At 41.6% G+C, this 72,089-nt stretch overlaps 1 protein-coding gene across 3 annotated transcripts; it reads left to right on the forward strand.

Annotated features, from left to right (window-relative positions):
• The first annotated feature begins 3,319 nt into the window (after positions 1 to 3,319).
• On the forward strand, positions 3,320 to 49,733 carry LOC148021652 (uncharacterized). 3 transcript variants are annotated; one of them, XM_087697126.1, is made up of 7 exons: positions 3,320 to 3,599; positions 3,704 to 3,790; positions 33,853 to 33,940; positions 34,729 to 34,789; positions 48,934 to 48,988; positions 49,132 to 49,170; positions 49,362 to 49,733. In XM_087697126.1, exons 2-7 carry the CDS (start codon positions 3,722 to 3,724, stop codon positions 49,398 to 49,400), a joined length of 351 nt encoding a protein of 116 aa, XP_087553252.1. In that variant the 5' UTR covers positions 3,320 to 3,599; positions 3,704 to 3,721; the 3' UTR covers positions 49,401 to 49,733. The 3 variants fall into 3 exon arrangements, with proteins under 3 accessions (XP_087553252.1, XP_087553251.1, XP_087553250.1); XM_087697124.1 differs by having other exon boundaries at positions 3,322 to 3,599; positions 49,132 to 49,262; positions 49,362 to 49,721; XM_087697125.1 differs by lacking the exon at positions 34,729 to 34,789 and having other exon boundaries at positions 48,915 to 48,988; positions 49,132 to 49,262; positions 49,362 to 49,727.
• The last annotated feature ends 22,356 nt before the right edge of the window (positions 49,734 to 72,089 follow it).

A 72,089-nucleotide genomic window follows, 5' to 3' on the forward strand; every position in this document is an offset into this window, starting at 1 on the left:
ATGAAAGAAAGGAAAAAAGAGGAGAGAGAAGGAAAAGAGAGGAGAGGGGGAGAGAAGAAAAGTAAGGAGAGAGAGAGAGAGAGAGAGAGAGAGAGAGAGAGAGAGAGAGAGAGAGAGAGAGAGAAGAAGAAGAAGAAGAAGAAGAAGAAGAAGAAGAAATAGGAAAAGAGAAAGAGAGATGGGAAAAAAGAGAAAAGAGAAAAGTTTTTTTTAATTTTAAATATTTTTTGAGAGAAGAAGGAGAGGGGGAAGAGAGAGAGAGAAGATAAAATTTAAAAGAGAGGGAGAAAAGAAAAAAAAGAAAATTAGGAGAAAGTGGAGTAGAAGAAAAGGGGGCAGAGATAGAGAGAATAAAAGGGGAGAGAGAGAGAGAGAGAGAGAGAGAGAGAGAGAGAAAGAGAGAGAGAAAGAGAGAATATAAATATAAAGAAAAAGAATTATATGTAGGGAAAAGATTAAAATTTACATACTTTAAGAGAGACTGAGGAGAGAGAGAGAGAGAGAGAGAGGAAACATGTAGAGAGAATTATAGAGAGAGGAAATATAAAATTTAAAAAGAGAGAGAGAGAGAATAAAAAATAGAAGAGAGAATAAAAAGAGAGGAGAGAGAGGGGAGAATAAAAGGAGAGCGAGAGAGAGAGAACCAGGAGAGGAGAAAAAATAAACTAAAATAAAAGGCAAAGAAATAGAGAGAGAGAAAATTAGATCGCACGGCAACTTCACTTAGTAAATAGCAAAGGATGTTCTTTATATATGATGGATAAGGATTGCTTTTCTGCATAGTGCTTTATATGAGGAGTTGTAAGGGGACTACCACCAAGATGCTAGACATTCTACTTTTTGAAAAAAGGTGTGCCGAATGGCTATTTTTATTACATTGACACGTGCTAAACATCCACTTGTGTATGAAAGTTATGTAAGATTGTTATTACTAGCGTTCCGCGCGTGCTTCGCGCGCACAGAACGTGGCAGCTTTGCTGCCTCGAAGCGACAACTTCGCTCAACAATCCATTTATCATCTTTCTCTCTCCTCTTTTTCCTCTTTCTCTCTCTCCCCCAAATTTCCTATGTCTAATTTCTCTCTCTCTCTTTCTTTGCCTTCTATTTTAGTTTATTTTTTCTTTTCTCTTGGTTCTCTCTCTCTCTCTCTCTTTTCTTTCCCCGCTTTTCTTTTCTCTCTCTTTTTATTCTCCCCCCTCTCCCCTCTCTTTTTTTCTCTCTCCCTCTTCTCTTTTTTCCTTTTTTTTTCTTCTTCTTCTCTCTCTCTCTCTTCATTCTTTTTTAAAATTTTTTCTTTTCTCTCTCTCTCTCTCTCTCATTTTCTTCTCTTTGCGTTTTTTTCTCTTTCTCTCTCCTCTCTTTTCATTCTTTCTCCTCTATTTTTTATTATCTCTCTCTTTTTAAATTTTATCTTTTCTCTCTCTATAATTCTCTCTACATATTCTCTCCCTCTTCTTCTTCTTTCATTTTCTTCCCCCCCCTTAGTCTCTCTTAAAGTATGTAAATTTTATATTTTTCCTATATATAATTCTCTCTTTATGTTTATATTCTCTCTTTTCTTCTCCTATATATATATATATATATATATATATATATATATATATATATATATATCTCCGCCCCTTTTTCTTCTTCTCCCTTTTTTCCTAATTTTCATTTTTTTCTTCTCTCCCTCTCTCCCTTTTAAATTTTATATTTTCTCTCTCTCTCTCTCTCTCTCTCTCTCTTCCCCCCTCTCTCCTCTCCCTTCCTCTCTCTAAAAAAATATTTAAAATTTTAAATTTTTTTTCTCTTTTCTCTTTTTCCCCATCTCTCTTCCTCTTTTCCTCTTTCTTATTCTTATTCTTATTCTCTCTCTCTCTCTCTCTCTCTCTCTCTCCCCTCCTCTCCTTTCCTTCTCTCTCCTCTTTTTTTCTTTTTTTCTTCTCTTTAATTTTTTAATTTTTTCTTTTTTTTTAAATTTTATCTTTCCTCTCTCTATAATTCTCTCTGCGTTCAAATTCTCTATATTATTATTATTATTATTTTCTCTCTCATTTTCTTCTCTCTGTCTCTGTTCCCCCTCTCCCTCCCTCTTCTCTTCTTTCTTTTTTGCTCTTTGTATATTTCTCTCTCTCTCTCTCTCTCCTTATGTTAATTAAAAAGAAAGTTTCTATTTTTTTCTTTTCTTTTTCTTTTAAATTTTATCTTTCATTTCTCTATAATTTTCTCTCTATGTTCAAATTCTTTCACTATAATCTTCTCTCTATAATTCTTCTTCTCATTTTCTTCTTTGTCTCTCTCCCCCCTCCCCCCTCTCTCCTCTCTTTTTCTTTTTTCTTTTATTCTCTCTCTCTTAAATTTATATTTTCTCTCTCTATAATTTTTTCTTTCTTTTAAATTTTATATTTTCTCTCTCTATAATTCTCTAACTGTTTTCAAATTCTTTCTCTTTTTCTTCTTATTTTCTTTCTCTATCTCTCTCCCCCTCTCTCTTCTCTTTTCCTTTTTTCTTTTCTTCTCTCTCTAATTTTATATTTTCTCTCTCTATAATTCTCTTTCTCTCTGTTCCCCTCTCTTTCCCTCCCTCTCCTCTTCTTTTTCTTTACTCTTTCTCTCTCTCTCTCTCTCTCTCTCTTATTATTTTAACTAAATAAAATATTTACATTAAAAAGTTTAGTTAAAATAATAAGAGAGAGAGAGAGAGAGAGAGAGAGAGAGAGAACCTAGGCCCTACGCATGAGAGAGAGAGGGGAGGGGGAGAATAAAAATGTTTAATTAAAAAAAGACTATTCTCTTTTCTCTTTCTCCCCGTTCTCTTTTCGTCTTTTTCTTTATCATTCTTCTTCTTCTCTCTCTCTCTCTCTCTCATTCTATCTCCTTCTCAAAGTGTGTAAAAAACTATGTTTGAAAAACTTTAAGTTAAAAAAAACTTTTGAAATATTAAATTAAAAAATTTAATCTAATTGAAAAAGAGAGAGAGAGAGAGAAAATCTAGGCCCTACATAAGAGAGAGAAAAAGAAAAAATGAGAAGAATTTAATTAAACAAGAGAGAGAAAAGAAAGAGAGAGATTATAAGTGAGAAAAAAAAAATAGATTTTAATTTAAAAAAAAAAGCGAGGAGGGAAGGCTTTAATGAAAAAAGGGAAGGGGAAGAGAAAATGAGATATTGTAAGTGAGAAAGAAAAGAGAGGAGAGAGTTTTGATTGAAAAAGGGGAGATTTGAAAAAGAGGATAGGTTCCGAAAGCACTTTGGAAGTAAGGGGCTCTCTAAACTTATAACTAAAATAGTATAGCGGTAAGAAAGATGAATATATTACGAATATTTTCACGGTGGTGACTGTCACACCAATTCGGCATTGCATGACGGACAAAGTGCAAGGGGGCCGGGGGGGCTCATATCGGTTGCGTATGAAGTGTTACGTGTTGCTTCGTCGATTGCTGATGCCGATTGCGTTTGAGGCGTAACACGTTGAATTAAGAAATATATACACACGCTCATATGTTGATACTCGCCATTCCGATTCCATCGACTCAGTAACTGGTGCATGGAGGTTTGCTAATTTCTCCCCGAGCCAATACCGACCAGTTCTTCCTGTCGCCTCAAGAAGCCAACGAGGTTTGTCGATATAAATTGTCATGTTGATGCTGGACGGAACGAATCCTTTTCGTTCCATCGGTTTTCCATTCAGAGACGTCGTCCTTAACGATATTTGCATGCAGGCCCGTGGATTTTGAAACATGGAGGGAATGCCTTTTAATGATGTAAAAGCTCTTGAAGCCCTCTTAAGACCTCTTGGATCTTCAGAGGTGAGTGGGAACCTTTCTTTGTCCTAAAGCTTGGGCCATAATCTTTGTGTGAATGAGGACTTCATGATTAATTGAAGGTTTCTGATTTTTGGCCATGTAAATTGAAGAGAGAATGTTATCCTGCCACACAATTTCGTTAAATTGACGAGCCATCTGTGCTTAATCAGGATTTCGTTTTCAACTCTGAATAGATAATCTTCACTGATTGTAAACACAATGGGAATGTTGAAATAAAAAGAAGAAGCAGAGAAAAGACAGATTTATTTTAACATTCTATACGGTGAGATTAAAGGTTTTGAAACATCACGTGAGTGATATTTCTTCAGATTGACAAAGTCTAAACTGCAATATGACTCTGTGATAACAGCTAACGGTTATGTGTGTCCTATGAGGTTGTGGCAAGCGAAGTTTGAACACTTGGGGATCCTAAGGCTTTAGATAAGACTGTCGGGAGATCAATAATAAATACCACTCTTACTACATGTTTGACTGCAATACGTGTGAGGGATAAGACAATACCATACCAATGTTTTGTGGGGATTTATAGGAGCATTAATCATGGCTTTTATGGGGCCCATTTTCAATATGTGTTGAATTTCAAAGCACATGTAGCCAGATACTGGGCAACTCAAGGTAGAAAGGAAGCTTGAACCGAGTGCTGGCTGTTTATGAAAAGCAATTATGGAGCTTCCTTAGGCTGAATACTTCACATGCTATATTATCTGAAGAAGTAAGGCTGCATATTATAATGGAGTCTTTGAAGATGGTAGGGAGTGAGACATGATGTGTGTTGAGAGTTGTATTAACATCTACAAAAGGCCAAATCGGCGCATGAGACAAAAATAGATACATTTGAAGTTCAAGGGACTATCATGTTTCCCAAGTAGAATAAAGAAACCATAATCTAAGAACATCCAGCTAGGAAACAACAAATAACTGAAAATACTAAGAAAGCACCAGGGATCAAATGCACTGTGGAACCAGTATGGGGAATAATATCATCTCAACTTATCTATCACGGGTCTATCCAACATAGATAGGTTGAAGCCTTGAGATAGAGCTACTTGGTGATGTGCCAGTATCATTTGTATCCTTTAGTGGTGCCTTGAGTGAGGGTATGGACCGTGGGTGGCATGCTTTGCATCTCTTAGTGGCTGTATCTAAGGCGATTCCATGTGGTGGAACCGCTGGTTGGTTTGGGGTATACTTTGAGGGTGTCAGGTGTAGTTGTATTGCTGACGCTCCCTAACATATCTCCTTCAAATTGTAAGAGGTGATCTCTATGTCAGCTTAGCCCCAAAAAGAAGAGTTCAAGGCACCATTGATTTGGGAAATCCATCACCTTGGATAGTGGTCCAAATTTTTGTCTCAGAATAGACGGTGGAAGCACCCTTTGATCTCGTAATACACTGGACACCTGTATATGTAGTGCTTCTCAGTTTCAAGCTCAAGCTAGTAGATCTGGTCCTCTAGGGGATAGGAATTTGCTCCATAGTGATTGGCCTCTATAATTGGTGCGAGGATGTGTGGAGTTGACCAATGGCACACCATACTCCATGGGACAGGTGTGTGTCCATGTATCTCGGTCGGGTCACAAAACCATTGGGGATACATGTAGAAGATTCTTTTGGTAGAAAGTCATCTTTGTCCCCAAGTCCTCCTGGGTTGGTTGGCAATGCTAGAGTCAAACCATGTCTAGTGTTGTCCCATCGGTAGAAAGAAAAGAAAACCCAAATTTGATAGAACCTAGTAGACAGGGTCGTCGTGCTCGACAAAGTGAAATGACTCTATCCAATGTGACTCCATGGCATGGAATGGGTGGTGTCCGGCAGGGTGGCTCTGTCTTTGCAAGGCTAGTAGTGTCAATAGGGTCAAATATGTGAAAAAAGTCTATTACCACTCTCTGTGTGGGTCCCTTTGGGTGAGTTGGTCTCTTGTCTTGTAGTTGTGTTGTGTGGCACCTTTGGAGCTCCAGGAGGTAAAGACCTAGGCATATGTGGTCCTCATGCTCCATGACACAATGAAGAGATCCAAAACCATCACGGAAGAGGCAATGGTACCATCCTCATATGTCGTAGTATACTGTACATTTGCATATGTAATGCTTCTCTGTCTCAAGCTCTTAGCTACAAAACTGGCAAGTTCTATCCTCTACAAGAGTATCCATCCATCTACTTGTCTCTATTTGTGGCCTATGAGAGGAGGTATGAATCTGTTTGATAGCAACTTGTATATTGTGGAAGAGCTGGGTATCCATATATGCTGGCCGAATAGTGGATCCATTATCATATAGACACAATAAGTGATTTTGGTAGAATGCCATCCTTGATCCTAGAGGGAGTGGTGGGTGGATCCATGTCCTTGTTGTCTCAATCCTTAAGATATCAGCTTTGATCTGTTGAGAGGAAGTGTAGGGCAGTCAAGGCTGTAGTCAAAAGGTGGAAGGTGGTCAATATCCAAACCATGTAGGCTCATCCAATAGTCAAAAGGTGAAAGGAGGTCAATATCCAAACCATGTAGGCTATAGTCAAAAGAGAGAGAGAGAGAGAGAGAGAGAGAGAGAGAGAGAGAGAGAGAGAGAATACACCATATAATATCCAAGTGGGCTATAGTCAAAAGAGAGAGAGAGAGAGAGAGAGAGAGAGAGAGAGAGAGAGAGAGAGAGAGAGAGAGAGAATACACCATATAATATCCAAGTGGGACTTGTAAACTAGGCCAACTTGCTACCCGACAAAAATAAAATAATAAAGTAGTCTAAAATGTTGTACGGTAATGTGTCTATTCCGTTCTGCATGGCTGAAGGGCCATAAATGCTATTTGATTGCTCAAATTGTTGCTACCTTCCACAAACTGCCCACGAATTGATGTATACAAGAGATGAGCCTCTAACACCTCCTCTCAGAGCTTGGATGGGTTATGAGACTAAGGGATTTGGATTGTAGATGTAATGCGGCGTGAGGAAGAGCCTTGGTGATAAGGTCCCCCAAATTGTCTTCAATCTTGCAATAGTCCGTTATGATTGAATTGTCGAGTATCTTCTCTCGGATGCAATCATACTAGATCTCTATATGCTTGGTCTGTGCGTAAATTACCAAGTTTTGAGCAATAGCTATACAACCTCGATGGTTGCATAGAACGCTAGTAGCATGGCTCTAAAAACAGCCTAGTGTTAGTAGATTAGTCAGTTCATGTGTGAATTTATGTTGTATTTGTGGGCTGGGCACATTGTGATGAGGTTGCTAGTTTGTGAGGTGCCTATTTGTGGTTATATGTTGATTGTGTGGTTGGCCAATGGCATTGATGAATTGCTGGCCAACTTTATTGTTGGCCTCGGCATCTAGCTGGCTTGTTCATGTATTTGGCCTATTTATTGGCCATTGCTCCCTCTTTATTCACTTCAATGCATACTCCATTACTTGCAGGTCTTGTTGGAGAGAGGTGTTGAGAAACCCATTCATTAAGTTCATTTCATTATCTTAATTCCTACTTTGGTTTCCATTTGCAGCCCTAAAAAGGCTTTATTTGTATCATTAGTTAGTATTTGGGCGCCATTCAAGAGAGCTGGGGTGCCACCTAAGAGAGTTGGGGCGCCACTCGAGATAGCCTATGCTAGACATATGGCATTCACTCCACCCACTCCACCCACTCCACACATTCATTCATCTTGACACTCTTAGTCAATCTCTTCCATGTTCTTCTCCTCTCTAGCCTCTCCACTGCTGCTCACACCCCACGAGGAGGACATTGTAGTTTGTGGCCCATGCATCCCTACTGTCATGTGCCCTAGTTCTCCTCTTGCAGGTTACATTTTGGCTGCAATCTTCATCGTTCAACTACCCATTACTCCCTAGTTGCATGGTGACCTCTCTCCCTTGTTGGTGCTAGCTTTCCTTCACCCAGTGTCAGTCTTTGGGCTGCATTTTGCAGTTTGGAGGCATCCTGCTCTAGCGTCATCCTCCGTCACCTAGCGTTAGTGTTGGGGCTATGTTTGTAGTCTCCACCTTTTTTGGCTTCGGCAGCGGCTTCGATGGAGATTGACTACACTCCACAGTTTGCATTTTGCGCATAGTAACAGGGGACGCCCGTCCCGGGCCCCTGGGACGCCGTTACATCATCCCGAAACGGGATACTAGTGCGAGACGCGGAGGTGGAAAGGGGGACGTCTCCGTTCAGATTCGTCACAAGGGGATGGCCGTCACCACGTCCTTGGGATGCCCTACTTGTTGGGGACGGGATTGTCGAGAGATGGACAATCACCGTTCCCCGCTTCTCGCGCAACTCTTGCCCACCTCACTCGCGCTTCCGCTTTGACACTTGCTCCTTCAACACATGCTCCAGCTCCCTCCGCAGTCCACCTTACCTACTCCAGCTTCCAACTCCTACTCCCCTTGTAGTCCGCCTTACTGCCTGCCGTGGAGCCTGCCTTACTGGCCGCTCAGCAGCCTGCCGCCTCGCAGCCCTTCTTCGTCTTCTTCTTTTTCTTTCTCTCTTGTCTCCTCCTCCATCTCCTCTTCTTCATTATCATCATCGTCATCTTCTCTTCCTTCTTGCTCCTTGTAGTTTGGGCTCCTAGCCTCCCTACATCGGGCACGTGGGTCCCACAGTGAGCAACTAAGCAACCATCATGGCTTCTTCATGACCGGCTCGTTGGGTCAGAGGGAGAGGCAGACGCTCCAACACATGGTCGTGGTGGGATGAGGTAAATGCTAAACACCCCTCAAGTGGAGGCAGATCACACCCTTGGTCAAAAGCTGTGTCCATGCCGGCGTACGAGTGGCGCAAATAAAGTAAGGACCCATTTATTGCATGAGCCAAGATTGGAAGTGCAATTTCGTCCCAATGTCACGCCGGAGAAAAGAAGGGAGCTTCTAGATCATGTAATTGGACAAGAGGCTCTATTTGCATCGAGGCGTGCACGAGTGGCGGTTGATCCAACTACACTTGCGGCAGCGGAAGTAGCAACAGATGATAGGCCTATAGCTTCATCTATAGTAGCGAGTGTGGCATCCACACCACATGGAGTCGCTAGATTGAGTCCATATTCACCATCAGTGCCTTTGTCCTCGACCATTAGACGCCAGAGGCCTTCTTTACTACCTACTGGGAAGTGGTGAAGGACCCCCTACTGATGGCCTTCCAAGAGATCTTCACTTCGGGACAGATGCCAAGGAGCCTTTCGGCAGGCCTCATCAGTCTTCTCCCAAAAGGGGGAGACCAATTGGAGCTTTCCTAGTGGAGACTGATCACCTTATTATCAGTGGCCTATAGGACACTGGCAAAGATGATTGGTAGGCGACTACTCCCCGTGCCACATCATCCATGATACACAAATAGGCTTTGTCCAGGATAGGAGTATCCTATCTTGGACAAAGCCATTGCTGGCCCAGAGGACAAGTGCTTTGAGTTCTCTTTCCGCACCTCAGCAACTTTTTGGGCGCGGAAGGGGGACACGATGTGTAGGGAGTTTTTCCAAGTGCACCAGCCTCGCACCTCAGGAGTGCAGATATGCAGCCTTCAAGATCAGTATGAGAGGACTCGTTCAAGCCCAGACGAGGTGATGGAGATTGCCACTGACTACTACCGTCGCCCTTTCCAGCAGGAGACAGCCTCAGCTAGAGGACAGAGATGTAGGCAGTAGGTCTGGGATCACATCTCGTCCCTTGTCACAGAGGAGATGGGACGTCCTCTCCTAGCCCCCTTCATAGAGAAGGAACTAGAGGAGGCTTTCCATACATAGGACAGGTAGAAATGCTCAGGAGAGGATGGCCTCTCTAAGGCCTTCTTTACTACCTACTGGGAAGTGGTGAAGGACCCCCTACCGATGGCCTTCCAAGAGATCTTCACTTTAGGACAGATGCCAGGGAGCCTTTCGGCAGGCCTCATCAGTCTTCTCCCAAAAGGGGGAGACCGATTGGAGCTTTCCCAACAGAGACCGATCACCTTATTGTCAGTGACCTATAAGGCACTGGCAAAGATGATTGCTAGGCGACTACGTCCCGTGCTACCAGACATCATCCATGATACACAAACATGCTTTGTCCAGGATAGGAGTATCCTAGACAATGTATTCACCTTCTTTGAGGCGATAGAGTGGACTCAGCTGAAAGGTGAGAAGGATCGAAGCTTGCACGCGAGCTATGGCAGGAGAGCAAGAGCAAGAAAGAGAGACAAGAAATGGGAACTCCAATAGTCACAATGTGTGACCGGGCCTTCCTTTATTTACTAGTCACTAAAATGAATGTAAAGAATAAAGTGACATGACGGGCGTCCGCTACCTGCAGTGTGCAGTGGCGGGTACTGTCAGTGTAGTAATACACGGGGCGACATGGCGGAGACGCCTTTACCCCAACAACCTCCCACTTAAAGGCGAATCTGCCCTAGTGAGAGAGAAAAGGAGAGAAAAAAGGCAGTACAACTGTACATAGGTACAAGGGATGAGGAAAGGCAACATCTCATCCAACGCCCATCAATCGCCTGAGGAAGGCAAAGCGCTCAGTAGTAAGGCTTTTCGTGAGCAGATCTGCAGGATTCTTGTCAGTGGAGTTCTTGACAAGGTCAACAGACTTGTCCTCCACGATACCACGTATGAAGTGATACCTCACCTCAATGTGTTTCGTCTTTGCATGGAAGATCGGATTCTTAGCCAACTGAATGGCACTCATAGAATCCGAATGCAGTGTAGGTATAGCATCAATCCCAAGGTTAGCAACTAGACGGTCTAGCCATATGGCCTCCTTGCAAGCCTTAGTGGCTGCAACATACTCGGCCTCAGTGGTAGACAAAGCCGTATACTTCTGAACCCGGGACATCCAAGAGACAGCACCTCCAGTATAGGTGAATACATAGCCAGAAGTGGACTTCCTACTATCTGCATGTCTTGCATAATCGGAGTCAGTGTACCCCACGACCCCTGTATCTTGGCTGCCATAGCAAATACACATATCTGTCGTGCCCTTCAGGTACCTCATGATACCCTTCACGACATCCCAATGTTTCCTGCCAGGTGTAGCCTTATAGCGTGTCACAACACCAATTGCAAAGGCAATATCTGGACGAGTGGCTATCATGGCATACATCAAACTGCCCACGACTGAAGCATAAGGGATCTGGGCCATCTCGGCCCTCTGCTCATCTATTTGCGGATAATCGGCCTGTGATACCTTCACATAAAAAGGCAATGGACAACCAATAAGCTTTACGTCCTGTATGCGGAAGTGCTCAAGGACTTTATGAATATACTCCCTCTGTGACAAGTAGAGGAGTCCCTGATGTTTGTCGCGTCTAATGCGCATACCAAGGATGTGAGAGGCCTGTCCCAAATTCTTCATCTCAAAGCTCTTCTTCAGCTGAGATTTAAGAGCATCTAGCTCATCATGAGCTTTCCCTGCTATCAGCATATCATCCACATAGATTACCAAAATAAGCAATGAACCATCACGGGCTTTCTTCGTGTAAAGACACGGATCCATAGCACTCCTGCTGTAGCCCTGTGACTGCATAAAGGCATCAAACTTATGATACCATTCCCTAGGTGCCTGCTTCAAGCGATAAAGACTTTTCTTCAACTTGCACACTAGGTGCTCCCTGCCAGATTCTGCAAAGCCCTTAGGCTGCTCCATATAGATCTCATCATGCAAGTCCCCATGTAAGAAATCCGTCTTGATATCCATCTGATATAGATCTAAGTCAAGCTGAGCAACCAAAGCCAAGACCAAGCGCAGGGTAGTCATCTTAACCACAGGAGAAAAGACTTCATCAAAGTCTACACCATGCTCCTGCTTAAAACCCTTTGCTACCAGTCTAGCCTTGTATGCCGGCTTGGGGTGTCCAGGGGTGCTTTTCAGCTTGTACACCCACTTGCATGGCAAAGCCTTCTTGCCCTTAGGCAAGGCAACCAAATCCCAAGTCTCATTCTTATGCAAGGAGTCGATCTCAGATTGCATAGCCCTCTCCCAGGAGTGACTGTCACCCCTGTGCATAGCCTCATCATAAGTGAAAGGCTCTCCTGCATCTGTAACCAAAACATAATGCATAGAGGGCTGAAATCTATGAGGTGGACGTCTCTCTCTAGCAGATCGTCTCACTGCAGGCTGTGCTGCCTGCCCAGTTGCCTGGCCAACACCCTGACCATGAGCATCTGTTGCTGCAGCTGTAGGCTGTCCAACTGACTGTGCAGGAGCTCTAGGCTCCTCCTGAAAGATCACTCTGCGGATCTCAACCACCTTCTCAGGCTGCCTGTGCATCTTGTCTTCATGGAAGACTACATCATGGCTGCATACTATTTTCCGCGCCTGCGGATCCCATAGGTGATAGCCCATCTCTCCTGAATCATCATAACCAAGAAAGATGTATTTAATGCTCTTTGGATCCAACTTACTCCTCTTGTCCTTGGGCACATGGGAGAATGCCTCACATCCAAAGACACGGAGATGCGCATAAAAGGGTGGCTTACCAGCCAAACTTCCTCTGCAACCTAGAAATTCAATCCACTTGAAGGGGATCGGTTTATGACATGCACTGCCGTACTAACTGCCTCAGCCCAAAAGCTCTGTGGTAGGCCTGCATGGCTAAGCATAGAGCGGACACGCTCCTGAATAGTCCTGTTCATGTGCTCAACCAAACCATTCTGGGGTGGGATGTAAGGGGCGGTCAATTGACGCTTAATACCCCTGTCATCACAAAATTGCTCAAAAGCACGTGAGACATATTCTCCCCCATTGTCAGTCCTAAGGCATTTCAGCCTATACCTAGTTTGGTTCTCAACAAGAGCAAGCCAACGCTGAAAGACTGCCAAAACATCGGACTTTTGCTTTATGGGATAAGCCCACACTTTCCTAGAAAAATCATCAATGAAGGTAACAAAGTACTTCGCGCCACCCATAGACATACACGGCATGGGCCCACAAACATCTGAATGCACCAAAGCCAAGGGCTCAGTCATGCATGGCCTACCCGATTTCTTATGCGTAGACCTATTCTGCTTACCATAAAGACAATGATCACACGAGTCAAAATGTGCATAGTCCAAAGGTGGAAGATACTGCAAACCAGATAACATTTTCATTCCCTTCAAAGACATATGTCCCAAACGGGCATGCCAAAGTGATACATGTGGGATAGAGCCCACTGTCAAAACATGGTCTACAGAAGACCCAGATACAACAAGAGGATAGAGGTTGCCAGCCTTGGCGCCTCTAGCAAGCACAAGTCTGCCTTTGGTAATCTTCCAGGCAAAATCCCCAAAACAGACATGAAACCCTGCATCATCCAACTGTCTAGCAGACATAAGACTGCGCGTAAGCGCAGGTACATGACGTACATCCCTGAGCAAAAAGGAACTGCCAGTGGAAAACTGCAACTGAATATCTCCACAGCCCACAATATCAAGAGACCTGTCATCTCCAAGTCTGACTGATCCAGATACAGTACGGTAAGAGTGAAACCACTCACGGTAAGGCGTCACATGGAAGGACGCCCCTGAATCCAATAACCAGCACTGTGCATACATACTAGGTGTCTCAGTCAGGTGTGAGGCATGAGAAGAACTAGTTGCAAGTATGAACTTATCACCACCATCGGAATCCTCGGTCTGCTTGACATTAATTTCCTCAATCTTGACGCTGGACTTCGCAAGTACTATGCTGCGATCAGAGGACTTCTCCTGCACTTTCTCTTTCCCCTTATCCTTGCTCTTCTCATTGCGCAACTCATGACACTATGGTCTGATATGGCCCTTTTTCCCACAATGATGACAAGTGACATTAGCGTTGCGACCACGTGACTTACTACGCGACTTTCCACGAGATTTAGACCGACCCTTTTGCGAGTCACAACTACGGCCATGACCACGATCATTCCTGTCATTCCTGCCTCTAACTGTCAAAGCATGTGAAACACGAGAGGCATCCAAGTTTTTGCGATTAACCTCTTCTTGCAGAAGAGCACTCTCAACATCATTCAGTTTTAGAGTAGCACTAGAGGCACATAGGGCAGTGCGGAATACATCCCATGACTCATTCAGAGTCCAAGCAATAAAAGAGGAGTTACTTCCTCTCCAAAGGTGATATCCTGCGAAGTCAGGTTCTTCAGTATAGCATGGAACTGGCTCAAGTGAGCAGACATAATCGCATCATCCTTCATGCACAGATCCATAAGCTGCTTCAACCAGTACATCTGACTCGCCAGACTTTTCTTATCATAAAGATTCTTGATCTTATTCCATAGATCCCATGCACTCTGTGCTTCCTCAAATACATTATAATGTACCTGTTCAGTGAGAGACAATACAATCGTGGACTTACATAGCTCATCAAGTTCAAGCCAGTCGTCATTGTTCATAGTTTCAGGCTGCTCCACGCTCAACCGAAGTGGCTTAATCTGAGATTTCTGCACCAAGACCTGCCAAATTTGACTCTTCCAATAAGAGTAGTTGGTAACATCCAACTTTGTGATGTTAAATATGGTATTATCAGTCGAAGAGGACGCCATAATGCAGGCTGGAAATGCACAGACAATGTAAAACTGCTTGCTGTTTTACTGCAGAAAATGCCCAAAATCCATTGAAATGAGCTCCAAATAGCGAGAAAAGTGTGCCAAAAGATGCTCCCCACTTAGTACTAGGTGCAGAACACCAAATCAGGATATTTCAGCATAAAAAATATTGCTCAGTCCACCGATAAATGCTTGCTGTAATAAATTTCAGAACTGTAATAATGAGAGCAAACTGTCCCAAAACTGGATCTAATGTCAACTAAACAATGCTAAGTCCAAAGCCGGCATAAAGAGGACAAAGCAAAGCCAAATGACAGTGAAAATACATGAGCATAACACCGAGAGATGTCAAATAGCATCTGCCAGTAAGAGGCACACCCCCAGACAATCTAGGCAAAATGTACTTGCAACTGCCAAAACCTGACACAAATAGGTGTCTGCTCAAAAGAAAGCGGATCCAAAATTGAGACTCAGCTCAAAAGCATCCTGTGAGCCAAGACATATACTCATTGCAACATCCAATTGTCGGAGTATAATCCCAAAGTCTCAATACATCTGTAACTGCTCAATGACATAGATTGCTCCAATACATGTAACTGCTCCAATAGCGTGTAATCCCTGCTCAAGGTCAAGTAAGCATGCAAGATGCTCCCACTGGCACAAAAGGGGTACAAACGAGCTCAAGAGCTCAAGCAACCCAAGACAAAGTACCAGTGACAAGTGACCAAGTCAATGCGTCATACGCATCCCAAGAGCATGACATACATGAAGCAACTGATGGAAGCAACCAACGAGCAATACATAATTCCAAAATAAGATCTCTGTCAACTCAATGACATCCGATAGCAACCAAGTAAATGATCAAACTGAGTCGGAAATGCTCAAATACATACAAGGCAAAGCTCCCAATGTCGGTAAAGCATAGACGAACCAAGCGGCATATATCACGAACCAAAGCATGTAATGTATGAAGCCTAACTGTCAAGCATAGACATGAGGCATAAGCGGTCCAAGAGCATGCCAAGTCGGTCCAAATGCCAGTGAATACCAACCAAGATGGAGCTAAGCGTAGCTCAAATACATTCCATAGATTCAAACATGAGCTCAAAGTCGTCCCCAAATGTCAGATACATGATGGCAAATCCCAAAGCATACATCCGGTATCAATAGGTAAGTGACAAAGCATCCAAAGTACCTTCAGCCCACTGTTATTACAGCCAAGTTTGACTGTCAAAACCGAGAAATTTCAGCCAATATTTCAAGCCAAAATCATGGCATAATCATGTGCATACATTCCCAAGGCACTAGGCATCATGTAGGCCACATACGGGCATCAAACAAGGTAACTGGAGTAGAGTATAAGCATCAAATGCCAATGCCAAGTGTGGCTGCCCTGTTTCCAGCACTGTATAACAGTAAATGACAGTCCCAAATCAGCCAATATTTCAGGCCAAAATCATGGCATAATCATGTACATACATTCCCAAGGCACTAGGCATCATGTAGGCCGCATATGGGCATCAAACAAGGTAAGCGGAGTAGAGTATAAGCATCAAATGCCAATGCCAAGTGTAGCTGCCCTGTTTCCAGCACTATATAACAGTAAATGACAGTCCCAAATCAGAGAATGTCAGTCCCAAAGCTTCAATGCCAAGCACAAGGCCTAAAGAGGCTTTCAAAGTAGCTCAAATGCCTTCTAGAAACCATTGTTTAAGTGCTCATTTAGGAGCCAAGGCATATAGGCAGAAAACTTGATGAGTAGGCAGGCATAAATCTGGCACAAATTCAGCACAGGCTGTTTTGGAAAGTGGCTGCTCCATGTGGCAATGTTGGTGTGGATGGGAGGCTCAAAGAGGCCCCAAAGAGGGCATACAACAAAGCCATGAATGCCCAAAGCAAAGGGCAAGGGAGATATGGAGCTTTGAAGCTTCAAATGATGGCTTACCCTCTTCTTCCACCTGTTTAAAACTAAGAACTGAAGTAAAACCTTTGAAACTTTGATGCAATACCTCAAGGGTAAGGCCCTGAAGAAGCCCAACAATGCCGGGAGGAAGCTTGGGAAGCCGGGGAGTGTCGGAAGCTCGGGAGATCGGCTATGGCTGCCGGGATAGAGACCCAATGCGTGAAGGGAGTCGATGCGAAGGTAGAGAAGCACCGAGTCGAGCTCGAGCAAGAGGAAGCCAAGCTCTGATACCAGTTGAAAGGTGAGAAGGATCGAAGCTTGCACGCGAGCTATGGCAGGAGAGCAAGAGCAAGAAAGAGAGAGACAAGAAATGGGAACTCCAACAGTCACAATGTGTGACCGGGCCTTCCTTTATTTACTAGTCACTAAAATGAATGTAAAGAATAAAGTGACGTGACGGGCGCCCGCCACCTGCAGTGTGCAGTGGCGGGTACTGTCAGTGTAGTAATACACGGGGCGACACGGCGGAGACGCCTTTACCCCAACATCAGTACAGTGGACAGAGACTGGCCGTACTACTCTTGGATTTTGAAAAAGCTTATAATAAGGTGGATTGGATTTCCTAGAGGGCACCATGGTAAGGTTGGGTTTCCCCCAGGCTTGGATTCGCGGGGTTGCCGCACTTTACAGATCGGCCACCAGTAGGGTTCTCATAGGTGGTAGGTGAGGGGAGGAGTTTCGGTTGGAGAGATCGGTCCAGCAGGGCTGTCCCTTGGCCCCGTACCTGTTCCTACTCTTTGCAAAGGCGACGTCTCACTTCCTTAGGTCCCCTTTGAGCAGATTACGCGGCCTCCGACTTCCCATGAGAGAGGAGACTGAGTTGCTAGACTTAAAGTATGCAGATGATACAACACTCTACATAGAGGACGATGAGTTGATGTTGGAGAGAGTGAGGCTGGCTCTTGAGGTGTTCTGTTCCGCAGCGGGAGCGAAAATCAACTGGCGAAAGTCGGTTGGTTTCCTCACAAACCTGGACTCTAGCACAGAGTGGGGCATCCACCTAGGATTTAGATGGGTGAGCAGAGGGCAGATCGTCCGGTACCTAGGGTTCCAAGTGGGACTCGACATCACTCTCGCCCAGCACTTTCTTCCGGTCCTCGATTCTATTCGAAGGAAGTTGACTTAACAAAGCACGGCTCGCCTCTCACTAGCCGGCCGAGCTCTGGTGGCTAACTAGGTCCTCCTAGCAACGGCCTGGTACATTGCCTCGTGTTGGTGCTTTTCCTCATCCTGCGTAGTACAGCTTCGCCACCTAGTGTGAAACTTCCTTTGGTCCGGGTCAGACGGCTCCAGGGATTCCCGGGCCAAGATGGCGTAGGCGACCATCATACGGCATTGGTCAAGAGGGAGGGCTTGGGATCATAGACACCTAGAGTTTCAGAGTAAGGCTCTCTTGGGCAAGCTAGTTGTCCGCGGCCTCACACCGGGAGGGTAAACCTGGAAGGTCCTATTGTAGAAAGGTCTTTAGGATTGTAGACCGAGGCTTGGTGGTGAGTGAAGGCCGTCCTTGAGATGGATTTTCACTTTAGCCTAAATCACCATACCCCCCCCAAAAAAAAAAATTACATTTCCTACGCAGCTTACTCCGCGTGTGGCAGGGCGGCCCTAATCCAGAGCTCCCTAGGCTACCAGTAGGAGATAGACCGTCAGCGAGTGATCTGGAACCCCCAGGCCAAAGATCGGGAAGGGGCACAGATTGGCGAGCACCCCCACATCCAGTGGGCTGGTTGGGAGGCCGGCCCGGCTCGTACCATCAGGACATGGCGAGAGGTGTATGGGATGGCGGATGAGGAGGCGTTGCAGTGAGTTTCAGGTTGCCAGAGAGAAGTGGAGTTGAGGCGAAGGGAGATAGATGCAGCAATACCTCCGGAGTGGCTTGCTCCCATGATACGAGTGCCGATAGAGCCTGGGGAGGTATGGGCCGCCAGGTTTTCACTAGCAGGCATCCCCCTACAGGTAGCAGGTAGAGTGGGCGGCGCCCCGCAAGGGACTTTCTTCACCGTTCAGGAGGGGGGGCGTCTGGCCCTTGACACAGGGCAGCAAGATGAGAGGATAGCTGCCCTTTCATGGAGGAGGATTCGGGTGGTGGGCCTTCAGGGGAAGACATGGCGATTGGACCTCTATGTTTTCTGGAAGAATCTCAGGGAGTGGCGCCTTTGGATCTGGGAGGGTAGACCACTTGATGAGCTGGAGTGGAATCCAGGAGAGTGGCTATGGCCGACCACTGCAGTCGCCATGAAGCCACCCAGGTTCCTAGAGTACACTGCCAGGATTGGCAGACACGTACTGATGCAGGAGGATATGGATTGGGCGCCGTCACGTAGCAGGTACTGGGTGGAGCATAGCATCATGGAGCCGTTTCAACGGACCTTCTGGCGCCACCTATGGGATAGCTGGAGGCCAAGGAGGGTATCGTACTTCTTATGGCTGGTGGTACATGGAGGCTTGGCGGTGGGAAGGTGGCTTGCCCAGATGCAAAAGGAGGGAGGTTGTAAGCGTTGCTCACAACAGCCTCTGGAAACCCGAAAGAACTGCCTTTGGTCATGTGAGGAGGTGCAGCTCGTGTGGAGAGGAGCATGCCGCATCCTTCGCCGTACAGCACCCAGCCTTGGATATATCTCATGGGGTGCCTTTTGCTGGCAGGCAGTCAACCAAGGCCGTCACCTTCTGTATGAGGCCGGGATGTAGGACACGATATTCATCATTGAGGCAAGATCGTGTGCAGTGGTCGGGTTGGAGGCTCTACCCATCCGCCAGGTACTGGAGCCCACAACAGACCGCTCTGAGGTATGGGAGATCATAGGGAGTCTTACTGGATGGTATATCTAGAAGGCGCGGTGTCAGGAGACTTTCTGCGGAGAGAGACTTTCAGCATAGGCGACCCTAGCTGAGCTCTGGACCTCCATCATCCACTCCCTCTGCAGCCGTTGGGATCAGGTGCAGGGCGAGTCTAGGGCTCGTCAGGAGCTCCATGGCCACTTTATGCATACCTGGGGCAGCCAGGACCTGTTTTTCGTGATGCAGGAAGGCAGCCCCAGATGGCGATATACCCCCCCTCCATGGCTTCTTGCCCCCATTCCCCCCAAACCGCCTTGAGAGGCTTGTAATCATGATGTATTTGTGTTTCAGCTCCAACTAGTCTGTCGAGCATGAGCACTTCGTTGTAATCAATTTCTTTGAGTAATATAATCATCCACATTTTATTTGCAAAAAAAACTTCTTGAAAGGCGTTAGTGGAGGGACTTTTAGATTTTACCCCAATTCACACTTTATGCCCTAGTTGCTTACGGGACAAACAACATAGGCATCCTTATCCATAGATTGCTTTTCAAAGGGCTACTACTTTGTTTGAGTTGGTGCATACCGATTTGTGTGGACCTATGGACACATTCTCCATTTTAGCAAGTATATGTGGCTGTAGTTTCCGGAGTACAAGAGTGAGACATACTCCAACTTTTATGATCGAAAGGTATTAATGAAATGCAAACTTCTTTCAAGGTTTGTGGTGTAAGAGTAGATCATGGAGGAGATTTTTGCTCCAAAGTTTTTAACACGTTTTGCAAAGAGCATAGGATTTAGATGGAGCATTTTCATTGAAACACACCATCTAAGAATGGTGTTGTAGAGCACGCCAATAGGACCATGCTTGAGATGGCCCATTTGATATTGGAGTATCGAGCTCTTCCCCATTCCCTTTGGAGTGAGGCGGTTGCTACATTGGTACATATCCCCGATACGTCTTTGACTTAAGCATTACAAGACATGACTCCATATGAGTCTTTCTTTGGGAAAAAGCTTTCCATGTCTCATCTTTGCATCTTTGGGTGTGATGTCTATGTCCATGTGGACAAGAAGAAATGGAGCAAGCTCAATCTGAAGTTGAAGAAGTTTATCTTCATTGGTTATAGTATGACCACGAAGGGATACAAGCTCTATGACGTGAAGAAAAGAAAGATTGAGGTGAGCATGAATGTGGTATTTGATGAGGTTGCAGTCACCGATGATCTGATTGATGGTACTTCTTGTGTGGGTGGTTCTTCAGCATTAACTGACCCCCCCTACCATCACTTCCTCACCTTCCTTCTAGGTTACCCATCAACAACCCTCCTTTGTCTACAATTCCTTCCCCTCCATCCCCTCCTCTCCCTTTAGCTACTCTTTTACCCTTGATGGCTCCTTCTACTTCTTCTTCATTGAGTATTTCTACTCCTTTTCCATTCCCTTAGGTTTCTTTAGGGGGATGCTGAGCCATTCAAGTGGGAGCCCTCTTTTTCTGATGAGGGGAATGTACCTTTATCCAATGAGGGGGAGTCTCTATCCCATACAAGTGCATTGGAGGCCTCTCGATGCCCAGCACAACAAGATAAGCCTATTGTTATTCCATGATGGTATAGAAAGCTTATGCAAGATGGGAGTGTTTCTCATTTTCTTGCTACACCAACAAGCCCCTGTAGATAAGCTAAGATATAGGCCCGACAATGTAATTTACTTTGTGTGAACTATGCCCTTATATCTCGGATTTTACAAGATCATGAGCCTACTATTATTGATGAGGCTTTTGCATAGGACATATGCACCATGCTATGTAGGAGGAGCTTGATTCCATCAAGCATAATCAGACTTCAATGTCTAGGGAAGCAGAAGGTGATAGGCATAAAGGGGTCTCTAAGACCTAATACCTGGTTGTGATGGTACCTTGGACAAGCATAAATCTAGGCTTGCCAAGGCTTTCGCATAGTGGGTAGACTTGGACTATACTAAGATGTTTGGATCTATAGCCTATATCTTTACTATTTAGGTTGTTTTGGCTCTTGCATCTCATCATCATTGGCCGGTTTACCAAATGGACGTAAAGTCTACCTTCCTGAATGACATCTTACAAGAGGATATTTATGTTAATCAACCTTCTAATTTTTGTATGCAGGGGAAGGAGGATCATGTCTACATGTTGCGGAAGGCTCTCTATGCATAAAGCAAGCTCCTAGGTCTTGGTATCATTGGATTGATTGGTTCTTTCTACCAGGGTGGTTTTGTACATTTAGTATGATACATTCAATACATGAATATGTGCGGTTTAGTACACACACAAAATTTTTAAGAATAAAATACGTATAAACTTATATATAAAATCAGCCTACACACATAAACTGTGCAACTTAAAGATAGATTATGGAAAGCATAAAGTTTCCATGGATTTGAGTTTAGACAACAATTGCAATGCCATATAAGGGTTGAAACTTAAAACTAGAGTCAGCTAAACCATAACATGTTCGATTGAGTGAGAGAAAATGCTATAGCCTATCACTACTCTTAAAAAGACTCTAAATGACAAAATGCAAAATGGCTTATCACTCATGAGAACTCGTCGTCATGCCCACATACATCAAAAGGTGGAGAGTCGCCCTCACTAGAAGAGGCCTCAGACACCTCACCAAAGTCCCCATCACTGATGATATTTCCATCATCATCATAGTAAGGCTCTCTAACTGGAGCATCCTCTGTGGATTGCAACAACTGCATGTGGAGGAACTCCCCAAGTCTCACCTCACGTAGGTCTTGATGGGTGGTGCAGCAATGGTCTCGGTGCTTGCAACTCGAGCAATAACTCGATGCCCTCGACAGGTGTGCGAGACTCCATGATCAATCTCCTCAAGCTCCATGTAGGGATCCTTGAAGATAGGGATAGGAGAAACTTGGAAGAGGTGAAGGAAAGGGAGAGAAAGAGAGAGAGAGAGAGAGAGGAGTAGGGTGCTAGAAGAAGATGGAGGCTTGCAGAAAATTGAAGAAGATGAGCAAGCTGCAAACTGATTTGTGTGGTGAGATAGGGGGGAGGGAATTGCCCTTTTACAAGGGCTGAGCCTTGAGGTGAGGGAGAAGAGAAGAGGAAGTACGATTCATGGAGGGAGGAGTGTGAAAGAAAAAGTGAAATTCAAACTTCAAACTACAAATAGTTCAAAAAAATGATCAAAAAGCGGCACCAATGGTCGGATTTTGCACGTAGGCAACAGTCACCTTTTCGAAACAATTTGAATGCACAGATCTTGTATAGAACCGTACGGTACGACAGGAAGAAAGAGTACCGTATGAAACGTTCCGTACGTGCACAGAATGTAACCTTGCTTTCTACAGAGTGGGTCTCATCATTCCGATCATGACTTCAACCTTTATTATAGGATTGAGGGTGACATGTATGCTTTGGCCATCTTATATGTAGATAACTTGATTATTTGAGGGCGTGACGCATAGTAGGTGGATTGGACTGCAAAGATTTTGCGATATGAGTTTGACATGACGACCCTTGGAACTCCACATTTTTTCCTTGGTTTTGAGATTTATCAATTGATACATGACATCTTTAATTCCTAGCACAAATATATCTTCGAGCTTCTTTTAGAGTTTGTATGGTTGAGTGTAAGCCCATTTCATGCCCCAGGGACCTTGAGTCCAAGACGGTAACGACTAGTGTTCCCTTTTTAGATGCTACTCGGTATAGGTGTCTTGTTGGATCTTTGGTTTGACTTATCTATACTAGGTAGAACATTTCTTTTGTGGTTGTATTATTGTCTTCTTTTATAAAGACTCCTACTCAGGCTCACTAGGGAGGTGCCTTGTGCATCTTGTGCTATTTATAGGGGACTCGATTCTATGGGATCATGCATGGAGAGGGGGCCACTCTTGTTGGATGGAGTGACTCAAATTGGGCAAGTGATGTGGAGTCTCGATGCTCCACTACAAGTTTTGCTTTCTCCCTTGGCTTGGGAGCTATCTTGTGGAGCAATAAGAAGTATTCTACCATTGCATTATCTTCTACGAAGGTTGAGTACGGAGGACTTTGCTCTACTACTCAAGAGGCAAATTGGCTCTGTGAGTTGTCTCGATGGAGATTAGCTTTATGCATACAGGACCCTCACAACTGTGTGTGGATAACCAAAGTGCCTTAGCTCTAGTAAAGAACCTTGTGTTTCATGCTTGCACAAAGCACATAGAGACTCAATACCATTTTGTATGGGAGCGGATCATGGATTCAGAGTTAGCGATGGCCTATTGTGAGACATCCCTCTAGGATTCAACCTGCACATGAGACAACACAAGTCGCATTTACAATAAAAGATACTAGACATTAGACTCATCTCCTAGCCATAGAGCCAAACGGGGGCTCTTTCTTGAGCTTGGGAGAAAAATGACTCTTTAATGAATGTAGTGACTCCTTAGTAGCCTTTGTCTTCGGCTGGTTTTCCACTTGATCAAATACTCAAGATAAATGGTCTGATGGGATTGTTTAGTCCTAAGGTCCATGACATCCAAGAGATAAGCGATCCCGCACCTCCATACAATGGAGCAATCCAAGAATGCTTCTCATGAAGCAAGCACAACTCATTAGTGCACGGCTGTAAAGCATGAGAGTTGCGCATAGCATCACCGTGGCGCATACAAGACAGCGGAGAGCAATCAAACTCTCCAGAGTCAATCACTGAAAGAGAGCCAACATCTCGGACACTCGTCCAACGGGGTCTCAAGACTACATGTGGCTCAATTCGGGTTCAAGTGGAATATAGCAAGCAATAAGTTCAAACTGTGGGACTTCCTCAATCAGAATGATTAGTTTACCTTGTCCAGTTGTTCTTTCAAAGGACTCAACGTGGAATACAAGGTGAACTTGGATTTCCAAAGGTAAATCCATCTCATAGGATATGCTACTTATCTTCTGGGTAATTTGGAAAGGACCACAATACCTCAAAGATAGTTTATAGTACTTGCTTGTAGTCATTGAATTGGAGTTCTTTGGGACTTTAAGGTAAACCCACATGTTCTCTTGGAGCTCTCCAAGAGTACCATATTGGTTAGAATAAAACATGGCACGATCTTGGGCTGTTTTAATGCTTTTCCTAGCAATCGTCAACATCTCTTGTATATCATGCAGAAAGTCGACTAAGAACTACATTTTCACCCCCTTAAGCTTTGTGGCAATCGGTAGTTTCAGCTCACAGCCATACATAAGCATAAATGGGTTGTAAACAATAGCCAAATGCTTAGTGCTACTATAAGAAAACTCAATTTGAGGAAGATAAAACTCCCAATTAGATTGCATATGGCCCATGGGAGATATATGCTCACAACATATCCTCCATGGTTTGATTTGTCCTTCCACTAAGAGACGAGCCAACTCGTGGCTTTTCACAGTTGTCTTTGTAGGAATGAATTGAGCCATTTTCGTCAATCAGTCGACGGCAGCCCAGATTGCGTCATGACCTTAGTTTGTACAGGGAAATTCTACTACAAAACCCATAGAAATGCTACTCCACTTTCTATTGGAAATTTGTAAAGGACACAACATCCCCGTCTATCTATGATGTTAAACTTATTAAGCTGACACTCTAAGCACTCACATATAAAAGACTGAACCATAGTCTTAATACGCAGCCAATAAAAGTACGGAGTAACCAAGGCCAAAGTCTGCCGGTGTGTGCTAGGGTGATCAATGCTCGGCGTATCATGAAACTGATATCAAATTTTCTTGCGGATATTTTGATCGGATACACACACTTTGCCTTGTTTAAAAAGTAATCCATTATGAATGGAATATTTTTCCACCATTTGTCTCTTAGTAGCCAGCTTTCAAGTATCTGGATCACCAAAGCTTCTCGGGCTACTAGATTCCTCTTGAACTAGTTGCCAGATCTTACCAAAGTGAAGATCATTTTGGCAATGCCCTTTGAGAGAAATATAGAAATCAATCAAGATTTTGGAGGAGGATAAAGTATTAACTTTAGGAATTTGATTAAGAGCATGGACAACCAAATTTTGAAGTTAAACTCTCGTATGAGCTCTGTCCATCTTGCCTTGTGGCCACGAAGATTGGGCTGATCATAAAGGTATTTTAATGAATGGTGGTCCATTGAAATAATAAACCAAGCATTGTACAAATAATGACGCCATACTTTAAGCGGATGGATGACCAACAATAATTCCTTCCTTGGGTGGTATAACATGTTTGGGCATTGGTAAGATTATGGCTCTCAAATACGATAGGTCAACCATTCTGATAAAGAATTACACCAAAAGCATAATCACCTGCATCCGTATGAACCTCAAAAGGTTGATTCGAATCGACAATCTATAAAATTGGTATAGTGGTAACTAGCCGTTTCAATGTTTGAAAACATTGATCAAGCTCACTAGTGCTTTACTAACGTGTTTCTTCTTGCTTCGGATACCCTTAAGCAAATGTGTTAAGGGTTCAACATTATGAGCATAGTCCTTTATAAACTTCTGAAAAAAACTAAAAAATATTTTACTTGCCTTATGGTCTCTGGAATAGGCCAATTAAGCACTCTACTCAAATCTTTTTGGGATCAATCCAAATGCCATTAATGAGATGGCATGACTAAGATATAATAACTCCGTATAAAAAAAATCGCACTTGGATAGTTTCACAAACAATTGTTCTCGTCTTAAGAGACGTAAGACAATTTGCAAATGTTTCGCATGTTTCTTCAATGACTTACTATAAATAAGGATGTTGTCGAGGAAAATGACTATCCACTTTCCAAGAGAAAAACAAAATAAGTCATTCATTATCTATTGGAAAGTTGCGGGAGCTAAAATCGATTTTAGCAAAATATTGCACACCACAAAGCCAATCTAGAAAGTCATCCATCCTAGGTAATAGATATCTATTCTTGATGGTTACCTTAGCGGGCTTCATAGCATACCCAACAACGTTCCCCGGACATTGGTGAAGAGACATCTGACTATCATGGTGTCTACAGACCCTATGAGATCTCACAGGCAGAGTATGATTTGATTCTCATGTATTGAGCCCAACAATAACTGGAAGGTACCATCTTTTACTTACCCTTAGATTCTGCCCATAGGTCTAATGATTTGGAACGAAGGATGGAACCTCCATATGGGACTAGCCATCCTATTGGAGAAGCAGACATTGAGTACAATCCTTTATATTCTTCCCCTTCTTTTGATTTTAGATACACAAGTGTTTACTTTTGTTCTCGCTTTTAATGTTTCTACTTCCATGCATGATGTTGGTAATATTCAAGAAGAAGGTACTCTTCACTCAATTCATAACAGTTTGAGTCCTAAAGAGGAGAGATACCTTACGTAAATACAAGAAGAGGTGCATATGAGAAAAACTTAAATTTTGCTTCAAGTTTTGTTTCTCAAAGTTAGAATAAAGTTGGTGCATCATCATTTCAAACATTATCATCTAATTTTCAATTTCCTAAAAATCAATTTCCATTCACTTTTATTCCATCTACACCACAATTTACAATCTCACCCATCCCACCTTTCTCTTTCACTGCACCCACATTTACATTTACACCATTTTCCATATCACCATTTACCATTGCACAACCACACACCATACTGGGGCTTCAAATATAGGCGCAGCCTATCCCTTTAGGTCTTCTGCTTTTGCACATCTAGGTGGTGGAGGTTTACACCCCAACCCAACCATCCATAGGGATATATATGTACGGGTATCCCATCTACACATCTTAAGTCCCACCCTATTTTTCCATCTCCCATGTGGCCACACAATTTGCCAAAATGATAATTCCTAGTAAGTTATCCTTATGTTATGTTCTTAGACATCCGGATGGGTGCTAGGAGTACTCAAGGTCACAACCACATCCCAAGGGTTGGCATTCCATACCACTAGCCCACACCATTCCAGGGTACGGATGTGTTGGCTAATTAGCCAAGAGTCCAAGAGTGGTGATCACACAATGAATGTGCACAATAAGGCCTTGAGTCTTGTAAATAGGACTCGACAATTCTAACTCCGAAGTGCCCCTAGTGCGTTCTCACTAAGTCACATTATGACCACTATAACCAATGCTACTAGCGTCCACCTGGATATTATGTCCTTGGATATCTAGATGGATGCTAGTAGCATTGATGACAGAGGTAAAACCACTTGGGAGCAGAGGCCTACTTAGGAGTCAATATGTTCATTGAAGAGTCCTTTTCCTCACTTTGTCCTTGAGGATAACAATCATTTCATAAGGGGAAAAGTGTCATGTCCTTGGACATTTGGATGGGCGCTAGTAGCATCGATCATTGTGGTCATGAAGTGACTTAGTGCGAACATACTAAGGGCACTTCAGGGTTAGGGCAGCCAAGCCTATTTATAGGACTCAAGGCCCTATTGTGCACATTCATTGTGTGATCACCACTCTTGGACTCTTGGCCCATTGGCTGACGCATGCCTACATTAGGATTGTGTGGGCTAGTGATATGGAACACCAACCCTTGGCATGTTGGTCATGACTCAGAGTGCTACTAGCTCCCAAGCTTCAGGGTGAGCCCATTTGGCTCTATAGTTGGGAGGTAAGTTTGATGTCTAGTGCCTTTTATCTGTGGATATGGCTTGTATGATGTCTTGTGTGCAAGTTGGATCCTTGGGGGACATTCCACTGTACCTTTTCGGCATGTGGACCTTCCACAAGTTAGTCGCCTCCTTTAGGGCACATATCTAGAGTCACCATGCTAGGCACTTCGATGCCTCATGTAGCACCTACTTCTCCACCTTTCTATCCTATGCTACTCACCTATTTTCCTTCTCAAGCCATCCATCCATCTGCATTAGCCAAGCATGCGTTTATATATAAGACTTGTTTTGATGGGTCTAACTTTACTACTTGGTCAAATTTGATGCAACACGTCTTGGATTCCCAAGGCTTGTGAGACTCATTCAAGGTCAGGGATCCCAGCTTGGACCATCATTGACTCTCATATGAGGTAGTTCGCTCTTGGAAGAACAAAAACACCGTACCCATAGTCGAGTTGATGTAGGATCTTATGCTTGAATGACACTCTTAACTTGAAGTTTTGGGCATATCTACTTGACCACTTTATAGCTTGTGGTCGTACCTGATGAATCAACCTTGACTATGAGCTCCAATAGTTCAGAAACATTGAGAGGAATGATTTAACTATCAAGTTGATGGAGTAATGGTGATTTTTTGCTGAATTCGCCACTATTGGTTTACCCAAGTTAGCTGATGATCAAATCAATTTGTTCATGAATAAATTGCCTCAAAGATATTTCAATTTTATTCAGCAAGTCATCTCATAGTTCCAATTACCCACCTTCTATAAATTTGACTATCAGGTATTGCAGTACGCTTGATTGTTCAATCAATTTCATAAGAAACACCAATTTTTTGAGGAGGCCTTGTCTTTTAGAAGGTAAAGGAAGGTGGTGGAAAGAGCATTCACAAACACAAAGACTGAGTTGGGTAGTGAGGAGCAAATTAATTCCCTTGCAGGATTGAAATCGGGTTGGCAAAATATTTCCAAAAAGAATAGGTGTTGTTAGCATTGCCAAAAGGCCAGCCAATTCAATCCCATCTCCACAGCTGAGAGCAGTCATCCTCCTCAACAAGGTAGATCCATTGCTCACATGGCGTCTGGACCATTTGCCTCCGCTTCACCAAAGACTTGGGTCATTTGATTGGTCCGCCAATGCCACTATTTTGAACTTCGGTTCTCAGGCACCCCTTGTTTCTCTTGTGGATAGACTTAATAAGTCCCCATCTATTTTTCAGTTGCCCTCTACATCAAGTGCGTGAGTAGAAATAATTGAGCCCACTTTCCCTAGAGATCCTCTGATCCAACGGATCATGGAGCCTTCTTGTGGTTCAGATGTTGGCATAGGCATGCTCTACTTTAGCTTCACTATTCCAGTGCACATTCCTACTCTTACTTTCCTACATCTTTAGTGTGTCTACATTCTGGTAGTGGGACCCTCTCCAAACCCAACACATTGCTACATCTTTAGTGTGTCTATATTCTAGTAGTGGGATCCTCTCCAGACCCAACACATTGCACTTACAAGCACTTTTCATTGAAGTTGAGGTATACGTGTTTTTTATGGTCTTATGTGGTAATTTTTCTTCTAACTTGTCTTTTATAGGTTGGCACTAACCCTTACAGGACCTACCAGTTGATTGGAGTTGAGACTTGGATCATTCTACACTCCTTACCTTGGTTGTCCTTCCTTGATGGAGCTTTATACTCTATGCCAATAAGGAGTCTTTTCCTTCCAAGGCCAAGCTCTTACCTTTCTTGAGTTGACTTGGAGGCCATTCATTATACACGTTTCTAGCTGGACATGCAGCTCACTCTTCTTCCTTGGGTGCTTCTCCTTTCCCGCATCAACATTGACATCTTGGGAAGAGAGGGATGCTTACTTCTCATTCCACTATTTGATGTTGAGAGTAGGCGGTCTTCTACTCTTGTTGTCTATAGGATTTTGATTACTTCAAACATATTTTTTTTGTACTTTGTATTATTATCCATATTATCGGGATGATAATGATTGTAAAAGGACACTTAAGCAAGTGAACAATTGCCTTGCGAAGGCACCATCCAAGTGGTACCGTTGCATAGAATTTTGCATGAGGATGACGACTTGCATTGCCCTTTGCATTACCCCATACATTGACATTCTATTCTTGTAAATATGTATCTGTGCACATTTATTCCTTTTTCGATTAGAAGTGGTTGACTCTAGATCCACCATATTCGTAGAAGCTCTCTACTAGGACAATCCCCTTGCTTCCTTACCACATAGCCTCCATATTTTCCTTCTTCATCGACATTCCTAAGTGGTCAAGATAGCTTGTCCATTTTGTGATGTATTGGGTCTAACCATCCCTTTTATTCTCTCCTCGGGGCATTAATTACTCGATAGGACAAAAACAATGATTCAAAAAAAACAAAAGAATAAGTCAATGTGGTTCCATCTGCCTTTGCAAGTTTTGCTAGGCCACTAGGTAGCCGATGAGCACCTTTTGTTTAATGCCTTTGCCTCTTTGGGGTGATCACTTGGGCTCCCTTGGTAAGATAACCATTGCCTCTATAGTCTTGGTAGGTCATTGAGTACTCGACAAGCGCCCTTTGTCTGATGTCTTGGCTGCTTTGGGGTAAAAGAAATATTTGCGCTTGAGCTATCTTGATTATCCCTTCGTGGCTCTAGTTTTGGGCCTGATAGGGGGAGTTAACTTAAATATGCATTCTAAACTTAATTAACTCTTAATTATAGCCCCAAAACTCAAAATTACCAAACTTCATTTAAAAAAAACAGGATCCTAGAGTGTGTGTCCCATAAGCCAAACCTTAATTTGGAAGGACCCATCCATCTAGAAATAGATAGGCTTCCCATCACTCAACCCAATCTCATTTTTGTAATTTGCAGGTGCCATCTCTTTGCTGCCCACACCCCATTTGTGGAGGGTATCTTATTTCAAGCTACAACCCACTGTCGACTATCATCAAGCGCCTGCTATCCAGCCCCTTGTTGTTGGTGACTATTTTCCAACGTGTTCGTGTTCATGTCTCGCTGCAACTGCTGTACTGCCCTATGTGCTGCTGCATGCGTTTGGAGCCGTAAGATTAGCTGGAGGCTGTGCTTTTGCTGTCAACATCATCGAATGCTTGCCATGTCACCTGTTCTGCTGTGTTTTGCCGATCAGCATTACCACCCAGCTGCCACATCATCAGCCACTGCTGCTTTTGCTGTTTTCTGCACTGCCTAGCTCTGTCTAACATTGATCCAGCCTTCCTCAGCTGTGTTTGCTGCTGCTTGACATCTCTTGGGACTGCCTACTGCATTTCAGGATCCGTTAGAGTACGACACTATCTTGTATAGACTCTCTACCTCGGTCCTTGAGACAAGAGAGTTCGAGGGTCAGCATTTCACCTTTGCATAGTGTGGTTACTGCATTTAGCAGCATCATATATATTCAGTATTCATTATTATCTTCAATTTAATTGTCTTTTAGTTGCCCTAACCCTAAGTGTGTTCTTTATTAGTTTGTGCTTTGTTGTACGATTGTGTTTGTTATCTATAGGCGAGTATTTCTTTCCAAGCGCTTATCTTGGATGCACACAAAGCATTTCAAAGCTTTATCACTATGTTCATGCTCAACATATCCAGCAATTAGGACAGCCCAAGAGACTACATGTGGTGCTGGTAGCTCTCTTTAAACACTTCTTGCGCATTTGCAAGGGCATCAAACTTAGCATGCATGCTCTCTGATGCAATGCCTAGCTACAATACCACCACTTGTCACTACTCCCAATCTGTAAATCTCAGCATATATCACACTTAGCTCATGTCATGTCGCACGCATCTTATGAGCTCCCATTTTGCTGAAATGATGGTGGCAACTACTAGTTGAGAATAATTGTTATTCCGAGAGAAAAGACACTATTATACTACTGGCACAGTCCACAAATAGCAACCTGGCTTGTAAACATACTTCCTTTGTCTCTCATTAAGCTTTGAATTCATCCACATCCTTTTGGCTATCAACATCTGTATAAACTTATTGAAAAATAAGGTGTAATGTCACTTTGAATTAAATGTGCAGCATTTTCAAATGTCATTTTTCTTCTTGTTGCCATTCCCTATATTCAACAGGAAGCACCTGAGATAATATGCCACATATAAGATTAGCAGCAGATGGCATCACCATGATCACTACTACTGCCTTATGCAAACTTCCTGCATGTTCAAAGAGATCAATCATGCATTTATGGTGCTCTAAGTTGGTCTGAAGCCATGCCATATGCTCATTATCTCAAAAAACATCTCACATTTGTCCAGTAAACATGTGAGACTGCATGCATTAAGCACATTGGTGAATGTGACCAAATCTGCCTTTACAACTTCGACCATCCTGTCAAATAAGTGAAAAACAAGTCCAGAACTTCTAAGAAAGGCATATCATGTGATTAATGTATGAAATGCAATAACATTTTGAAGTTGAAGCATGTTAAACACTCGTTGCATTTTGCCACGAAGACCATATTTTAGCATACATGTCTGTCAGTGTAGTTCTAACGGCAGTATCATTTTTGAAATGCCCCCTTCCTATCAATCTCAGCATGTAAAACTTGGCCCTTGTCTACTGCTCCAATGCTTCCACAGGATTTCAAGATGCAAGCAAAGTAGATATGTTTTGGAGAGAGGTCCAGCACTAGCATGTGCTCAAAACAAATGACTGCTTGCTCCCCATGCCCATGTTGTGTATATCCTGCAATAAACATATTCCACAAGGTGACATTGTGGACAAAAAACATGCCAAACACTTCTTCTGCCTTTGCAACAATGTCAAATTAGGCATGCATATCTTTCAACACATTGCTCATGATAGTGCATTTCTTGAGTAACCCCTTACCTGTTCATCTGCTTCTATACCTTCTTGCATTTGTCTTGTCAGCTAGACCTTGTTCCACATATGGTCACAGCAATGCAGGCCACAACACAACTGTATGTTGACATAGCTCACGGAACACCTGCTCTGCTTCAAAAATGCAACTGCAATTACCACATTTCTGATCAAGAACACTATCAGAAGCCTTTAGAAGACTTGTTAAAGTATAGGGATTTGGCTTCAAACCATCTCCTTGCCTAGACTTATCCATCTCAAGAGCCTCTCCACGCCGAACATATATCCTGTGTACACTGACATCATGCTCATTCAGGAAAAGATGGTACGATGAAAAAAGAGTTGAAAATCTGGCATGCATCATCAAGGTTCCCACATCTGGAAAATGCGACAACCAAGTAGGTAGTCATTAATAAAGTCACACAGCTCCTGTCAGTATTAGGTGACATGTCCACGGACATGCCTATGACCTGATCAAGGGTCTTCCTTTTCTTGCATACCTTCAGGAGTCACAAGCAGGCACCATCAGATAGAGTGGTAAGAGGTGAGTGAGCGCCTGTAAGTGACTCATACAGCATGCCAACAGCTAGTTGTTGTAAATATAAACCACTTTCAAGCCCTTACTCTCTAAGTAAGCAACTGCTATATAGACTGTTGTCCAAATCGGAAAATCCTCTATATGCACTACCAGTTCCCTTTGACAACAAACATTTGTCAGTGACTTCACAGAAAACAGTTAAAAAATGATAGCCATAGAAGGAACAGGACAAAGAGCAACAAAACACGTGTCCGTGACTTCAATAGAAAATTTTAAAAAAGATAATTACTCCCTTCCCAAACAGAACAGGACAAATAGCACTTTGAAAATGTACATACTACACCATTGGAAAGCAGAGGGTCCACAAATGGACTTCCTCCCTAGCACCACAATACTTAGCTTGGGTGCAGGGTACTCTGCCTCAGTCTCTCTTCTCCATTTCTGGCTTGGAAACCCTTGTCCTAGAAGGCAACCTTATCTCAGGGCCCATCTCAGATTCTCTCTGCAGTGCTTACTCTGTTCAAGCCCTGTCTCTTGCAATTCCAACTTTAGTTGTCGCTAGCTATGCTCTTTTGCATGTTTTTAAAAATACATTAACTCTTCTCTCAAATTGAAATAAATCTAAAATTATGCCCGTTAACTCAAGTCAACAAAGTGTACATTTTTGGGTGCAGTCACCACCTTGTCACCACACCATTTAATAGCATGTGCCCTAACAGCCAATGCTAATAAAAAAATTTGTTGAGGAAATGCATGACTGACATCTTAATGTAAAATGTTTCACCAAGATTTTACAACTCTTTTGCAATCTCTCCCTCGTGGCTCTTGAGAACAGAAATATGTAATAGATGGTATAATATAAATGCAGGAAGATAGAGCCTTGTGTCCCAAAAGGAAAGCAGCTGTTACCCCTGCAAATATTGGGAGCAATGCATTGAAAAAACGAGAAAAAAAAGGTATGGTTATCACTGTTCGTTTCCTAAATTAGAAAGTCTTTTAAGACAAAAATCTTTCCTTGACCTGTTGCTTAGCTTGAGTTTGCTGATTACCACATCCTTCAACAAAATTACCTTCACGTTCTGTACAACTAGGAAAGTTTGAGCTGGTCGACCAGTTAATTTCTTTAAATCTGTAATGTCTATGCATCTGTTAGGTCTGTTCTGCAAGAAATTTGTTTCCACTGCATGGGGTCTTGTTTGTGCCTTTCTTGGTTCCCTATCTTAACCTACAGAAAATTTGATCGAATCGTAGAGAAGGCCAAACTTATTTGAAAGCATGCAAACTCAGAAAATTCATTCAAATCCCACTTTTTGATAATCAAAGCCAGATTATAAAAATCAAGCTGAGGAATGCATGCTTCCTAAGGAACAGCCTACTCCAGAATATCTGGAGAAGCCACTATTGGGTGATGTGAAAGTTTATCTTGAGATGTAGATGGCATGCCATGGCTCTCCATTGAATGCCAATCAGATAGGTAGGCTGCATCATTTGCAGCTCTTTTTCTCTTTTCAAAGTGGTATTTCTGATGTTTTATGTGTGTGCATGCACTATGTGCTTGTGTAAATATAGCAGGGTACTCTCTTGTATGGTTGAGGATTGTTATCAGTTGTGTTCATAACTCCACTGATACTTTACAATGTTTGTGAACATCATGAAATGGATGTGAAATATAAAACTATTCCTGATTTCTCTACCTTTAAGTTTCTAGAAGGAATAATACATTAAATATCTTGAATGAAAGCAGAGCCAAAGGAAGCAGATCCAGATTTTGAGTTGGGTGATAGATATGGTCGCTTACAGCCAGAGTAATACAAGTGCAGTCTTACATGATCTTGAATTGTGAAGAATTAATATGTGATTGACTTTTTCTTCAGCAACATTTGGCAGTTGTAAATTAATGCAAATAGGGGTACCAGTCTCAATTGCTAACCCAGAGGAGATTCACAACTCTAACAATACTTAAAAGGTTGCACCTTCTTTATGTGAATGATAAACCACCAAAGGTCAGCAGCAGGCCTTTCCTTTGTCAAATCGAAATGGAGAGTGGATGAGCACTCTGGCAAGGATAGACTGGTTTTTTATGTGCATGAATAATGTTTTGACTAAGGTGACATGATTGCTCTCCTCCCTGTCAGGTACGTGCCAGTGTTGTTTTATATGCATGAGCCTAGGTGAGGAAAGGGCAGCATAATCTGGATCTTAGAGACACTCACCAAGTGATAGTTGGGATGTATGTCCACAGTATGTTGTGACCGCAGTGGCATGGTCGGGTCTCTGAAACCGGCCTTTGAAAACAATATAAAGAGCAGTGATCATAAATAAATTACACACATGAAATAAATTCACAAATAAACAAAATACTCAGTGAACAAGAGAGGTAGAGCACTCTTGCTAGGTAGACGACACATGATAGGCCCCAAAGGTTTACCTTCGTTTGGTATTTCTTTATCATTATTCAAAGCTCGCACAAGTCATAAGTGACTTCTTGTCACAAACCAATACTCTCTTGATGCCAATGATTTCCATATGCCTTGCTTTTGAATTAGCCTAGACTTATCTTTAGCAGGGTGTCTTCAATTGCGCTTACCAACCTTAGCCAAATGTGTGACAAATCTATCCATTCACACTAACAAGTGTAATGCATAAGAATACATATTGTCCTTAGTCCAATTGATCTACAAAAGTGACGTTGGAGGTGCAAATCTGGTCCCACATTGCTGCCCATTGCAAACAATGTGTACAGTGTAATACATGCAATGCTCGGTTCTAAATTGATCCAATTTACTTTATGAAGCCTCAGCCCTATTTATGCATCAATTCCAATGCATTGCCCTAACCTATGCACATCCCATTCACTGCCAAACAGAGTAAATTCAGACTTGCACTTCAGATCTACATTGTTGCCATAGCAAGCCAACAATCAATTCATGCCTGAAAACAAAGGGCAATTGCTTTTATCCCTGCAATATGCATTCCATTAGGTACTACCTCGTGTTTTCCTAATTTTCCCATGCATGAATGGCTAAATTTCAGTGATTTCATGCAACGCAATTGATTCACAGGTACACAATGACCTCGTTACCTTTAATGATGGCCTCCAACCAACTATAGAGTGTTCAAAAATACACATAAACACTTTAGTCTACCAAACCCTAAAAATGATAGCCAACATTTGGATCCAATTTCACGGAGCATTTGCCTAGACAATTGTTTTGCATAGTTTCCATGCAATCCCACATTGTTTCTCTTAGAAATAGAGGGATTTCTCGTAACAAAATTGTGAGGAAATCACATTCTCGATGAAAAAGTTGACTAGAAAGTGCACTAGGCTTGATATCTTTAAGGGGAAAAGAGAATCTTAGCCCATAGTGTTGTAATAACTTGTTTTGTTGAGAATTAGGTCAAAAACAGCAGCATACCTTGCTGCAAGTGGAGTTACAAAGCTAACCAATAGATTCTCCATGTCAAGAGAAGAAGATTGGCTGATATCTCCACCTCATGCGAACTGTCAACTTATGTTTCATGGTTGAAAACTACAATTTCTACAGCACTGAAAAGAAGAATGGTTGTTTCCAAACCTGGCAAGTTGATTGCTCCAAAATGAGAGAAAAAGATCCCAAATAGCCAAGATTAACTCTCTAAATGAGTAACCAGCTGCTCCTTAATCCAATCTCATTTTTTATCAAGGGCTAGTTAATGACTTGGCCATTATTCATAAGTGAGGTGCTTACTAGACCAAACTAAAGCTTAAGGCCTGCTTTATAACTTAGGTGAGCTACTTAGTAGGCAAAACTTTCAAATGATCGTTAAATCTAAGGTGTAAACTTTCCATTAATGAAAGTTTCACATTGCACCTTGTTTCTTTTGCCCTGTCCTTGTACCACATACTATATACAATTGTCCAATATATATCCCAGTGTGAAATCCTTCATTGATGGTGCAATGGCTACTGTACCAAGAGCTAGGGATACTAGACTTGGAGTTTATTTTTAATTAAATCATTAAAGCCCATTTTTCATTGTGTTAACACATCCCCCTCTTGAAACATTGAAAGTGACCCCAATTGCAAATAATTAAGATCCAACATGTCACACAAAATGACCAAAACATGTTTTCAAGCAACTAGGCATACTACTGTTACTCCATGTATTGTCAATGTACAATTTTTTATATCCAAGTAACCAAGCATAAGGCTATTACTCCATGTACTACCAATGTACAATTGTGGAATATGGTTGTCACCATGCTAGTAAACAACCAATCACAATTGTACATATCCATGGCTATTAGAATGGTTCTCACTGCACTAGTGAATAACTAAGTAAAGCTATAGAAACATGTGTGTACCACACTGATCATTGTAAATCTCAAAGCTCCTTGTCTACTAAGACAGAAAGGTGTAACAAATCCAATAGCTTCATTCAAGCAATGCAAATTTTATAAACACATCAATCTCTTGTCTCAAAGTTAGCCAAAGAAAGTCTTAACCGCTTTCTTAGTAGCATTAGTACATTGATGCTTTGCAACTGTAGACCACAACTCTTTTCACATCAAAGACGACCATACCTTTTAAGGAATTAGTTCCATTTAGTTGTCAAACTTAGCATAGCATATGCTTTAAGCTAAAGATCCAATTACACCAAGATACCACAACCAGAGATTCACCCATTGTTGAGCTAAAGGATCGTTAGCCTTAATTAAACAGCCCCAAAACTCAAGTTAATTAATGAATTTAAGCCTCTTCTTTAGTGTAACATATGTAAACCCTAATTTAGGAGGCCCCAAACTTTCTATAAATAAACAGGCTTCCCTCCCACTTAGTGCAATCTCATTTTTTCATACTGTAGGTGCTGTAGCTTTGCTGTCCACACCCCAATCATGGAAGATATCTCAATCGGAGCTGCCTGTCATCATCTCCTACCATTTGGCATCTGCTGCTACTTCAGAGTTGTGTACTAGTGGCGATTGCTATTTAGGGCTAGAACAACCTGCATTCTGGTTTGCTGCTGTTTGCTCCACTTTGCCCACTACTACAGTTTCAAATCTGCGTTTTGCTGACTGCCGGCTCTAAACAGCTGCCATGTCATCATTGTTACTTGCATTTGCAAATTTCAGCATCCTTCTACTTGTCTAACACTAACCAGCTGCCACATTGCTACATTTGCTGCAGCCAAATGTCTTCAGAGGCTGCCTTGCTGCGTCAGAGTACAACACACTCTCCAGCTCATTATCTTTGCCTTAGTCCTTGAGACACGAGAGCTCGAGGTTCAATATTCATTCACTACATAGTGTGCTTGCTACATTGAGCATTGTATATTCAACAGTCATTCATTTCACATTATTCATTATGTTCATTACCTCTGAGTTACTCTAACCCTAATTATGCTCTATTATCAGTTTGTGCTTTGTCATATGACTGTATTCGTGTTTCTATGGTAGGGCATTTCTTTACACCCACTCTCACATCAGCTATGTATCATCCTTAAAACTCACACCTACAGTCTATAAATTAGGTGTACAAAAACAACCATTCAACATATGCAAAAGCCCTCAATATAGATTCATGACTGAAGCCTACAAGATGATGAATATGAGCTTTGGAAAGCTATAACCAATTGCAAAACAATAATTTATGTCATGCCATTGCTCTATCTTGCGGTAATCCCAAAATATATTTTGTGCAGATATGCATTTGCCAACAATGCAAATGGAAGCAAAATCCTCAAATGCATTTCAAAAAGCATAGCAATGGCCCACAAGCAAAGAAACCTTATATGACAAGTGTCACATTAGATTGGCTCACATCTCTTTCTTGTTCTTCAAGAACCAAAGAGAATACCATGCATGAATCCGCATGCCACACTTGAATGCCTTCATAAACACTATGTTTCACTAGATGTCTCAATCACCCATAACGACTGCTTTACAAGACTTAGGCTTGTAGCCATGGTTGCTTCACAAGACTTATGCCCATAGCCATCCCTAGAGATCCATACCTCCACAAGACTTAATGGTCATGGCCATCCCAAGAGATTCACATTGGTTACACATCTTAAGTATAAAAGCATCCCATTCAAGGTAAACAAACATGCATTTAGTGCCCTACACTCTACGCATCAATATTACCATACATGCTAGTGTGTATTTTGGGTTGCAATGTCCCATGATAATTGCCTTGAATAAATACCCAACATAGGTGGTTAAAAACCAGATGTATTTCACATGCCCACATTGGTGGGTACAATGGCATCCATAGCTTGAAACATTGATTGAAATCAGCCTTCCTTCTTGGAGAGGATGCTAAAACCTGATCAAGCATTTGATTATAGTAGTTAAAAAATGAGCATAAACTGAAATGCATACTTTACTATAACATTCTTGGACAATGGATACCCTATTGGCCCCAACTTGATGCACCTTGCGGTATTTCTTTAACTTGTATTGCTATTGAGTGGAGTACAATTTGAGATTTCACAATCTCCTCTACTGATCCAAAAGCCCTTTGTTGTCACAACCAATCAACAAGCAATTTGGATCAATTGCCCCTTGATCTTCGCCCAGGACTTGCACAAATTTGCTAAATGATGCCCCAAATCAATTGGGATGGGTTGGCATTTGAAATCCCTAACAATTCCCTTGAATTTTAGCTATTGATTTTAGTGTACAATACCTTTAACTGATGGCATGGGTCCCAAGGTGGCTGCTAAATCCTAATTTCTGCAATAAATTAGGAGCAGAAATTTCTTTGCTGTCCAACAAATTAGGCTGAGATCTGCTACAAATGGTTGAGATCCATTGAGAATGGCAGAGCACAAACTAATGAAGGTGTGAGAATGCTGAGATGAGAGAAATATGGGATTCTCTGCGAGAGAAACCCCCGAAATTGGTTGCTACCTTGTCAAATCAGCAGATGGAGCTGTCACCTGCTGCCTTGAGGCTTCCAAAATGGTACTGCTTGATCAACAATGTTGTCGTCTGCTGTCCTTGCTGCGTCAAATGCAGTTGCCTAATTCCTAGGGCCTCTTAGTAGTTGTCGCCTGCCTCCAATGGCTGAATTCTGCTCCAAAATTAGATCAATAGTACCTCCTTCCTCTCTCTCTCTTAGCTTAGATGCATTGAACGGCTCTCTCCCAGTCCCAAAAGGCCTTTCCCCATTGCATGGGCATTTTTCCCAATTGACAATCTTCTAATCCCATTTTCTTGCAATTTCCAACCAATTAATTAAAATTAATTTCAACCTTTTTGACCCTGCCCAAAATTAATCGTGTCCATCCATAATTTGATTCGCTAGGCCATTTGAAACCTCAAGTGGTCTCGAGTCTCAATTGACCCTTGGACTAGCATTAATTAATTAAGTAATGCGTAGTCCCTAGTGTTACCACTGACACTTATTAACCAAATAACTGTCCTAGGGCAAAAATTGACACCAACTAACATCTAAAATCTAGCTGGCATAACCTGTCACAAATTTTGCCTTTGACATCCACTGCTTCCTTGGGATCTTTGGCCTATTACCATGAAATAATTGCCATGCGCATCACATGTGCCTTACAACCTTGCACATTTGATTATTAAATTAATCAAATGTTACTAGCAAGAGCAAGGCATCTCAAAAATTTCATGTCCTCGTGGTAGATCTCCCCCTTGAAATCCCCGCAATCGTCCTCCATTGTACTACATTGTGCCAAAGCAAAAGTCTATTGCATTGCAATTTCCATAAGGCATCACAGACACAACATTGGCCACTATTGTCTAACCATGCCATATGTCCCAAAACTTGCTGAAATTTACAGCCAACAAAAACATAGCATAAAGCTGAAAAGCAGTTTAGAATTATTGCTAGAAACCCATTGGATGCATCCATAACTTATGTTTCTCAATTGTTCAAACTTTACAACCACAGTAATGCATATTTTCAGCATACACCATGGTTGAAACTATCAATGACATTCACTAATCATGCTGCTATCTATGGAACCTTCTGATAACCATAAAAAATTGAGCATAATCTGATCATAAACTGATCTAAAAACTAATCACAAACTGATGCAAATGTGATCCCAAACGGATCACAAGTTGAGTGCAAAAACTAATGCATAACTGATCCAAAAGTGACCATAAAATGATTTCTAACTAATCATGAACTGAGCTCAAAACTGATTAGAAACTAATGCAAAAACTCATGGAAAACTAATCATAAATTGATGCAAATGTATAGTTGCAGAGCCACAGTATTAATCATACTCATTTGCATACATTGCACTATGACTAGCACATTGAGTAGTGACCTCATGGTAGACATACTATCAACACAATACCTTGAATGCATGCTGAATACATCTGAGGTCGACTACATACTAGAGTTGTCCATAACTAGAGGAGTGGAAGTGTTACCTCCCCCTTGAGCATGAGGCATTGCTCTAGACCCTTGCTCTACTGAACTTGTCTGAGCTCGCTAGAACCAAAGTCGGCTCTAACTAAAAGGCATCTAGGTAAAATTGCAATAACTGAGGATGGTTTGCCAAGTCATCCTCTTCCATCCAATTTGCATCCATCGGAAACTTAACCTTTGACCTTTTTTTCCTCTGTGCCAAAATCTTCTCGGGTACCAAGATCTCATCTAGCTCCTCAATCTTAGGCTGAATTTCAAAAGATACATCGTCTAGCATATGAACACGGAAAGGCCTTAACAAACTGATATGAAAAGCATTGTGTATCCACCATTGTGGAGGTAATTTCAGCCAATATGTAACATCGTTGATATTTTCCAACACTTGGAAGGGCCCATAGTATTTCATACTTAATTGCATATACAATCTTAGAGTTATTTCATCCTTTCCGGCCTTGTCTTTTCAAAATGTAGCAATGTGTAACCACCCTCTACAAATTGCAAAGCATGTCTATGGCGATTAGCTGCCTTCTTTTGCTTCTTTTGTGATCTCTAAAGTGCATACTTTATCTTTTCATAGACTACATTCAAGCTTTCCACATAGCGATCAACCTTAAAGATCTTAAGAATCCTTAGTGTGCAAAATAGGTGGTACCTTCTTACTACCATCAACAACCTCAAATGGAGCTTTGCTAATGGAACTGCACCGTATTGTTGTATGCAAACTCACCCAATGGCAAAAATTGTTCCCACTATGTCTTATGGTCTGATACATAGTACCTCAAAAGATCCAACATTGTGGAATTTGCCTCTTTGGACTAACCATTTGTCTGTGGATAAAAGGAGGATGAAAATTTCAGCGTGATACCCATGTTCTCAAACAACCCCTTCCATAATAAATTGGTCATCCGAGGATCTCAATCACTGACAATCGATTTTGGCATACTATGATACTTAAAGATATGCTGCAAAAATAAAGGTACCATATGATCAAGCTTTATCTTCTTCCTCACTGGAATGAAATGGACCTGTTTGCTAAACTTGCAAATGATAGTTCATATTTCATCATTTCTTGTAGATATCCTAGGAAGCTTAAAAATGAAATCCATAGCAATGCTTTGCCAAGGCCTCTCTAGAATAGGCAAGGGACGCAACAAACCTCACATTATAGTCATAGGAGACGTAGAGGATGTGGGCCCAGAACACAAGGATCTCGTCTCAAAACATGAGACCCATCCCCAATGCATCTCGAAAAGGATGCGTTTCCATGTAGTGGTCCATCACAAGAGGATGTGTCCCGGGTCAGGGAGGGACGTGTGGGATGGGATGCAAGGAACACCACGTGTCATAGGATTTGTACTACACCATTTTCTATAGTCTTTAGTCCACTAGTTTTATTATTTCTCAGCTTGTAGTATTTCTTGTAGTCTTTAACTTGAGGACTCGTTATTTGGTGGTTATTTGTTGGACTTTAGTCTTTATGTATGGCATTTATGATTCCTCAGTTTTATCTTTTGCTATATTTCTTAGTTTGTACCGTTTCTTGTTTAGTGTTTACTGTTGGACTGTCTTTAAGTCACACAACATTTCTCAGTCACCATTTGGCATTGACAATTATTGCTTTTACTCTTTAATTTGAGTATCCATTATTAATTTATGTTTCAACTTTTAGGGTTCATGTATTGTTTTAAACTTCTATGGGATATATTTAGAAGGTTTTTGAGTTAAGCTATTGTACTTGTTTAGTTTCTGTATAGATACGTTTTTTAGGTCCCCATCCCTATTCATGTTCCCATCCCCATCCCCATCCCCATCCCCATTTCCTGTCCCTTGTCCCTGCCGACTATGCCCAACATCTTTTGTCTATTATGCTTTACCTTCTGACATATGGTGCATGTCCTAACAAACTACTCTACATCATGCTTCAAAGATTATCAATAAAAGAAATTCTCCACTGCCTTGATTGTGGCATCAATACCTCTATGTTGTGTATACAGAGGAGCATGACTCTCATTGATCACTCTAGGCCTCAACATCTTTATGATACATAGTCGTCCATGCTTAATCAGAAATCCATTTACGGCATCCAACTTAGTATGATAAACCATGCTAATGACTGAAATCTAAGGCTTACGTGACAGTGCATCAGCCATAACATTCTTTTTACCATCAACATGGAGAAAACAGCTCTCATAAACCATAACTCAGTCATCCTACATTAAAAAAGCCCCAATGTTGTTCCCGCATGCATCATACTAAACCACAAATTGCTTCCTTAGATCAAGCAACACAAACACAGAATCTGAAGTCATCTTTTTCTTTAACTTTTCAAATACTGAAAATTTCATTATTGTCTATCTAAATGGCTAATTTTCTTCTGCAAAGCATGCAATGGAGATGCAATTTCAACAAATCCACATATATACTTCTTATAGTAGGAACATAAACCCTAGAAGCTATGGATCTTATGTACAATTCTTCAAAGGTAGCCATGATCATATTACCTCAACCTTTGCAAGGTCCATACGAATATCATCAACCGATACAATATGTTTCAAAAAGTGAATTTCTTGTAAAAAGAATTCACTTTTTTTGTTATTTAATGACTAATCTATGCTTACATAACTCATTGAGTACAATGTCCAAATGCTTTCTATGCTCTGCCTCATTCTTTGAGTAGACAATCATGTCATCAAAGAAAGTTTCCATAAATCTTCTATGGCACCTAAAGATGCAATCCATCATTCAATTAAAAGTGGCAGGAGCATTCATAAGTCCAAAATGCATGACAAGAAACTCATATACCCAAAAGATGTCCTAAAAGCTGTCTTAGGCACATCCTTTGATCTAATGCGTATCTAATGATACTTACTTTTCAAATCTATAAAATTGAATATGGTTGCCCTCTATAATCTATCCATAACATCATCGATCGGAGGAATCGAAAACCGATTCTTTATCGTGATTTTATTCAAGGCACGATAGTCAATGCACATACGCCATGAACCATCTTTTTTTTTGCACCAAAAGCATTGGAGAGTAAAATAGTGAAGAGTTAGGTTGAATCAACCCTTTTTCTAATAGCTCATTCACTTGGTTCATAATCTTCTCCTTCTGGGCTGCACTAACTCTATAGGGTGGCTCTCTTGGCCCCCTTCAGAGAGAAGGAACTAGAGGAGGCTTTCATACACAGGACGGGCAGAAATGCCCGAGAGAGGATGGCCTTTCTAAGGCCTTCTTCACTACCTACTCAGAGGTGATGAAGGACCCCTTACTGATGGCCTTCCAAGAGATTTTCACTTCAGGACAGATGCCAGGGAGTCTTTCAGCAGGCCTCATCAGTCTTCTCCCCAAAGGGAGAGACCGGTTGGAGCTTTCCCAGTGGAGAGACTGATCGCCTTATTGTCAGTGGCCTATAAGGCACTGGCAAAGATGAATGGTAGGCGACTCCACCCTGTGCTTCCAGACATCATTCATGACATACATACATGCTTTGTCCAGGATAGAAGCATTCTAGACAATGTATTTACCTTCTTTGAGGCGACTGAGTGGGCTCAGCATAGTGGGCAGGGATTGGCCGTACTACTCCTGGACTTTGAGAAAGCCTATGACAGGGTGGACTGGGATTTTCTAGAGGGCACCATGGTGAGGTTGGGCTTCCCCCAGGCATGGATCTGCGGGGTCTCCGCACTTTACAGATCGGCTACTAGCAGGGTTCTCATAGGTGGTAGGCGAGGGGAGGAGTTTCGACTGGAGAGATCGATCTGACAGGGCTGCCCCCTGGCCCCGTACCTGTTCTTATTCTTTGCAGAGGTGATGTCTCACTTTCTCAGGTCACGTGTGAGCAGGTTACGCGGTCTCCGACTTCAATGAGAGAGGAGATGGAGTTGTTAGACTCAGAGTATGCAGATGATACAACACTCTACATAGAGGACGATGAGTTGATACTGGAGAGAGTGAGATTGGCTCTTGAGGTATTCTGTACTACAACAGGAGTGAAAATCAATTGGCGAAAGTCAATTGGATTCCTTACAGATCCGAACTGTAGCACGGAGTGGGGCGTCCGCCTGGGTTTTAGATGGGTGACCATCCGTAACCTAGGGTTCCAGGTGGGACTCGACATCACTACCACCCAACAGTTTCTTCCAATCCTTGACTCTATTCGAAGGAAGTTGACCTACTCAAAGACTGCTCGCCTCTCCCTAGCAAGCCAAGCCTTGGTGGTTAATCAGGTCCTCCTAGCGACGGCTTGGTACATCGCTTGGTGGTGGTGCTTCTCCTCATCTTGCATAGCTCAGCTTCGCTGCCTAGTGCGGAACTTCCCTCATCTTGCATAGCTCAGCTTCGCCGCCTAGTGCGGAACTTTCTTTGGTCTAGGTCAAACGGTTCTAGGGATCCCGGGCCAAGGTGGCGTGGGCGATCATCATCTGGCATCGGTCAGAGGGAGGGATTGGGATCATAGACCCAGATTATCAGAGTATGGCCCTCCTAGGCAAGCTAGTAGTCCACGGCCTCACACCAGGAGGGCAAACTTGGAAGGTCCTATTGTAGGAGGGTCTTCAGGATTGTAGACCAAGGCTTGGCAGTGAGTGGAGACCGTCCCTGAGATGGATCTTCACAACTCCTCAAATCACCTCCCCAGATCCCCTTTCCTACGCAGCTTGCTTCGCGTGTGGTGGGGCCTCCATAAGGTCCTAATCCAGAGCCCCTCAGGCTACCAGGAGGAGATAGACCGTTAGTTGGTGATCTAGAAACCTCAAGTCAGAGATTGGGATGGGGCACAGATTGGCGAGCGCCCCCATATATAGTGGGCAGGTTGGGAGGCCAGCCCAGCTCGCACCATCAGGACATGGTGGGAGGTGTACAGGATGGTGAACGAGGAGGTGCTGGAGCGAGTATCAAGATGGTAGAGAGGAGTTGAGTTGAGGAGAAGAGAGATAGATGCAGCAATACCTTAGGAGTGGCTTGCTTCCCTGATATGAGAGCCGGTAGAGCCCGGGGAGGTATGGGCTGCTAGGTTTTTACTTGTAGGTATCCCCCTACAGGTGGCAGGTAGAGTGGGCGGCGCTCCACATGGGACCCTCTTCACCGTGCAGGAGAGGGGGCGTCTGGCCCTTGACAGAGGGTAGCAGGATGCGGGGATAGTTGTCCTTTTATAGAGGAGGATTCAGGTGATTGGCCTTCAGGGGAAAACATGGCGATTGGACCCTTATGTCTTTTGGAAGGAGCTCAGGGAGTGGCACCTCTGGATCTGGGAGGGCGGGCCACTTGATGAGTTGAAGTGGGATCCGGGAGAGTGGCTATGGCCGGCCACAGCAGTCGCCAAGAAACCACTGAGGTTCCCACAGTACACAGCCAGGATTGGTAGACACATACTGATGCAGGATGACATGGATTGGGCACCGTCACGTAGCAGGCACTGGGTGGAGCTCAGTATCACGGAGACTTTCCGATGGACCTTCTGGCGCCGCCTATGGGATAGCTGAAGGCTAAGGAGGGTATCATTTTTTTTATGGTTGGTAGCAAATGGAGGCTTGGCAGTGGGAAGTTGGCTAGCCCAAATACAGGAGGGAGGTTGTAAGCACTGCACACAGCAGCCTTTGAAAACCCAAAAGCACTACCTTTGGTCATGTGAGGTGGTGCAGCTCGTGTGGAGAGGAGCATGCCGCATCCTCTGCGGTATAGCACCCAGCCTTAGATGTATATGATGGGTAGCTTTCTGCTGGTAGGTAGTCAGCTAGGGCCGTCACCTTTTGTACGAGGCTAGGATGCATGACATGATATTCGTTATTGAGGCAGGGTCGTGCGCAGTGGTCAGTTTGGAGGCTTTACCCATCTGCCAGGTATTGGAGCCCAAGACAGACCACTCTAAGGTATAGGAGATCATAGGGAGTCTTACTGGATGGTATATCTGGAAGGCACAGTGTCAGGAGGCTTTTGGCGGAGAGAGACTTTCAGTACAGGTGGCCTTATCAAAGCTCTGGACCTCCATCATCCACTCCCTCCACGGCTGATGGGACTAGGTGTATCGTTGTCATTTCATGCACACTTGGGGCGGCAACTTTTTTTGTGATACGGACAAGCAGCCCCCGATGGCGATACACCCCCCTCCATGGCGTCTTGCCCCCATTCCCCCCTAGACCACCCTGAGAGGCTTGTATACTTGATATATCTATGACTCTGCATCACCTCCATCTAGTCTGTTGAGCACGAGCACTTCTTTGTATTCAGGTTTTTTCTTAAGTAATATAATTAGCCACACTTCATTTGCAAAAAAAAAGAGGGTGGGGTAGGTGGTACACAAACAGGAATGGGTGTAGCAATAGACAACTGCCTCGGAGGACCTTACATAAGAGAAGGAGAATGGAGCCTATAAAGCCTGCTCTCCTGCCAACCTGTCGCAATAACAACCCCCATAGAAGAATCCTCAATACAAACGGCTTGGTCGGTGAAGACAACCCAAGTATCAAGCCTAGTAAGACTGTAAACTGAGAGGAGTGTAAAGCCCAAGTTTGGAAAATGAAGAGTCTGTGAAATGGAGCTTAAAGCACAATCAGGAAACAAAGGCAAAGTGCCAACATCACAAATAGGCACCGATACAATGTCACCAATAGTGACTGAATCCTCAGAGGGGCATAGATCTTGCAACAAATCACCTCAAGGAATCATACAATGAGAAGCACCACTATCAACTAGTCAAGGCCTCTCAGAAGATGAGGCAACCATTGAAGAAGGCTCCTCCAACTAAACAATATGAAGGAACACAGATTTATGGGTAACTGTACAATGATAGGTAAGATTAATAGATTAGTAGGTTAGGTAGTTAGCTAGCTAGATTAGTCAAGGGTAGATTAGGAATCTATTTGGTGAGAGGTCCATGCTTAGGTGCACTTTGTGAATCACCTTTGAGCATCACAAAGATGGCATCTAGGTTGATTGTAACGTCTTCCATGTATTCATTTCTATGTGGACTACTTCCATTCTATTCCAATAGAACATTAGTCAGCTACCCCAATCTTTAATTTACTTGAGCATTCCATATAGATGGTCTGCCTAGCAACAGATTGTAGACCATCCCATTCTTGACATGCAACTATGTAATCAAAGTAAGATGCTAATAGTTATTCATACAAAATAGATAGGAATATTGGAGTGATGTGACTTATACCTCCAAGCATACATGCCATGAGTACAAGGGCTGTACAAACAACAAACTAATAACAATGTTGATCATTATAGAGCACCCCTTGTGGTAAGTGGCTATGCTCAATACGACACCAGATTTTGATGATGACCATTAGATATGCCATTGCTGTTGAGGGAAGAATATGCTGGTCTAACTTGTAATGTGATGATGGTACACACAAAGCTTGTCTTATTTTTGTCATATACAAATAGCTTAGATTTCTTTTTGTAGTTGTATTTTAACATGGTTGCACTTCCAAGTTCCATACGTTTTCTTTTTGGAAAGGTAGAATAGCTAAATACGGTATTTTATAAGAGCATCATGTGATACTCTTTTCATGTACATGTCTTCAAAGTCATGTGCTATATTTGCAGGCATGACATTGTGTACAAGCAAGATGTCAGTGCCAATGATGCCTATTTTCATTTGGTACGATAACATACAAAATGATCAATAGCACAACAAATCATTTAGATTCATGCTTGGACAACATATGTTAGTGAAGGACACAAGTGTTTAGCAAACACTTACAGCTATGGGGTTAATTATATTATGTATGTACAACTATGCAGAGTGGAAAGAACCCCTCATCTCTTTGTTGTGACATTATGGTAATGAGAATCAAACTTCCTCAAACGGAATCTGTTTCGGACATTCAATTGGATCTCAAAGCTACGTACATTAAGTTATCTTCAGCTTTATAGTATGTACTCTTGGAATATGGTCATTTCTGAATAACTGAACTTAACAAATAACAAGCTCATCATGTTCTTGATTGAAACGTTTGCCTTGTTTTGCCTAGCTTCTTGGCCTTGTATCTACCTCACAAAATAAAGCATGAGGAGAGCAAGGCGAAATGGGAGGTTGATACAGAAACACTTATCATCACAATGCCTCTGGAAAGAGAACCATTTTTATAAGTCAGGTGGAAAGGTAGCATTTAGACTCAGTTTGTAGATGTTTTAGATCCTAATCAATGCTTTGAAAGAACGTATGCTGCAGAACTGTACTTCAAAAGTACTTATGTATCAATGCCTCTTAAAAGACAAACATTCGTTTAAATAAGTTGTAAAGGTATTGCTCTACTATTCAGTCTTGAAGATGTTTGGATGGCCAACCCATATTGTTCAAAGAACGAGTACCAATATTTGACATTGATGCATTCAATTCAATCATTCTAAGCTTCAGAATATTATATATAGGTTCTCAATTGCATTCACTTCAAAAAAATTGTAAGAGGACATGATATGAGCAAACTAAGGTTTTTTGCCAGGCCAGTGCTTTCGCCATGATCTGTACACTGTGTTTAACATGATCAATGGTCTCCAGTCACTAGGCCTAGATCTAAGCGGAGCTTTTGGAATAACTTTGATGAGGCCACAGGCATCTCCCTGCTGCTGATGAGGCCACAGGCATCTCCCTGCTTCTTTTTCCTTTCTTGTTCTGCTGCTGGAAGCCACCTCCCAGGCGGGCGTTTTCTTTTTCTTTGCCCTTACTGCCATCCAGTTTGGCTTCTTGCAGGAGGATCTGTGTTTTGCCTCTTGACAATCTCTCCTACGTTTCACTGCCACTGTCCTTGCTGTTTTTGCTCGACTGCCCTTCCCAATTAGCTGATTAACTAGATAAGGGAGCCAATTGCTAAACGGGTGCCAAAACGCAAACACTTTGGGGCTAATGGTATTATGAAAAAAGAGGAATATGCTGAGAATCTTACTTACTTATCACTCATTGATTTGCCAAAAAGTGCTACATTACTAGCCCTCAAGTGTATCCTTACCTCCTAAATTTGTATTTCTTAAATATTACATAAAATATTTTTAAAATAATAAAGTCAATATTGGACTCGTTCAATTCCTCTTGATATCCCTTACATGCCCATATATTCAAATCTCAAAAAAAACTACAAAATGTAAAATTTCCCAAAAAATATATTTTTTTTGTAAAGTGTTCTATAGTTGTCTCCTTTACCCTAGCTAGTTTGGCCGGCATTGCACGGTTTGCAAACAAAGAAGAAATCACATGCTTTGCTCACAAAATACACGGCACTTTATGCTTAATGTGTGCAATGTTAGGAATTCTTTCCTTTGATGGCAAAATAGGAAGGGATGGCCTTAGATTATCCTTCGCATACATACTTAGACCTATGTGTGCATAGAAATTGTATGTATGTGATATGTGAAGGGAGTGAGCCGTGAAGTGTAAGCACGAAGCAGAAGCAAGAGCTATGGTGAGAGAGAGAGAGAGAGAGAGAGAGAGAGAGAGAGAGATGTGGAAACTCCAAACTATCACAATGTGTGACTGACCTTCTCTTTATTCAAATGTCATCGAAAGTATAAAGAATGAACTGATAGTGATGGGCACCCTCCATTTGCAATGTACAAGTGTACGGATAACTAATACACAATGTGGGTATTGTCAGTGTAACTAATACACAAGCAGCTAGGCACATGCACCTTTACCCTCAATAACCTCTCACTTAAAGGCGAATGTGTCCCTAGTGAGGAGAGAAAAAAAAAAAGTAACAAAGTACAAATGTACATAAGTACAAGAGAATGAGAAAAGACATCATCTCATCCAATGCCTATCAATTTTCTAAGAAAGGCAAAACACTTTACTAAGAGACTTTTAGTGAGCAGATCTATAGGAATTTGGTTAGTTGAGATTTTGACAAGCTCATGGAACTTGTCCTCAATGGCCTCTCTAATAAAGTAGTAACGTATCTCAATGCGCTTCATCTTCGCATGAAAGAACGGATTCTTGGCTAACGGAATAGCACTCATAGAATTCTAATGCAGTGTAGAGACCTCATCAGTATTGCCAAGGTTTGCCACCAAACGGCCTAATCAGAGGGCCTTCGTACAAGCCTTAGTAACTACAACATACTTTGCCTCTATAGTAGTAGATAGGGCCGTGCATTTATGCACCTTGGACATCCAAGAAACAACACCTCCAGCAAAGGTGAAGACATAGCTAGAGCTGGACTTTTTACTGTCTGCATATCTTGCATAATTAGAGTCGGTATACCCCACGACTCTTGTGTCCTAGCCACCATAATAGATGCACATAGTTGTTATGCCCTTCAGGTACCTCATGATACTCTCGACGACATCCCAATACCGTCTGCCAGGTATAGCTATATAGCGTGCCACAACTCCCACTGCAAATGCTATGTTAGGATGAGTGGCTATTTAGAGACATACTCACCCCCATTATCCGACCTTAGACATTTCAGCTAATACCCAAATTGGTTCTCAACCAAAGTAAGCCAATGTAGAAAGGTAGCCAAGACTTGTGATTTCTGCTTAATAGGGTATGCCTAGACCTTATGTGTATAATCATCAATGAGGGTAACGAAATACTTTGCGCTACCTAATGACTTATAGGGCATGAAACCACATACATCCGAGTGAACAAGAGCCAAAGGCTCACCCATGCATGTCATACCAAACTTTTTGTGTATATTACTTGTCTATCTACCATATAAACAATGATCGCAAGACGCAAAACACTTATAGTCAAGGGATGGAAGATATTGCAAACGGATAAGCATCTTCATTCCTTTCAAGAACATGTGTCCAAGGCAACAATACTAAAGAGATTAATTCAAAATATGGTCAACTGATTTAGATACAAGCAAGGAGTAGAGAGTATTGGACTTAACAACGCATGCAATGACGAGATTCCTACGGATAATCTTCTATGAGGAATCACCAAAAGAAACTACATAACCACATCATCCAAAGTACTAGCAAAGATAAGACTCGTCGTGAGAGATAGCACATGACGTACATCATGAAGAGTAAACGTGCTACCTAAACCAAACTGCAGCTAGACATCACCAATACCAACGGTCTCTAATGCTAAGTCATCACTCAAACAGACAAATCCAGTCATACTATCATAGGAGTGAAACCTCTCTATGAGGGGTGACATGAAAGGAAGCCCTTGAATCTATCAGTCAACACTAAGTATATCTTGACAAAGCACAAGTTAGTTGTAAACTATCAAGAGAAGAAGTTGCAAGTATGAAATCATCATCAGAATCAATTTGCACGACATTAATCTCTTTAATCTTAACGTTGGACTTGCTAGGGACAATGTTATAATCATCATTTTTGTCGTGTACTTTATCCTTGCCCTTTTCCTTGCGCTTGCTCTTGTGCATTTTATGGCACTATGGCCGAATATGTCTTACTTTCCCATAGTAACGACAAGTCAATAAGGACTTATGGCCACGTGACTTAGTGCGAGATTGTCCACGTGACTAAGAATGAGACTATTGAGAGTCTCTCCCATGGCAGTCATTACCACTCCTACCATTATTGCCTTCAATTGTCACAGCATAAGAGATGCAGGAAGCATCGACATTCTTTCTGTTAACCTTTTCATTCAAGAGTGCACCCTCTACATCCTATAACTTTAACCCATATGTAGGCATGTTTACACACGCAGCAGTACGAAATGTATCCCATGATTCAAGTAGTGTAAACAAGAGGAACAAAGGGAGAAGATTACCCTTGAATTCAATCCCTTGCAAAGACAAATGGCTAAGTATGGAATGGACCTCATTTAAGTGCGCTGACATGGAAGTGCCCTCCTTCATGCAAAGGTCCATGAGTTGCTTCAGCCAATACATTTGAGAAACAAGGCTCTACTTGTCATAGACATTGAAAATCTTATCCCATAAGTCCCATGCGGATTCCCCATCAGAGACAATATTATAGAAAACTTGCTTAAAGAGGGCGATATGATTGTGGACTTACATAGCTCATCCAGTTCAGCCCAATCCTTTGCATCAATACATTTGGGCTTGACACCCTCATGTTTTAAAGGCTTAACCTATATTTTCTGCACTAAAACTTACTAGATTTTGTCCTTTCAGTTTACTTGTCAATATTAGAGATAGCACTATCATTGGAACTACCAATCATACTGAGACCAAGAAAATGCACAAAAAGGGCAAAACAAGTTGTTGTAGTAACCTCAAATTAGCCCCAAAACCTCTATCAAATCAAGCTGAAAACAAGGGGTACTGACCAAGTAATGAGCTATCCACAAACTCAATGCAAAAGACTATCAAATGGAGGTCGCTGCTTGCATAAATAGTGTAGTAAATTGCAATTACAGCATGTTGAAAATGAAGTATAACAATAAGAAATCGATGCCAAAGAGAGACAATCAGTGATACAAGACAAATTGCAATTGCTGTTGTAACTGGCAATGAGTGAATATGCAACTGGCACCAAGAGCTGTCAAAGGATCAATGTGTTAGATTGAGATACATCCCATAGGCATAACCATTATGCATAGAGTAGGTCTCATAGGTAATAGAAGAGACCAACCAAAGGCACAATGGATTGGACAATGTAACGAAAGCTCAATACATGGCCAACGAAGATGCGTACATCACTAACAATAGCGTGTTAGAGATAGGTGCCATCCCAAAAGCAATGTCAAGTCAACCCACTAAGCATCAACTGCATATATAAAGCATGAGAGCATGTACATGTTACTAAGTCCCACAATCTCACTATAAGACCCTCAAGCTCAAGTGCATAGCTAAATGCTTAATATAACATCCAAGTGTCAAGTAGCGGCTTCCACTAGAACAAAAAGGTGAAATGTCAGATGAGAAAACAAAGCCCAAAACATCATGTGGAAGGCATTCATACATCCAAGATCCGAGTAGCATATATCTCGTAGCATAAAACCCAATATGTACTCTTCAAGCTCGTAATAGCAATGAAAGCATAAATCCAAGGTACCAAAGCATCTAATGTGGCTCAAAACAGAGACTCAAGTGTCATCATAGACATTTTCAAGCCCATACATCAATGCCAAGTATGGACTTTAGCATTTGTCTGACCCAAGAAGCATGTAAGCTTTCAATGCATAGAGCTTTAAAGTAAAATACTTGCTGTCCACTGTATATTCAACAAAGAACCTTCCTTCAAAATTAGTAAAGAAAGCTCAAGCCTATCCAAGAAGCATCTCAAGACATATAGAAAGCATCTCGGCATTAATGCATAGGTGTATGAGCATCAACGAAGCTCAACAAATGAAGTAATGGCTACTGTTGTTTGTATTACAACAAACTGTCCTGAATGTACAGACAATGACTGAGGTATGCACTTGCAAAGGAGGCTCCAATGGGTCCCAAACAATGCTCGGAGAGGTGCTAAACCTTCATTAGAGATTGAAGAAGCTACAAGAGGTGCAAATGTTTGTTGAAGTGGTAGGGACAAGAACTAAAAATCAGGCACAATTCTTTAGAGGCTGTAGGAGCTACAAGAGGTGCCAATGTTTGCTGAAGTGGTAGGGACAGGAACTAAAAATTAGGAACAATTCACACTAATGATGCTTACTGAGCTTGAGTCAAGGGTCTTGAAGTGCAACAAGCCTCAAGTGGAGGGAGCAACTAGGGAACAAGCGGGAGCAAGATTCATACCTTGGGAAGAAAAGGGTTGAACTACCATGGAACCTTCAAGTTGAAGCTTTTCTTGGGCTAAAGTAAATTGAAAGGGAAGAGCTCCTCAATGCTAGTGCAATGGCTATGATACTAGTTGGAGTGAGTGAGCCCTAAAGTGGAAGCATGGAGCGAAAGCAAGAGCTATGGTGGAAGGAGCAAGAGCAAGAGAGAGAGACACACACAAGATGTGGAAACTCCAAACAGTCACAATGTGTGACCGGCCTTCCTTTTATTCAAATGTCACTGAAAGAATAAAGAATTAAGTAACAATGATGGGCGCTCGCCACCTACAGTGTATGGGTGTGTGGGTAACTAGTACATAAGAGGCTAGGCACATGCACCTTTACCGCCATAAATCAAGCGCAAACATCTTTGTCCCTAAAGAAGCTTTATCAAAATTTGTTAGAATATATTTAAAATTATATTATATTTTAGCCCATCGTAAGCTTTGGAAGTAGAATCCATACTAACCACAGCTATAATTAAGATGTTTATTTATGAACCACATAAATGTTACATCTCACACATGAAAGCCTAGCATACCGAGTATTAGTTTGTCATATAAAATCTATTGATAAGCTAAAATTTAATGTTTAAAATGATAAAATGTGCTTATTCAACAAATTCAATATATTCACCTAGATCAATTACCTTGGCAAAAATCGAGGTATTTTATGGATAAAGGGAATGGAGATTGTTAATGGGCAATGAATGGAGTATCAGTTTGTACCAAAGTCAAACTATGATAGTTAATGTTGATTGATGGAGATGTCATCCATTAGTTTTGCCTATCACAACTTTCCTCCAACTACAAATCGCAATCCACGTAATTGACATGAGTTAGGAGAGGCTACTAAGAAGTGGAAGACAGAGAGAGCTTGGAAGTGGGAGAGGTGCCTGAAACTAGAGATAACCATTGTTTTGCACTAACCCTTCCACACAAGCATGGGTGGGTACGTAGACACACACACACACACACACACACACACACACACTCTCTCTCTCTCTCTCTCTCTCTCTCTCTCTCTCTCTCTCTCTCTCTCTCTCTCTCTCTCTCGTAATAACCCTTAAGGATGTTTGGGAATGTGTAGTATGTGACAACTATCTACATATAATTAAAAGCTTCAATATAGGGTTATCAATGCGCTATCATTTCAATATAAATGCACAAAACAAAATTGTAAGCAAATAGGTTACACAAGTATACATTTACTTATTATCTAAATCTACTACACACATATAGGTTACACATATATTTAACAAAAAAAAATCATTTGGAAAAGGATTTGTAAATAGTTGTACTACAACGCGGATATAAAATTTAGTTTCTAATTTGAATTTATAATAATTAAAACTTAAGCCTATAGGTTACAGAATGTTATGAAAGATTGAATCTTAGCACGTAGAGAAACACATTGTGCAAATTTATGTTAAGACTTGCACATTCCAAAGTAGAAGACATTAAAAAATATATCTAAACATAGAGAAATTTATACTAACAAAATATGGAAAAGCAAAGTCAAGCTTCAATTTGTACCTAGAAGCATGAAGCTTGAAGTTAGAAAGAAATTAACACCATGTTGTCCACCTAAATGAATGAGGTTAGGACCTCCTCTCACATTATCTGCAAGGGTTTGCTACACCTAATTGTAGCACTCAATTTCTTGCATAGGGCCAAGCTAGCTTCGACCCTTAAAATAGTTAGTCTTCCATCTCCGTCCACCGCACATGACTATGCCTCCCCCCCTCTCTCTCTCTCTCTCAAAATTATTCCTCTTTGGGGTAAAGTTTGTAAACCAACGAACAATTTCTAGGTTCTTGATAAATTGATAAACTATGGCTTGTGCAAAACCCCTCAAAGACTATTAGAATTGAGAGTGTATTCATTTATACTATATCCTTTTTTCCAAAATCATAAATTGTTAAGAGTTTTAGGAGTATTTTTATCCTTTTACCTATAAGGCAGGAGTTGTTTGATGCTTCAAATGAGTTTTAGATTGAACCACCCCAAAGGTCTAGGTCTAATGAGCCTTTAAGTGAGCCTTTAGGTGATAGACAAGAAGGTTAAACCACCCTAAAGGAATGGGTCTAACAAGCCATGTTATCCTCTTTCTTCTATTGTGGCATTTAAGCAACCATATTACCCTCTTTGAAACATATATAATGCTTATGAGCACAAAAGCTATGTGGCCTTTTTTTTCTATTATTATGGTCTTTAAGCAAGGTAATAACACATAATAAGCATTTTGAACTTTTGTTGGCTTTTAAGTAAGGTCTTTAAGTAAGGCCAACAAAAGTTTGTAAATGTGTTATTACGGTCTTCAAAGCAAGGTAATAACCTAGTGAAAAATTTCCTAGAAAACAATGAGAAAACTACACCATAGATGTAAAGTTCATCAACAACCATTTTACATTTTCTCTTGTCACATTGACTTTATAACAGATCTATCTTTGCAATGACTTGGCAATATCTAGATCTCAACTTTGTCAATGTTGAGCATTTAACACTTCTCTAATCTCTTTTCAAAGTAGTTGCTTTAAAAGCTCACCTACTTAGCATCCAATTAGATCCAACAAGGAGATAGATGGGCCTTTAGCCAAGCTGAGAAGATTGACCCATTCCCAAGCATCAGCTTGAATGGATGATATTATATTGCGGTCTTTGAGCAATTACGGTGTCCTTTTTACTCTTTCATTACTTAATTCATCAAGTAGAACTTTAATTTATACAAAAAATCTATAAGAAATATAACTACAAAAGTTAGATGGCATGTTCACCATTCATTGGTGGTGGCCTTTGGATATCACCACTTGTAAGTAGCCCGGGCATACATGAAAGTACATGAATCTACAATCTTATTTTTCCTATAGGGCAACACGCTCAATCTTTTAAGGAATATTGAACATGTCTTTTCCCTATATAAAAACAAATTATACCACTAAACATATGAATGTATTTGGACTTTCACACACTCATATGCATCATGACACATGAATATGTGGAGTACCGAGAGCCGCTTACCTCGCAAGGAAGCTTGTGGTGAGCATCGTCATGCAAATCTTGATTGCAATTGGCAAGCACCCAACCAAAAGCATAACCTAAGCCATACAAAAATATAAACTTAGCTTCCCAACACTCCACCCCACCATGCAATATGCTTCAAGGACATGACCTAGGGAACACGAACCAGTCATCAACCTTTGCAAATACCCTGTAACCTTGTGCCTGATATACCTAACCTAAGCACACTCAAATCCATGATTAAAGGCTTTGTTGACCTGCAAAGGATCAAGGGGTTCAGTAGATGGATATTTTGAAACCAATTGCAGGGACACAGTGAGTGGAGATTGAAGCAGTGCGTGCACCCCTCTAGGGGTTCATATATATATTGTGGGATCAGATGGCAGCAGTATGTATTCATCTGAGCCCGCCCACCAATCCCCGAGTATGCATTCATTTGTACCCACCCGCCAATCCACAAGCCAAGAACGGCGGCGGTGGCGGTGAAGAGAGGTCCTTGAAGCCAATCTTGCCATCAAGACGCTCAACTCCTGTCGGAAACAACTGCCTTTGTTGCTCTGCTTTCCGCTAACGCTACCATATTCGTTGATGTGCGTCTACAAGTCCTGAAACTCCTGCACACCATTCCTTCCACGTCCTTTCCAAAGCTAAGCTACTGCACCAATAGCAATCGATGCTGCCAGGCCAAGCCGATAGTGAGTTTTAGAAGCCCTTTTGATTTTGAATGACTTGTCCACTTAGGATGCTGTAAATATTTTCACTTACCCCCCCCCCCCCCCCCCCAAAAAGACCCCAAAAAAAAAAACTATGTCGTATTTTCCCCTTCATGAAGATAGCTTCCTTTCGCTTTTCCTTCTTGCGTCTAATGTACATGCAAATGTCGAGGGTGGAAATGGAAAGTGTTGTACGATGAATCCTAGTCTAACCTAGCTGGGCAAATACCATATAGCATGTCTTTGGTGTTGGAAATCTGTAAATGTTGCAAACTTGCTAATTCGTTTGGATACTCGGTTTGTCACCATGCCACTTAATGCTTAAATGGTGATTTACTGGTAGCTCTATCGTGCATGGCTAGGGAAAGATCACACATCATAATGTATGTAAGGGGGAGAATGATGTATATCTTTTGCATCGTCATGACCTAGCATAAGTCTTCAAATGTTCTAATGTTAGATAAGGTCCATAATCAAAATGTTAATTAGTTTTGACATTCATTACTAATCAATCTCAAGCTTCAAGGTTAAAAGGTACGATCATCCATGTAACTCAAATATAAGACAATTTGGTTTAGTCTTTCTGACGCATATCCATATCTTCTATGAGGAATTTACAATTGCCAAAATAAGTTTGGATCCTTGTCAATCTCTATGAAAATGGTGTGACAATGCTATTCGGCATGATGCGAATGAGATCATAAATAGAGTAGAAAATAAATTCAAAACATTTATGTGTTAAAATATCAGCTACACTCAAAATTTCAAGTTTGGTAAAGGTGGCCATTTTATATTTTGGGTCCATGATATTTCAAAACAAAATCTTATGTTTTTGAATCAATCAAACTTGCGTCTTTCAATTGTCAATCTTATTTACTTTGGCTTTCACTTAGTTTAGTGACTTCAATTTCCTTCTTAGTTACGCTTTTTTTGCAAATCAACTCACCAAGATTTTTCCAAACAATATATTGTAACTTTAGGCATTAAACATATACTAATGATATTAAGTTTGCATCTTTAAACCCTTTCGTATTAAAATAATGTTATATTTATAGATGTCCTTCGAGAGCATGATCATCATAGCATACCTATGGTTACTAAAAGCAAGCGAGCTTAAGGTCTAATTAACTCTTGATGAAATGGTTATAAATGCATCTATTTGATTGGGCAAGGTATCTCACTAGCTTTCCTTGTTAACTTTTGGAGGATAATTGACAATAGCTTTAGATCTAGAAAGATTTCACACTTTGTATGGTTACTAGCACATGAGCTTTAGCAATTGTTACTAGGCTTTGGTTATGAAAGGGATCTAGGTAGCTTGTGTTAGATTTGGAGAGCTAGAGAATGCACATTGTACATGGGATTGCATGAGGGCTTCGGAGATTTGGAGGAGGGCCCTCACGATGGTTTTTTATGGCACAACATAGACTATGATAATGATGTGTAAGGAAGGATGCTTGAGTCTAGCTAGCTTGTGTATATGAAGATGTACATGGAAGTCCATTCCATGTTATCTTTGGTTAACTCTTGAGCAAGATGTAACACTACATAGAGTGGACTTAGGGGTATTGTCATATATACGAGTTGATAGCTAGTATCATTGATTGGTATGTTCGGACTATTAGACATCCTTATATTATGTGAACTCTCTAGGATTAGGATAGAGATATGTTGCGGGTAAAGGTGCCTATGTCTATGCTACCCATGTATTCGCTACACTGATAGTACCCGCACACTTGTACACTCACTATTGGAGTTTCCACATATGTTCTCTCTCTCTCTCTCTCTCTCTCTCTCTCTCTCTCTCTCTCTCTCTCTCTCTCTCTCTCTCTCTCTCTCTCTCTCTCTCTCTCTCTCTCTCTCTCTCTCTCTCTCTCTCTCTCTCTCCATTTGCCATAGCTCTTAATTTTGCTTGTGTGCTTCCACTTGGGCTCTACCTTTCAATTGGTATTAGAGTAGGCATTTAAGGAGCACCTTCATCCTTCGCTTCAGTCGAGATTGAAAGCTTCAGCTCAAGGTTTCATGGTAGCCATTGTTTCTTCCTCCCAAGGTATACATTGAGTCTTCCCTTCTCCCAGCTTGTTCCAACTTACTCTCAGCTTGCTGAGGAGCTTCCCATGGCTTAGTTGAGCCTTATTGAGTGCTTATTGAGCTAAGAAGTATCCATTTTATCCATTTTGGTTGTATATATGGTATGTTACAGAACTCATAGAGTTGATTCAGTGCAATTTTCAATTCTATGTTTCACACATAACAAAACAATTCTAGTTTTGGATAGCAAATAATAAATTTCATAATGTATGTTTGATACTCCAAGGATGCTATTTTGGTGCCCATATGGTATGCTTATGATTTGGGATGCTATTTGGATTTTTTAGAGCTTAATTAGCTCAACTTTGCAGAGGTTTATTGTTGTCATAACAGTTTGAACAACAAACATACAATAGCAAACTTCATGCTTTGAATACCTATTATGACACAGTATTTTAAGTATACTACATGTCTATAATGATATCTAGCATTGATATATGAACCCAAATATTTTTATAACATACTTGGGCACTTGGATTTGAGCTACATTTGATGTACTTGACTTTGGCCAGTTGCCTTGAGATTTTATGCTTACTTAGGGTATTGAAGCATCATTGGGCACGTATATTCTCGGATGTATTTGTGATACACTTGGGCTTCTCAAATGCTTTGATGTATATATCTTGAGCTTTGTTTGCTCACTTTGTATTCCGGATTCACTTCTAGTGGGAGACACTTGTACTTACTTAGCAGAGCCTGGTTCTTTGAGATAGTGGAACTCTTGGTTCATAGATATGCTCTCTTGTATGCTATTGGTTGTAATTACCTCCACTTGTGGGATGATTTGATTATGTATGATTTCGACACTGGCACTTACCTCTGTCAACAATTTCTCAGTGATATATACTTATGGAATATATGGCTTACTAACAATTTGAGTTCATGATTGTCTTTGGTACTAGTGGTCTATGCTTAGTCACTTGTAGTTTCATTATTTGTATCATGGTTGCTACTTGGATATCCTTGGTAGTGGGAGCTTATTTTCTTGGCCATTTGCCCACATTTGGATTGTCATATACTGTTGTCTCCATTTCAGCATTGCTATAATTACAGCTTTTAGCATTGTCTTGGAGAGCAGACATTGTACTTTGGTAGTATATTGCTTACAGTTGGTGGACAGCTCTATAATTACATCTTTTAGCATTGTCTTGGAGAGCAGACATTGTACTTTGGTAGTATATTGCTTACAATTGGTGGACAGCTCTATACTTTCGTATTCCCTCCTATTTCGCCCTTGCTTTGGCTAAGTTTTGGAGGCTGATTTGAAGTCATTTATAGTAGTCCATTGTCTTGGGATTTACATTGATATATTATCATTATGACTACTTCATTAAATAATAGTGCTATTTTCAATATTGAAAAGCTTGATGTCACAAATCTCACCTATTGGAAGACACATATATGGCAAATATTGGTTCAAAAGAAGCCGGTTAAGCCTTTGAAAACCAAGTGTGTAAAGCCCAAAGACATTGATCAGGATATTTGGGATGAGTTGGATGAGCTATGTAAATCCACTCGTACATTGTCATGTCAAAACAAGTTTATTTCAATATTGTGACACCTGAGCATAATTCTTGGCCGTTATGGGAAAACATATACAGTATGTATTACAAGTAAAGTCATGCTTCATAGATTTATTAGTTGAAACAACTCATGGACCTTCACATAAAGGAAGAGACTAGTTTGTGTGCACATTTGAATGAATTTCATTTTTGTCTCAACCAATTGACTTCACAAGGCATTGAATTCAAGGATAATAACCCTCCCTTGTTCTTTCTTGTGACACTTTCTAAGTCATGAGACACTTTTGTACTGCTATGTGTGGTAATATGCCTAAGGATGGTTTGAAACTCTAGGATGTTGAGAATGACTTATAGAGGATATTGTAACCCATATTTTTTATGCATTGACTGTTAGGGATGGACATGATTGTAAGAGTGGTAATGATCATAGCAGTAGAGACTCAAAGAGGTCTCAATCTTGCAGGCAGTCTCGCAGGAAGTCCCGTGGTCGTAAGGTCTCTCTCACATATCATTATTCTGGAAAGCAAGGTCATATTTGACTGCAATGTCATAAGATATGTGACGATAAGCGCAAAGAGGAATGCAAGGGTAGTTTGATAATCGCAGCATTGTTCCTAGTAAGTCCAGCATGAAAATTGAGGAGGGAAATGCCTTGGAGCTTGAGTTTGATGATGATTACATCTTGTAGCTTCTTCACTTGATGCTAATGAGTTGAATGATGCCTCGTCCACTTTTTCTTAGTGTTGGCTACTTGATTCAAGGGATTCTTCCCATGTTACTTCTCATAAGGATTGGTCTCATTCCTATCATAGCACGACAAGTTCTTGAGACAAGGAAATGACTTGGCATTGGATGTTATTGGGATTGATGATATTAAATTGCAATTTTCTTCAAGTAGCACTTTTGTTTTGCATTATGTATGCCATGTTTCAACTTTGACCAAAATCCTACTCTCTACTAGACAGTTGGATGATGCAAGATATCATGGATCTTTTGGTGATTCCACATGGAAGATTACCTGTGTGAATCTTGTCTTTGCTTGAGATGCTAAGGTTAGAAACCTCTATCTTTTACTTGTATATGGGTCTATTGACCGTGTTTTGGATGTGGCTAATATACCACATGTATCTTTATGGCATCGTCGCCTTAGGCACTTGTCCTTAACAGGAATAAGAATGCTTTTTCATCTGTAGCATCTTTCACTCCTTGGCTGATACAAATGTTTTGATTCATGTGATCATTATCTTTATGGCATGCAAACACGCAACTCTCATAAGAAGTTGGGTATTATGTGTATGGGTAAGCCTTTGGCTCTTGTTCATTCTTATGTGTGTGGTCCCATGCCCTATTAATCACTAGGTAGTGTGAAGTACTTTGTTACTTTCATTGATGATTATTCGCATAAGATCTGGACATATCCTATAAAATAAAAATCAGATGTATTGGCTACCTTTTTCAGTATTTGCTTGATCTTATCGAGAACCAATCTCGGTATAGGCTAAGATACTTAAGGTTAGATAATGTGGGGTAAATATATCTCTAAAGCATTTGAGCAGTTTTGTGATAAGTCCATATTAAGTGTCAATTGACCGCCCCTTACACCCCACCCCAAAATGGTGTTACAGAGTGCATAAATAGGATGATTGAGGAGAGGGTCCATAGTATGCTTAGCCAAGTAAGCTTATCGTAGCAATTTTAAGTTGAGGTCCTTACTATTACCGTACACTTGGAAAAAATATCCCCATGGATTACTATTGGTTGTTAGGTTGCAGATGAGATAGGTCTAGAAAACCTCCATCATATACTCATTTGTGTATCTTTGGATGTGAGGTTTTTTACCATGTTCCCAAGGACAAACATAGTAAGCTAGATCCTAAATCAATCAAATCCATCTTTCTTGGTTATAGAAATGTAGGTGAGATGGGTTATCGCCGATGAGATACACATGCTAGGAAGGTCATCCATTACCACCATGATATTGTTTTCCATGAGAAGAGATGGATAAGAACCCTAAGCAGGTAGTTAAGTTACACGTGGTGATATTTTATAGAGGAGCCTCTTGTTACTATACAGCTAGCTAGACAACTTGCAATTGGTGTTTGAGTGGCCCATGATCATGATGTTGGGCAGGATGTAGAGGCCCCACAACTTGTTTTGAGATGGTTTATTAGAGATAGACGTCAGCTTGATCGGTCTTTTCCCTCCATGGATTATGTTATAGTGATAGATTTTTATGAGTCTCTTCCTTATAAGGAGGCCTTGTAGAATAGTAACTCTTGGGAGAGGGCCATGTAGTTTGAGTTTGATTCATTGCAAAAAAATCATACATGAGATTTAGTTCCTTTGTGTAATAAAAAATATGCATATATTGTGCAAGCGGGTGTATAAGTTGAAGAGTACCCCATGAGCCCACGTCAGCATGCATATAAGGCTAGATTAGTTGCCAATGGTTTTAAGCACAAGGATAGTATTGACTTTAATGAGGTCTTTTCTCCTATAATAAAGATGATTATCCTACGCTTGGTGGTGGTCTTAGTTGCTCAGTTAGATTTGGATCTCTATCTCAATTAGGCTTTCAACTTTTCCTCGTTCTCCTCTCTACTCCTCTTTTTCCATGTTGGGTATTCTATTCTCCACTAGAAGTTTAACTTCTTATTTCTTGCTCTTTTTTTCTCTCTTTGCCTTCTTTCAATTTATTTCTTTTTCTCCCTTTATCTCTCTCTCTTTCTCTTTCTCTCTCTCTCTTGTTCCCTAGATCCTCTTATGTGTGACTACTCTTGTGTAGTAGCGGCTCTTCTTGAAAATGTGACAATTCCTAGTTTTGGTGGTGCATCAACAAAGGTGCTAATCCCACATTGATCACCCTAGTGAGTACACTTCTGAAGTTTATGACCATCCATTTGGGCTCAAAAGAGTATGCATACGGGGTTTGGACTAGTGCTTTTTATGTCTTCACAATAGTTTTATGAACTCCTATCCAAAGGTAATTTAGATCCACGAGTAATTAAATGAGTATGTCTTTCATGAGGTGTTTATTAGGAATCCTCATTTAGGAATAAGGCCTTCATGATAGTTTCATGAACTTCTATCCAAAGGTCATTTAGGTCCATGAGTTATTCAATGAATATGTCTTTCATGAGTCTTTCATGGGGTGTTTAGGAATCCTCATTTTGGAAGAATAAGGTCTATTATCAGTGAACATGTGGTGGAAAATTTAGGCTATTGTGCATAACTCTTCTTTCGCAATGGCGCTAAACTATATTCCATGTTGCATAAGGCCAGGTGATTTTTTCTGTCTTTATAGGAATGATGGAAAATCTTGTGGGTCCTTTGTATTTTCCTTGCTTATTTTATATTCCTAAGGTGAGATCTAAAAGTTATGGTGTAAGCATTACCTTATCTCTTATTTGTTTACCCCTTGCCTAGTAGGCCAACATGCTTGTTTTAGAGTTGAGGTCATAATTACCGATGAGATACAAACATGTGATTAAGTGAGTTGGTTCACTGCATACTTTAGTGTAAGATTGCAAGCCACAAGTTTCCTTGCCATGTCATTGTCATTAACCAGCTCCTTAAAAGTTTTTAATGAGTTGGAATTTAAGATCCCTAGACCCAATATGGTGGGTTTTAAGTTGTACCTATCACATTTACCTATGCGAAGGATATATTTTTCTTTGATCCTAGGGTCATTGATTAATATGGGAAATTCACAATCAATCATTCTTATAGAAGGAGTTATCATCTATACATTTGATAGTAACAAGTTGTGAGAATTATGAGAACAAAAGACAACAACAAAAGGCAATTCAATATGATTAACAATAATGATTTGTCATTATAGCACAATTTTTCATGATTCAATATGGTTTTCTCTCTCTTAGTGAAGATGGACAGCTTTAGTTGTATATCTACTGTGTGTGTGTGTGTGTGTGTGCGCGCGCGCGCGCACGCGCATGTGTTGTTTTTTAAAACTACATATAATAAATAAATTGTGTTTTTTAATGTATAAATGTATGTTACCTTAAGAAGCATTATTTAATATGATGGTTTGGAAAATTCACTAGTCAAAGAATTTGGGATTGAATTAGAGTTTAGCAACCACGTCTAAATCAAGTCTCAACATTAACATTTGTAGAGGTGGGTCATTAAGTGTGCGAGCAAATTTGGGCCTTCCAATCGGCTTGCTATATGAAGTTTTTCTTCCAGCAATATTTCATCCAATATGGGATGTCGCTTCAATTCAAAAAGTAAATCTCAAGTGATGAGGATGGTGTTAAGTGAAATTCCAACAACATGTAAGGTTATGTTGCATGGCTTTTATCAAACATCGCTATTTTGAATTGATCATTAAGCTACTACAATTAGTGGCAATATCAAGACAATGATTATACCAAACTATTAATAGTGGATATCATGATTCAATTGGATCCCAACTTGAGATGAGGTGCATATTAGAAGAGATTTGAACTCAACTTTGGGCCTTGTAAGAAATTCCACCTTAGCATAGAGAGGTAATTCAAAAATCATTAAAAATAGTAAAAAGTTAAGCTTTTTATTTTTTAAAAATACCAAATCAAAAAATCCCATAGCCTTTAGGTTGTCAATTAGCCCTAATTAAAAGTCTAAAGATCGGTACTTGGAATTAAGTAACCAATGCTTAGAATTTGATGGCTTGTATCTAGATTGATTGGGATTAATGGCTTAGTTTCTTTTTATCAAAAGATAAGCGAAAAGACTACATGAAGCCTTGAATTGTACTCATCACATTATGTTTTGAAAGATTCCATGTAAACTCTCTTATTTTCAAAAGCAACATCACAAACAAGGGTGAATGGGAGCTAGATCATCATCATAAATGAAGATTGCTAGTGTGGAATCAACCAGAATGGCTAGTCTCAAATCAACATCATAAATCAAGATGATTGGGATGGAATCAACATCACAAACGGAGATGGCAATGCTCAAATCATCATCAAAGAGATATAGGAGAGAGGCATATCACCTCTATGTTGAGCTAAAGTGCAAGTATGAGCCATTATGTTTTTAAAAATCCTATCTCATATGTTCTATATCCAAAGAACCATGTAGGTCATTAGGAAAAGGAATATAGATCTATGAACTGAAAAAAGAGAAAAGAAAGAAAACAACAATGGCAGTTGAAAGTGGCTGTAGACCCCAAGAAGATTGAAACCAAGAGTGCCAAAGAGCTGAGGAATAAAGCATCGAGACCATCCACCAATGAACCCATTGATGTCTCTTCTAATAGCGATGAAACCTCAGACACATCCGTGTGTTCTGAAAAATCAAAGCAGTCATTACCATTAATGGTTCCTTGCAACACTCAATCCACCAATAACAGAACTCGCATTGACCAATCAAGAGTGTATACAACACTGTCACAACAAGGTGACAAACTTATACCAGTCACATCTAAGGAGAACCATGACACAATAACAAAGCCTCAGGGGAAACATGGAAACCCCGAGAGCATAAGCAACCCTAGCATTTACCAATCTTGCTTATCTAGGCCTGAGACCCCCAGCTATGCTAAAGCCTAGGGAAACTCCTAGAACCTGCATGAGATAGCAATCGAGCAAGCCCTCGTCGAACATAGAAGTGTCGCAGAACGCTTAACTGAGTTGGATGCTAAGCTCAAAGTGTTCACACGTGTCTATGTCCTCCCAGACATGGGCGCATTCCCTAAAGAGCAACTTGAAGAATTCTTGCCATTTCCCCTATCCTGGAAATAGCAAGAACATCTTGATGAGCACTATGACAAGCTCCTACATGAATGCATGTGACTCACCTCTAACAAGGAAGCCGACGAACTACGCTTAACTGTAACATTCAATGATGTGCTTTACCAACCAAATCTCTTAGGGATAGAGCAGCTAAAGTGACAATCCGAGGGTCAAAGTCAATTTTGAGAAAAGTTAGTTTGAAAACCGTGTTGCAATGGCCGAACTAGGAGCCCAAATCATGACAGTCTCAGAAGAGCGATTGGCCAAATGGTGGTCTCAAAGAGACCCAACCTATGTGGCGCCAACTTCCTTTCAAGTGCTAACTGCCATTCGGGGTACGGACTTAGCTGGAACTAGCCAAGAGAACTCTTTGGCTGATAAGGTTCTCACTGAGGAGGAGCTACATGTTGCAAGTAGACTCGAACAAGGTACCATGATACTTGACGTTGTAAAATACCTGATGTTCTTAAGAAGGCTGCCACGAGTACTGGATGCGTGTGCTACACTCCAGTACAATCCTGAGTTCTACAATTGGTTTTTATCCTTGTAAAGTGACATGGATTCGTAAACATGTACATAAATAAACAATGAATTTTGTGACCTTGTATAGATAATATCAACACACACAAGTGTTAGCCGATGGACGAAGAAGGTGGAAAATCTGGAAAAGCTAAAGGAGAAGACAAAGGCCAAGGCAAAGTGAAACGGAAGACAAAGGCACACAAGGAAAAGCGCAAGTCAATACTTTTGTAAAAGAGCACAAGCGTATCATGATTTAATTTAAGGAGCGTTGGGCTCTCACCCGTGCAATTTGTAAAGGTAGATGGGTGGTAGGAAGGAAGATAGGAAGATAGGAGGACAATGGGAAAAAGGGCCTAGGCCACGGCCGGCCATGTAAAAAAGGGGATAAAGGGATGACCGCCCAAAAGGGATTTAGAGTTTTGTATATAAAGTTGAAAAGTGAATGAGAAGCTCATTCTTGTGTTGTGGTCAAAAGTGGCTCTCCTCTTCTTCTTCTTGCTTGCTTGAGCTTGTGCTTGAGAGAGGGAGTGTGAGAGCATGAGGGAGTGAGTGTGTGAGGGTGAGGGACCGGGAAGGAGAAGCTCTCCATCTTTTCCTCTCTTCTTCTCTTCTCTTCTCTTCTCTTATCTTGCTCGCAGCTATGGATCTTGGAGCGTGGAGCTTGAGGATGGAGCTTACTTGAAGCTTGCACTTGGATCGTGGAGCGACCGAAGTGCACGAGAGAGGAGGTAACTTGATCGACATGGAGGTAAGCTCACTACACCCGTAGATGTGGATGGCGCGTCGGCTATGTGAGAGGTAGCCATTAGTGCTCGGCTTGGAACGCTTGAAACAATAAGTGGTTCGTGGGTCTTGGCGATTGAGCGAAAGCTCCCACATTTTGGTTCCATTACCGGGACCAACGGATTCAAGCCTTGAGCGCTTGCACGCTTCAAATCGAGCATTGAAGTAGGATTTTCCTCGAACTAGTGCTTGAGGTAGATAGGTAGGAAGTGAGCAAGTTTAAAGAGGTATTCAATCTCCTTAGCAAGTAGGTTTTTGTTGTTTTGAATTTGGAAAAGCATGACGGAGTAATGTAGTTATTTTTCTTATAATTTTTTCTTGCATTTAGGAAGAATAGGAGTAAAACATTGGAGCAAACAATAGGGTTTTCTTTTGCTGTATAATAGGCTGAAATAGGAAAATAGAGACACACTTTCAGATTTCTGGCTGGAAGAGTATGAGGTACTAACTTCTGAGCTCACAGCAGGCTGGGACGGGGCAATAAGAGACCCAGGGAACCAGGAAATACCACATTTGACATCCTGCCTTCTGAGAAGAGAGTGAGCTTGAGAGCCAAGGAGAGAGCGAGAGAGAGAAAGCAGCGGGAAGATCGTTGAAGTACCGATCAATTTGAGTGCCACATTGATTCTAGGTATGCCTGGCAATTCCTTGTATTGTTTTGCACCTATTTGGAAGGTGCGGACAATTCCAGGGAGTAGGCGTTGACCTTGAAGCATCACGCACAACCCGCGGACCATCGTCCACGCCATCGGACCAGGCCGTTCGAGTCCCACAATAGGACCGTTCGATTTCTAGAATCGGACTGTCTGACTCCGAAAATCGGATCACTTTTCCGATCCGACTCCCAGAATCGGACCACTCCGAAAATCGGACCACTTCGTCCGACTGCTATACTCGAACCCTGAAAATCGGACTTCGGAATTGGACACATGAAAATCGAACGCAAGGAATCAGACGAGTTCAAAATCGGATGACTGTCAAAATCAGACATCCGATTCCAGAAATCGGACGTGACCAAAATCGGACCACAATGCCGATCAGACCAACCCAAAATTGGACGTCCGATTCTGATAATCGAGCTCCTGAAAATCGAACATCTGATAATCGGACAGAAAACTGTCAAAATCGGACATGTATCAAGAACACAAATTTTGACGTATCCAAACCCCGAAATTGACCCCAAAGGGTACGTAGAGCTAAAGGCACATCACAGATCTATCACTGGGCTGAAATGTAGAGCAAGTAGTTCAAAATTTGGCTATAAATGGTCCTCCGAATTGCGCATGGTGTTTACCGTAACGGCCCTATGGGCCGGGGGGACTGCCCCCCCGGACCCCCACAAAGGGGGCTCTGTCCTCTTCTCACCTCCCCCAAGTAGGTTGGAGAGAAAATGTGCATCGTGACAGGTCCTCCAAATTGGACCCTAGTGTAGTAATGGCTCTACATGAGCATGGATTCTCACTTGCAAAAGAGCAACCAAAAGCCCATACCCGAACAGAGACAAACAAAGACCTTAGAACCTCAATGGACCAATCTAGCCAATAAGGGCAAAAAGGCCACACTGCAAAAACACATACATGTTGCATTCGGACTGCATCTAGTCAAAGCAGAAAGCAACAACATCAAGCTTCAACAACGAGAATGACTAGATATGACAGTCCTGACAATAGATGCTCCTTGAATAGCATTGCACTAACGATCCAAGACATCAATGGAGAATCCACATCTGGTCGTGTAGTTGGGGACTCAATGGCATTTTTTAGAAGGCTTAAATTTACAAGCCAAGACCCAGAAGACAAAGGCATAGTACCATCTACTTATCTTAGGGTCAAACTCATCGCGAAAAGAGAGTATACTATCGATACTCTGATTGATGAAGAAGCAGATTATAATATCTTGACCTATGAATCATGGACCCTACTAGGCCAACTAGAGCTCACACCGATTAATGCAACTCTTAGCCCTTACAGCGGACACCCACAAGCGCTCATAGGGAAGTGCAAAATCCTTGCGACAATTGAAACTGAAAGCTTGCCTAACCTATTTCATGTTCCTCCAAATAGTGCTAGCTGCGGGAAGGAAACCCTCCTAGGAAGACCCTTCAAAAGGGCGACCAAGTGTGAGACCGACTATGTAGCACAGAAAATTGACTTGACACTACCGGGTGTGAGGATAGTCACAACCTTTAGTAAGGGTGACCTCATCGAACCTTGAGGGAAAGGTAAGGAGGGTGCTGACATAACAGTCAAGCCTGCTAACGAGAGCAAGGACTTGTTGGAAGAGTTGATACGAGCACAGGTCGAACAACGAGAACCAGTGAGTGAGGCCATGCCTGAAACAAGAAGGTCAAGAGACAATGCCAAGGACGGCCTTTGGACTTACAAACATCGTAGAAGACCCCAGAAGAAGCCCAAGCCTTATAGATGAAGCCATCGATGGAGGGTCAGCACAACGCCACAATGGATATCCAAAGCATTGCTACGTGCTCAAGGGTATTACACAGGTAACCGATGGATTTGGGTACCAAAACCCCTTGCTAAACCTTCCTTGTCGACTGAAGGCCAGATCATATCAAGAGCAAAGAAGCGTAGGAGGAGATCTAAATGAAAAACCAAGTCTCAAGTCAACAATAGTGGAGTTACCGAGCCCCTCATGGTCGAAATTGA

Source organism: Lygodium microphyllum, chromosome 17 (assembly GCF_053477565.2).
Source record: "Lygodium microphyllum isolate KBCC chromosome 17, Lygodium_microphyllum_v1.1.10, whole genome shotgun sequence".
Taxonomy (NCBI): domain Eukaryota; kingdom Viridiplantae; phylum Streptophyta; class Polypodiopsida; order Schizaeales; family Lygodiaceae; genus Lygodium; species Lygodium microphyllum.

Coding starts and splice junctions, on each gene's coding strand:
- LOC148021652 (XM_087697124.1), top strand. CDS start 3,722: ATGGAGGGAATGCCTTTTAATGATGTAAAAGCTCTTGAAGCCCTCTTA. Junction 3,791..33,852: donor GACCTCTTGGATCTTCAGAG/GTGAGTGGGAAC, acceptor ATATAAATGCAG/GAAGATAGAGCCTTGTGTCC. Junction 48,989..49,131: donor ATGATGCCTATTTTCATTTG/GTACGATAACAT, acceptor ACAACTATGCAG/AGTGGAAAGAACCCCTCATC.